We start from the raw sequence: 72,089 nt of genomic DNA, 5'->3' as shown, positions 1-72,089 counted from the left end.
CGAGTGTTGTGGAAAGCCAAAAGACAAATCCAAGATCGAGTATGTTGTTAAAAGTGGGTAAAGTCCAAAAATCCAAATGTCAATGTGAAGATCACTATAAACACGGAAGAAGTTGCGGAACACACACACGAGATAAGCGGGGTTAGTGCAACCAAAAGTGAGCGGAAAAGTGTATGTATAAGTGCTCGGTGTCACACTAACACAAGGAGAGCCAAAGCTTTGGTTGCAAAGGAAGAGACAACAAGATTCACACGTGGCCTCTCTTCTCCTATCTCTCTTTGCTTAAAAGCTTTTTCTCTTTTGTATATGGCGGCACTTGCACTCGTTTGTATCTTTGGTGGCACGTGGACACTTTTGTGTATATGGGCGTATGGATGTATGGATGTATGGATGTATGGTGCTACTCGCACTCTTTTTGTGTTTTTGGGGCTTTTTGACGCACTATGTTAGCGTTAGCCTCGCTTTTGCTATCTTGCCACACGAGTGTTTGCTTGGGTGCCTTACTCAACGCGACATACACACCTCACAATGCGGGGCCACGTGCAATGTCTCGCAACACTAAACAAGCAATGCTCGATGGGATAGATCGCAAAAGGAAGAGGGGTTACAAGGTGACCTGCAAGTTATACCTGCGATGGTGGTGGTGGTGGTGGTGGTTGTGGTGGTGGTGGAGATCGCCGGATGTCGAGGTCGAAGGGGGCGTTGCGTCGCCCGGTCGGAGGTCCGGTTGGACCGGGTTCTGGACCGGCTTGCCCGGTTTGCCGCCCGGTTGACCGGGTCTTGGGCCGGCTCGGCCGGTCGTGGGCCCGGTTGACCGGCTGCTCAACCGGATTTCGCGGGATGAACTTTCTCTCCTGTTCTTCACGAAAACCAAACCAAATCGACCAAATCGAGGGGAAACGATGGAATTGGAGGCTAAAAGTTGGGGAAATAGTAGATCAAGCACAACAACACCAGATCCACGGACCAAAACCACTCAAAACGCAACCAAATCACAGATCGGTCAAGAGGCAATTTAGGGCTATTTTTGGGGATTTTTTGGAAATTTTCTAGGAACGAAATCGGGTGGGTGGGAGGTCAAATCCGCGGTAACCAAGAGCTGCTGATACCATATGATGAGGTCTAAGACCCCGTGTGTGGCCCGATCTCGCGGATTGACTTCGAAACCAAGGGGGAAGATGGGAAAACGCGAGGAACACGAAGAACACGGCGATGAACACGAGGAACTCCGAGACTCACGCACACACACACCCCGATACACCCGATGCTTACCTCCGTGGCTCGATGGACCACGCCAATAGAATCTCCGAGGAAGAGACACGCGGTAGAATTCCCCGGGGAGAGATTGGGATTGGAGAAGAAGAGCTTGGTGAGGGAGAGAGAGTATCTTGTACTAGAATCTCACTCAACAAGTTCCAAATCAACAACCAAGGTGCCTTGATTACAGAGGGATGATACCCAAGGGAGACTAAGCTCAAGTTTAGGTTTGAGTTCAAAACAAGTCTAAAGAGCTAAAGGGGCGTCCTGGGGGTCTTTCTAGTCTTACAAGGCGTCAAGGGCCGAAAAGGTAAGTTCGGGCCGAAAATATAACTTAAGTCGTGCAGGCCGGTCAGAGGCCGGTCGAGCCAGGCCTGTGACCGGGCGGGCGGTCAGGGGGCCGGTCGACCGGGCTCGTGGACCGGGCGGTCCGGTTTCGCACCGGAGCCTGGGACCGGCGGCGACCGGACGAGGCTCCAAGTCCCCTGGATGGCGCCCGGATGTCACGAGCGCAAATCCCGGTTGCTGGCCGGCGGTCCCGGTCGGGAGGCCGGTCAGACCGGGCTGTGGACCGGGTGGTCCGGTCGAGCCGGTCGACGGGTTCGGGCCGGCCGTCCGTCTTCTCTTCCTTGCGCTCTTCGGGCGACTTCCTGTCCAGCTCCATGTCCATCTTCATGTCCATCTTCTTGTCCAGCTGCTCCTCTCCTCCCTTTGACCATGGCGTATCCTCCTCTTGGTGACCTTGATGCTCCTTGTACCTAATGACACATAACACGTCGGCATGAGGTAGCAATCCATCCAAAGGTGTACCAAGATCAAGGGTGGTGAGGAGCGAGTTCACCTCATCATGTAGTGCTTTGACTCGGGCTCGTGTCATCGGTCCACTTGGGGGACTTGTTGGTCTTGGTGTAGCGACGTCGGTGACCGGGGCTACATCACCCGTTCCAGCGGGCAGCGGAGGTGTGGTAGATCTCCTCCAAATTCCAGCAGCACGACGGCGTGGTGGTGGTAGTGGAGGAAGAAAAGCTGCAGGGCTTCGCCTAAGCCGGAGCAGCGTATGGTGGAGGGAGAGGCGGCCAGAGGAGGAGGCAATGGATGGGGGGTGTGGCCGGCCACCCCCTCCCCTCTTTATATAGGGGGCCAGCCGGCCAAGGTGGCCCCCCTTCCCATCTAGGGTTGGGGGGGCGGCGGCCAAGAGGGGGGAGAGGGCTTTCCCCTCCCCCAAGTTGATCCCCCCCTAGGAAACCCTAGGGGGTTGGCCGGCCTGGGCCTTGGGGCCATGTGCCCCTGGCCCATTAGGCCAGGGAGCATCCCCTCGGCCCATGCTAGGCCTCCTAGGTCGTGGGCCCCATGGAGGACCCCTCCGAAACCTTCTAGAACCTTCCAGTCAACCACCGGAAAAATCCCGAACATTTCCGAAACCCAGAAATCAACTTCCCTTATATGAATCTTATTCTCCGGACTATTCCGGACCTCCTCGTGACATCCTGGATCACATCCGAGACTCCGAAAAACTTCGTCTCCATACCATATCCAAATCTACTTATGCGACATCGAACCTTAAGCGCGTCACCCTACGGTTCACGAACTATGCAGACATGGTCGAGACTCCTCTCCGAGCAATAACCAATAGTGGGATCTGGAGATCCATAATGGCTCCCACATATTCAACGATGACTTAGTGATCGATTGAACCATTTACATACGATGTCAATTCCCTTTGTCACACGATACTTTACTTATCCGAGGTTTGATCATTGGTATCTCCATACCTTGTTCAACCTCGTTACTGACAAGTACTCTTTACTCGTACCGTAGTATGTCATCTCTTATGATCAAATCATATGCTTGCAAGCTAATCAGACGACACTCCACCGAGAGGGCCCAGAGTATATCTATCCGTCATTAGGATGGACAAATCCCACTATTGATCCATATGCCTCAACTCACACTTTCCAAATACTTAATCCCATCTTTATAACCACCCATTTACGCAATGGCGTTTGATGTAATCAAAGTACCCTTCCGGTGTAAGTGATTTACATGATCTCATGGTCGAAGGACTAAGATAACTATGTATCGAAAGCTTATAGCAAATTGAACTTAATGACTTGATCTTATGCTACGCTTATTTGGGTGTGTGTCCATTATATCATTCAACTAATGACATAACCTTGTTATTAATAACATCCAATGTTCATGATCACGAAACCATGATCATCCATTAATCAACAAGCTAGTTATACAAGAGGCTTACTAGGGACTCCTTGTTGTTTACATAACACACATGTATCAATGTTTCGGTTAATACAATTATAGCATGGTATGCAAACATTTATCATAAACACAAAGATATTATAATAACCACTTTATTATTGCCTCTTGGGCATATCTCCAACACCATGTTGCTTTCCATTATGCCAAACTAGTGTAAAACAAGAAACAAAAAGATGCAATTGCAGGATCTAAAGGAAATAGCTTCGAGCACTTACAACGGTGCCGGAAAATAGCTTAGTAGCCGAGATCCGGAGTGTGAGTACCTTTTACCTTTCCTCCCCGGCAACGGCGCCAGAAAAGTGCTTGATGTCTACGGGTGCTTCTATTCTTGTAGACAGTGTTGGGCCTCCAAGAGCAGAGGTTTGTAGAACAGCAGCAAGTTTCCCTTAAGTGGATCACCCAAGGTTTATCGAACTCAGGGAGGAGGAGGTCAAAGATATCCCTCTCAAGCAACCCTGCAACCACAATACAAGAAGTCTCTTGTGTCCCCAACACACCTAATACAATTGTCAGATGTATAGGTGCACTAGTTCGGCGAAGAGATAGTGAAATACAGGTGGTATGAATGAATATGAGCAGTAGTAACGGCACCAGAAAATAGCTTGATGCTACAACTGGCGTGTGGTTGATGGTGGTAATATTGCAGGCAGTACAGATGCAGTAAAACAGTAAACAAGCAGCGATTTCAGTATTTGGGAACAAGGCCTAGGGATCATATTTTCACTAGTGGACACTCTCAACATTGATCACATAACAGAATAAATAGATAAATGCTATACTCTACACTCTCTTGTTGGATGATGAACACCACTAATTGTGTAGGATTACACGAACCCTCAATGCCGGAGTTAACAAGCTCCACAATATTCGATATTCATGTTTAAATAACCTTAGAGTGCACGATAGATCAACACAACTAAACCAAGTACTAACATAGCATGCACACTGTCACCTTCACACTATGAAAGGAGGAATAGATCACATCAATACTATCATAGCAATAGTTAACTTCATAATCTACAAGAGAATACAATCATAACCTATGCCAAGTACTACAGGATGCACACACTGTCACCATTACACCGTGCAGGAGGAATAGACTACTTTAATAACATCACTAGAGTAGCACATAGATGAATTGTGATACAAAGCACATTGCAATCATAAAGGGATATAAATAAGCACTTCACTATGCTATCCATAACAGTGAATAAGTATTCTGTGAAATATAGCCTAAGAGACCCACACGGTGCACACACTGTCACCTTTACACACGTGGGACAAGGAGTCTCCGGAGATCACATAAGTAAAATCCACTTGACTAGCATAATGACATCTAGATTACAAGCATCATCATATGAATCTCAATCATGTAAGGCAGCTCATGAGATTATTGTATTGAAGTACATAGGAGAGAGATTAACCACATAGCTACCGGTACAGCCCTTAGCCTCGATGGAGAACTACTCCCTCCTCATGGGAGACAGCAGCGTTGATGAAGATGGCGGTGGAGATGGTAGCGGTATCGATGGAGATGCCTTCCGGGGGCACTTCCCCATCCCGGCGGCGTGCCGGAACAGAGATTCCTGTCCCCCAGATCTTGGCTTCGCGATGGCGGCGGCTCTGGATGGTTTCTCGTACCGTGGCTTTTCCGTATCGAAGATTTAGGTCAGGGACCTTTATATAGGCGAAGAGGCGGAGTCGGAGGGCTGACGAGGCGACGACACAGTAGGGGGCGCGGCCCACCCCCTGGCCGCGCGGGCCTGTCATCTGGGGCCCACAGGGCCCTCCTCTGGTGGCTCTCGGGTGTTTTGGAAGCTTCATGCAATTCTAAGATGCTGGGCGTTGATTTCGTCCAATTCCGAGAATATTTCCTTACTAGGATTTCTGAAACAAAAAACAGCAGAAAACAGGAACTGGCACTTCGGCATCTCTTCAATAGGTTAGTTCCGGAAAACGCATAAAATCATCATAAAGTATGTATAAAACATGTAGGTATTGTCATAAAACAAGCATGGAACATAAGAAATTATCGATACGTCGGAGACGTATCAGGGAATAGCAAGAGAAGCTAGAAAAGTCTTCACTAAATATAATATGCTAGGCTCTTATACCAACTTTGCCAGTACCCTTGAAAAGGTGGAAAAAGATAGACAAAAGTATACTAATCAAGTTAATTATGAGGGGGATATTAAAACATCAATACCTTGCAAGCTCTTAGGAATGTGCGAGGCACTAGAAAATAACTATGCTTGGCTTGTTCCCGAAAATTTGTTTGATGAAAATAGCAAGCCTAAGACTAATGAAAAGGGAGCCTCTGAAACTTACATAGATAAGATACAATGCATAGTTGAGAAAACTCTAAACCCCGCTGTTGATACTTCATCTCTTGATAATACTTGATTCACACTTTCTGCGCCTAGCTGAAAGGCGTTAAAGAAAAGCGCTTATGGGAGACAACCCATGATTTTACTACAGCACTTTTGTTTTATATTTGAGTCTTGGAAGTTATTACTACTGTAGCAACATCTCCTTATCTTAATTTTGTTGCATTGTTGTGTCAAGTAAAGTCTTTGATGGTAAGGTTCATACTAGATTTGGATTACTGCGCAGAAACAGATTTCTTGCTGTAACGAATCTGGGTTGAATTCTTTGTAGGTAAGTCAGAAAATTCTGCCAATTTACGTGAGTGATCCTCAGATACGTACGCAACTTTCATTCAATTTGAGCATTTTCATCTGAGCAAGTCTGGTGCCTCTTAGAAATTCGTCTTTACGGATTGTTCTGTTTTGACAGATTCTGCCTTTTATTTCACATTGCCTGTTTTGCTATGCTTGATGGATTTCTTTGTTCCATTAACTTTCAGTAGCTTTGTGCAATTTCCAGAAGTGTTAAGAATGATTATGTCACCTCTGAACATGTGAATTTTGATTATGCACTAACCCTCTAATGAGTTGTTTTGAGTTTGGTGTGGAGGAAGTTTTCAAGGATCAAGAGAGGAGGATGATACAATATGATCAAGGAGAGTGAAAGCTCTAAGCTTGGGGATGCCCCGGTGGTTCATCCCTGCATATTTCAAGAAGACTCGAGCATCTAAGCTTGGGGATGCCCAGGGCATCCCCTTCTTCATCGACAACATTATCAGGTTCCTCTAGTGAAAATGTATTTTTATTCCGTCACATCTTATGTACTTTGCTTGGAGCGTCTGTATGTTTTTGTTTTTGTTTTGTTTGAATAAGTTGGATCCTAGCATTCATTGTGTGGGAGAGAGACACGCTCGCTCCGCTGTTGCATATGGACAAATATGTCCTTAGCTTTACTCATAATGTTCATGGCGAAGGTTAAACTGCTTCGTTAATTGTTATATGGTTGGAAACGGGAAATGCTACATGTGGTAATTGGTAGAATGTCTTGAATAATTTGATACCTGGAAATTTTTATAGATCATGTTTAAGCTCTTGCATCATATACTTTGCACCTATTAGTGAAGAAATACATAGAGCTTGTTGAAATTTGGTTTGCATGATTGGTCTCTCTAAAGTCTAGATATTTTCTAGTAAGGGTTTGAGCAACAAGGATGACAGTGTAGAGTCTTATAATGCTTGCAATATGTTTTTATGTGAGTTTTGCTGTACCGGTTCATTCTTGTGTTTGCTTCAAACAACCTTGCTAGCCTAAGCCTTGTATTGAGAGGGATTACTTCTCGTACATCCAAATCCTTGAGCCAATAACTATGCCATTTGTGTCCACCATACCTACCTACTACATGGTATTTCTCCGCCATTCCAAAGTAAATTGCTTGAGTGCTACCTTTAAATTTCTATTCTTTGTCTTTGCAATATATAGCTCATGGGACAAATAGCCTAAAAACTATTGTGGTATTGAATATGTACTTATGTATTTTATTTCTTATTAAGTTGCTTGTTGTGCGATAACCATGTTCCTGGGGACGCCATCAACTATCTTTGTTGAATATCATGTGAGTTGCTATGCATGTTCGTCTTGTCTGAAGTAAGGGCGATTTACCATGAGTTGAATGGTTTGAGCATGCATATTGTTAGAGAAGAACATTGGGCCGCTAACTAAAGCCATGATCCATGGTGGACGTTTCAGTTTTGGACAACAATCCTCAATCTCTTATGAGAATATTATTTGTTGTTGAATGCTTAAGCATTAAAGAGGAGTCCATTATCTGTTGTCTATGTTGTCCCGGTATGGATGGCTAAGTTGAGAATAATCAAAAGCGAGAAGTCCAGTGCAAGCTTTCTCCTTAGACCTTTGTACAGGCGGCATAGAGGTACCCCTTTGTGATACTTGGTTAAAACATATGTATTGCGGTGATAATCCATGTAATCCGAGCTAATTAGGACAAGGTGCGGGCACTATTGGTATACTATGCATGAGGCTTGCAACTTGTAGGATATAATTTACATAAAACATATGCTTTATTACTAGCGTTGACAAAAATTGTTTCTTGTTTTCAAAATAAAAGCTCTAGCACAAATATAGCAATCGATGCTTCCCTCTGCGAAGGGCCTTTCTTATACTTTTATGTTGAGTCAGTTTACCTATTTCCTCCCATCTTAAGAAGCAAACACTTGTGTTAACTGTGCATTGACTCTTACATACTTGCATATTTGCATTCATCATATTACTTTATGTTGACAACTATCCATGAGATATACATGTTACAAGTTGAAAGCAACCGCTGAAACTTAATCTTCCTTTGTGTTGCTTCAATGCCTTTACTATGAATTTATTGCTTTATGGGTTAACTTTTATGCAAGACTTATTGATGCTTGTCTTGAAAGTACTATTCATGAAAAGTCTTTGCTATATGATTCAGTTGTTTACTCATTGTCTTTACCATTGCTTTGGATCGCTGCATTCATTACATGTGCTTACAATAGTATTGATCAAGATTATGATGGCATGTCACTTCAGAAATTATCTTTGTTATCGTTTACCTACTCGGGACGAGTAGGAACTAAGCTTGGGGATGCTGATACGTCTCCAACGTATCGATAATTTCTTATGTTCCATGCTACTTTATTGATGATACCTACATGTTTTATACATACTTTATGTCATATTTATGCATTTTCCGGCACTAACCTATTAACAAGATGCCGAAGAGCCGATTCTTTGTTTTCTGCTGTTTTTGGTTTCAGAAATCCTAGTAAGGAAATATTCTCGGAATTGGACGAAATCAACGCCCAGGATCTTATTTTTCCACGAAGCTTCCAGAAGTCCGGAGGAGATACGAAGTGGGGCGACGAGGCGCCCACACAACAGGGCGGCGCGGCCCAGGTGCTGGCCGCGCGGCCCTGGCGTGTGGGGCGGAGGAGATACGAAGTGGGGCGACGAGGCGCCCACACAACAGGGCGGCGCGGCCCAGGTGCTGGCCGCGCGGCCCTGGCGTGTGGGGCCCTCGTGGCGCCCCCTGACCTACCCTTCCGCCTACTTAAGCCTTCGTCGATAATAGTTCCAGTACCGAGAGCCACGATACGGAAAACCTTCCAGAGACGCCGCCGCCGCCAATCCCATCTCGGGGGATTCAGGAGATCGCCTCCGGCACCCTGCCGGAGAGGGGAATCATCTCCCGGAGGACTCTTCACTGCCATGGTCGCCTCCGGAATGATGTGTGAGCAGTTCACCCCTGGACTATGGGTCCATAGCAGTAGCTAGATGGTCGTCTTCTCCTAATTGTGCTATCATTGTTGGATCTTGTGAGCTGCCTAACATGATCAAGATCATCTATCTGTAATGCTACATGTTGCGTTTGTTGGGATCCGATGAATATGGAAGACTATGTCAAGTTGATTATTGACCTATCATTTATGTGTTGTTTATGATCTTGCATGCTCTCCGTTGCTAGTAGAGGCTCTGGCCAAGTTGATACTTGTGACTCCAAGAGGGAGTATTTATGCTCGATAGTGGGTTCATGCCTCCATTGAATCTAGGATAGTAACAGAAAGTTCTAAGGTTATGGATGTGCTGTTGCCACTAGGGATAAAACAACAATGCTTTGTCTAAGGATATTTGTATTGTTTACATTACGTACAGTACTTAATGCAATTGTCTGTTGTTTGCAACTTAATACTGGAAGGGGTGCGGATGCTAACCCGAAGGTGGACTTTTTAGGCATAGATGCATGCTAGATAGCGGTCTATGTTCTTTGTCGTAATGCCCTAAGTAAATCTCATATTAGTCATCATGATATGTATATGCATTGCTATGCTCTCTCTATTTGTCAATTGCCCAACTGTAATTTGTTCACCCAACATGCTATTTATCTTATTGGAGAGACACCACTAGTGAACTGTGGACCCCGGTCCATTCTTTTACATCTGAAATACAATCTACTGCAATCATTGTTCTCTGCTGTTCTTTGCAAACAAACATCATTCTCCACACCATACGTTTAATCCTTTGTTTACAGCAAGCCAGTGAGATTGACAACCTCACTGTTAAGTTGGGGCAAAGTATTTTGATTGTGTTGTGCAGGTTCCACGTTGGCGTCGGAATCCCTGGTGTTGCGCCGCACTACACTCCTTCACCAACAACCTTCACGTGGCCTTCATCTCCTACTGGTTCGATAACCTTGGTTTCTTACTGAGGGAAAACTTGCTGCTGTACGCATCACACCTTCCTCTTGGAGTTCTAATGAGATCTGAGATCTAGGGTTTGGCCCGATCTCGCGATTTGACCCAAAATCGAGGAGAAAAGGTGGGAGAGCGCGAGGAACGCGAAGAACACGAAGAACGCCGGTACTCACGCACGCACACCAACCCGATACACCCGATACTTACCCCCGTGGCTCGATGGACCACGCCAATAGAATCTCCCGGAAGAGGCACGCGGCAGAATTCCCGGTGAGAGATTGGTGTTGGAGAAAACGAGATTGGTGAGGGAGAGAGAGTGACTTGCACTAGAATCTCACTCAACAATGTCCAGATCAACAACAAGAGTGCCTTGATTACAAAGGGATGCTTGTCCAAGATGGATGCCAACCCTAGGGAGACAAAAGCTCAAGTAGTGTTTAAGCTCAATTTTAAGTCTAAGGGGTAAAAGGAGGGGTCCAGGCTACTTATATAGGCATACATGGCCAGCAAGGCGAAAAGGTACGCAAGTGGATAACTTAGGCAGTTTGGTGAGTCATTTCCGTCAAATCCGGTTTGGGGCCGGTCAGACCGGGCCTGTGACCGGGTGGTCCGGTCCTGGGGCCGGTCGACCGGGCGCCAACCGGAAACTTCGCAAGTTTCCGTCCGGTTGCCTTCCGATACGATGCAGGGAAATCCGGTTGGGCGCCCGGTTGACCGGGCCTGGGACCGGATGCTCCGGTTGCGGGGCTGGTCCGACCGGGTCCTGGGCCGGCCAGCATTCTTCTCTCCCTTTGAGTGCTTCGAGCGACGTTGGGTCCAGCTTCGTGATCATCTCCATGTCCCGCTGCTCCTCTCCTTCCCTTGACCATGGCGTATTGATGTAGCCCCTGATGATGTCTAAGACCCCGTGTGTGGCCCGATCTTGCGGTTGACCCGAAATCCAAAGGAGGGAGAGAGGGAGAGCGCGAAGAACACGAAGAACACGATGAACACGATGAACTCACGCACGCACACCAACCCGATACAATCGATACTTACCCCGTGGCTCGATGGACCACGCCAATAGAATCAACCCGGAAGAGACACGCGGTAGAATTCCGAGCGGAGAGATTGGTGAGGGAGATGAATCTAGGAGTGGGAGAGAGAGTGGGTAGCACTAGAATCTCACACACCAAATCCAATCATCCAACATAGGTAGCCTTGATACAAAGGGGATGAAACCCTAGGGAGACAAAGCTCAAATCCATGTCTAAGCCTAAATCTTGTCTAAAGGGGTAAGGGGGGTGTCTTGGGTCTATATATAGGCCTACAAGACAACACATGGCGAAAAGGTACATAAGTGGGTAACTTAGGCAGTTTGGTGGGTAGTTCTCGTCGGATCCGGTCTGAGGCCGGTCAGACCGGGCCTGGGACCGGGCGGTCCGGTTGTGGAGCCGGTCGACCGGTCGCCAACCGGGCAGGTCGGTCTGGGGCCCGGTCGGACCGGACTCTGGGCCGGCTGGGCCTCCTCCTCCCTCTTCCTTCTTCTCTTCTTTCCTTCTTCTTCTTCCTTCTTCCTTGCACCATGATGAATGGCTCCTCTTCCCTTCCCTCGCTTCCTTGCACCATGGGTGTTCCTCCTCTCCGGTTCCTCGATGATTCTTGTACCTAATGATATGTAGCACACCGATATGAGGTAGCATTCCATTCATGGTATTGACGAGGTCGAGTATCGAGAGGAAGGAGTTCACCTTGTCGCGTGTAGCGTGGTTTAGGGTTGAAGGTCCACTTGGGGGACTCTTTGGCCATGGTGTAGCGTCGACAATAGGCGGGGTTGCACTTGATGGTCTTGGTGTAGCGACGTCGGTGACCGGGGCTACATCATCTCCCCCCCCTTGGGGAAGAGTCGTCCTCGACTCTTGTTCGTCCTCACCGAAGAGGTAGTCCATGACGGTTGTCCCATGTAGAGTTGGGTAGTCGCGGTCGAAGAAGAACTTGGAGAAAAACCACTTGCGAAGGGAAAGCTCCAAGAGACATTTGGCAAAAATGGGAACCAAAATAGTGTCGATGTATCCAAAATTTGGTGGGGCAAAAATTTGTGCATGTAAGAGTTGTAAGGTGTCAAAAATGTGTGGTGTAGCGTTGTCCCAAACAAGTGGAACAAACAAAAGGCAAGTGTCGGCGGCAAAATTTGGGGCAAAATTTGGGGCAAAATTGTTATGTGCAATGGCAAAGAGATGGAAACTTCTAGCTTGGGAAAGTATGGTTGGCGTGAGCCAAGTATGGGTATCCTCAAGTGTCAAAGAATCCATTTCAATTGCCAAAGATGAAATGAGAAATCCAAAGAAGAGCAACTTTGTGTGTGGCATGTGGCACAAGATGCATAAGGTGTCTCTCACATGTATGACATGGTCCTTGAGATTCTCGGAGTGTATGATGATAACATCAAGACATACAACAATCATTGTGCCAACAAGATGTTTCAAGATAGGTTGCAAAAGAGGCAAAAGAGGGGACGAGGCCTTGGGCCAAACCGGAAACTCGACAAGGCAAGTCGGAAACACACGAGGGCGAAGGCTTGTGGGAACATACCCTTTGGTGTGATTCCCGCGGGTTAGGTCCTTGTTGGGGTAGCTCTCAATTGCGCGCTTTGTGAGCTCATGCTCCGTGGCGGTGGAAATTGTCATGCGAGTACCTATACATGGAATGAGCAAAACAAAGAGCGTATGTGCATGGTAGAGGAACACATCATCCATCATGATGTTCCAAGACTTGTGCACATCACCATTAGTGTCAATCAAGATAGTATGGAATGCATGGCGATGGTGCAAATGACAAAAAGGTGCATTCATGGCATGTGGTAACTCATGATCATCAAAAAGTGAGAAGGCTATGGGGGCCATCTCGTGGACAAAGAAATAAGCATTCTTGCATACCAAGCATAAGAAAGAGCAATTGGTCATAATCTTGGATGCAAGGATCATGGAATAGTGCAAGCATTTTGGGCAAAGCATGTTCAACATGTTATCATTGTTGTTGACTACCCTATGTAAAGAGCAAGTGTTCATCAAGGAAAATGTGAAGCTCTCATAGCATGGCATGGTCATGGTATCACAAGCAATCAATTTCACATGATCAACAATGTTATCAAGCAAAGCGTCACATGGGAAAGTGAAAGTAGCATGTGAAGTAGCAAATGTATCATCAAGCTCATCATGCATGCACTCATAAGTCATCATGTCCACTAGTGGGATCATGGCATCACTAACACCTATGTTGTTACCTTTGTAGGCCGACTCATTTGAAGTAGGTGTGGTGGAAGTAGGAGGATCCATGTGGTCGACATGTCCGTCTTGAAGCAAGCATGGTGGGATATCATCATCTTCATGCACCATGTACATCTTCTCCATGAGCGGGAACTCATCCTCCGTGGAACCTAGTGCAACATAAGAAGACACAAACGAGGGAGAGGTTAATGTGTTAGCAAATGCGATGTCCTCCATGGACCTATCATCTACCTCTCTCAACTCACTTAGTGTATCACTCATGTCCTCCGAATGGAAGCACTCAAACTCGCATATGGGGTGGAAGTCACTCAACTCACTATCACTCTCACTCAAGTGGGCTAAGTGGCTCTCATCCTCACATGGGATTGGTACCAACTCATCAATGAAACATAGGGAAGTAGGCTCGACTTTCTCATCTCCATGCGCCTCCTTGGTTGAAGGGAAGTTCCCATGCTCAACCATCTCAACTCCATGCGCCTCCATAGGTGAAGGGAGAATCCCATGGTCACTATGCTCAACTCCATCGCCTCCCAAGTTGATGTAGCCCCGCCTATCGACGACGCTACACCATGGCCACGGAATCCCCCAAGTGGACCGACAACCCGAACCTACGCGATACATGACAAGGTGAACCCTTTCCTCTCGATACTCGACCCCAACGCCCACTTGAATGGAATGCTACCTCATGCCAATTATGTGTCATTAGGTGCAAGTCTCATCAAGGACATGAGGAGGAGGAGGACACACCATTGTACAAGGGAGAAGGAAGAAGAAGAGAAGAAGAAGAGAGAAGGAAGAAGAAGAAAAGAAGAAGAGAGAAGGAAGAAGAAGGAAGAAGAAAAGAAGAAGAGGAAGTGGAGGCCGGAGCCTCCACCAAGGAGAGGCCGGAGCCTCCAGGGCCTCCATGGCCGGTGCCTCCACCTGGAGGTGGCCACGCGCGGGAGTGCCCCCAGGGCCGGTACTACCGGCCATGCATGGCCGGTACTACCGGGCAGAGCTGGCCGGCACCTCCAGGGCCAGGTTGCCATGCGGGAGAGGAGGGGGACCGGTACCCCAGGCCGGAGCCTCCACCCAGGGCCTGGCCGGTACCTCCGGCCATGGTACCGGCCGAGGTACCGCTCAGGGGTCCGGGTACACTGGATGTTTCAACCCGACTTTGGTGCATTTCCGGTACCATGGCCGGTACCTCCGGTCGGGGTACCGCCCGCACGCGAAATAGCCCAATCTGAACCGTCCCTCTTCATCTGTGTGGCTGTAACTTATTTATCCCTTTTTGCCTAAACTACCCCAGCTCGAATTTGGCTATATGTATCTCTTGTGCTGCTCACTTCTAGGGTTAGACAAGATTTGGCTTAGAATAGGATTTGAGCTATGTCTCCCTAGGGTATCATCCCTCTGTAATCAAGGCCACCCTTGTTGTTGATTGAGTTTGTGAGTGAGATTCTAGTGTGTGTGCACTCTCTCTCCCTCACCGATTCCGTCTCCGACACCGTCTCTCTCACCTCGGAATTCTACCGCGGTCTCTTCCGTGGGTGATTCTATTCGGCGTGGTCCATCGAGCCACGAGGGTAAGCATCGTTGTATCGGGTTGGTGTGCGTGCGTGTGTCCCCGTGTTCATCGCGTTCGTCGTGTTCTTCGCGTTCTTCCTCTTTTCCCCTTTCGTTTCCGGGTCAATTCGCAAGATAGGGCCACAAACGGGGTCTTAGACCTCATCATATGGTATCAGCAGCCTTTGGTTTCCGCGAATTTGACCCCCCACCACCCAATTTCATCTCTGAAAAATTTCCCAAAAAATTCCCCAAAAATAGCCCTAATTTGCCTTTGGATGGATCTGCGATTTCGTTGCGTTTTGAGTGGTTTTGGTCCATGGATTTGGAGTCTCTAGTGTTGATCTACTATTTCCCCCACTTTTTAGCCTCCAATTCCACCAATTTTCGAGTTTGGATCAATTTGGTTTGGATTTGGGGAAGAACAGGAGAGAGAAAGGCTTGGTCGCGTGAGCTCCCAGGGAAAGGAAGTGGTGAGCGGTACCTCCGGGTGGAGGCTCCACCCGTGCACGAGCGGTACCTCCGGGTGGAGGCTCCACCCTCCACTACCGCCCATCCTCCCCAAGGCCGACCACCACCACCATCTCCACCCCACCTCCGCCGACCACCACCACTACTCTCCGCAGCCGGCAAGCACCGCCACCCCCCTTCATCGTCGGCAAACACCGCCACCCCCCTAAATCACCGGTAAGCACCGCCACCCTCCCAAACCATCGGGAAACACCGCCGCGGCAAACCACCACCACCGCCGCCACCGCAAGCTCACCGATACCCCCATCGGCATACCACCGGCAAGCATAGCCGCTACCCCACCATCACCACCGCCGCCGCAAGCTCACCGATACCGCCATCGGCATACCACCGGCAAGCATCGCCGCTACCCCACCATCACCACCGCCGCCGCTAGCTCACCGATACCGCCATCGGCATACCACCGGCAAGCATCGTCGCTGCCCCACCATCACCGCCGCCGCCGCTAGCTCTCCGATATCACCACCGGCATACCACCGCCATCGACGCCAAGCTACTTTGACCCTTTTCTTCCGCTAACTTGTGTTTGCTTGTTCCGGTTTGAGTGCCTTGTTTGTGAAACTAACCCGCAGCTCCGACGCAAGCGACGACATCCTCGGCACCCCGGACTTGCAACCGTACTCTTGACATCACCGCCTTCATCGCAAGTTGTGTGTTCCGACACCGCCTAACATCTAGGTATAACTTGCACCCCACCTTGTAACCCCTCTTCTTTTGCGATCTATCCTATCGAGCATTGCTTATCTAGTGTTGCGAGACATTGCACGTGGCCCCGCATTGTGAGGTGTGTGTGTCGTGTTGAGTAAAGCATCCAAGCAAACACTCGTGTGGCAAGATAGCAAAAGCGAGGCTAACGCTAACATAGTGCGTGAAAAAGCCCCAAAAACACAAAAAGAGTGCGAGTAGCACCATACATCCATACATCCATACATCCATATACCCATACATACAAAAGTGTGCAAGTGCCACCAAAGATACAAACGAGTGCAAGTGCCACCACATACAAAAGAGAAAAAGCTTTTAAGCAAAGAGAGATAAGAGAAGAGAGGCCGCGTGTGAATCTTGTTGTCTCTTCATTTGCAACCAAAGCTTTGATCTCTTCTTGTGTTAGTGTGACACCGAGCACCCTTGCTTAAGGGCTTCTTACACTTTTCCGCTCATTCCTTGGTCGCACTAACCCCGTTCATCTCGTGTGTGCGTTCCATATCTTTTCCGTGTTTATAGTGATCTTCACATTGACATTTGGATTTTTGGACTTCACCCACTCTTGACAATACACTTGATTTCGGATTTCGTCTTTTGGCTTTCCACCATACTCACCTAACACCATATTTGCTAGCTTTTGCGTGTGTTTTTGTGTGAGTGCCCGATACAATTGACTTTGACCTCGGCTTGTTGGATCGTCCCGATCTTATCATACCACGGTAAGATTGCGAGGTAGTGTTCTTCCACTAACATACACCATATACATACCATCGTGCTAACATGGATAGCGAAGATGAGGATACGGAGGAGTACACGGAGCACTCCGAGGAGGACACCTCCTCAAGCACCGCGGATGTGGAGGAACATGTGGAGCTCGACACCGACTATGGCTCCGCGAGCATCGCCAACATGACCGACATCGAGGAGCTCTACACCGACTTTGGCTCCGAGAGCATCACCAACATGACCGACATCGAGGAACTCTACATCGACAATAGCTCCTCAAGCATGGACGACATGGTGGAGCAACGCCACGACTACGACATCGACGACATGGCGGAGCAACACCACGAGTGCGACATCGACGACTTGGTGGAGCAACGCCACGCCTACGACATCGACACCATGGCGGAACCTCACCTAGTCTCCACAAGGAGCAACGACGATGCTCCCAAGTACCACCACTTGGCCATTGGAGCTACATATGAAGATGGAGGACCTCCACGATGGCACCATCACATGGATCGTCAAGGGCGTCCCCATCATGAGCGTCATCGACATACTTCTCCATGCTCCACAAGGCGCCACCATGAGAGTGCTTATGCACAAGATCGTCGACTTCAAGTACACCATTTGGAGCATCAAGAGCGTCCCCATCATGAGCGTCATCGACACTCTTCTCCAAGCTCCACAAGGCACCGCAAGCAACATGCCAAGTCGCATGAGCCATCATCTAGGCATGGCAAGGACCGCCATCGACATACGTCACCACATGAGCTTCGCCGCCACAAGCCACTTCATGATCTCCACCGACCAACATCTTCCACGAGTCTTCGACGACACCACTCAAGCCATGGTGATGATGCACGAAGACGAGAGCCTCGACATGAAGGCGACAAACACCATGATAGGGTGCCTACCACTCCAAGGATAGCAAGTGCACATCGAGCATACCTTCCTCATAAGGCGACTTCTACCTCGTGTGCCACCACCACAATGGCCTCTACCTCGTCACGTGCCTATGGACTCCGATGCTACAAATGCAAGCAACAAGGCCACCCTCCACGGGAATGTCCCAATCTCCTATGTGAGGTGTGCAAGGCCAAGGGTCACGTGGCATGGCAATGCACAACGCCAAGCGCCAAGAAGCTCTGCTTCGACGAGCTCAATGCACAAGTCTCCAAGATGCCTATCGCGCCCACACTTCAAGATGAAGATCGCCAAGGTCAACTCAAGGTTGATGTGGATCCGAGCCTAGCTCTCTACTACACCACGACACCACCGCTTGAGGATGACTTGGGAGGCGATGGATTTGAGCATGGTGACCGTGGAATTCTCCCTTCACCTATGGAGGCGCATGGAGTTGAGATGGTTGAGCATGGGATTTTCCCTTCAACCAAGGAGGCGCATGGAGATGAGAAAGTCGAGCCTACTCCCCTATGCTTCATTGATGAGTTGGTACCAATCCCATGTGAGAATGAGAGCCACTTAGCCCACTTGAGTGAGAGTGATAGTGAGTTGAGTGACTCCCACCCCATATGTGAGTTTGAGTGCTTCCGTTTGGAGGACATGAGTGATACACAAAGTGAGTTGAGAGAGGTAGATGATAGGTCCATGGAGGACACCGCCTTTGCTAACACATTAACCTCTCCCTCGTTTGTGTCTTCTTATGTTGCACTAGGTTCCACGGAGGATGAGTTCCCGCTCATGGAGACGATGTACATGGTGCATGAAGATGATGATATCTCACCATGCTTGCTCCAAGATGGACATGTCGACCACATGGATCCTCCTACTTCCACAACACCTACTTCAAATGAGTCGGCCTACAAAGGTAACAACATAGGTGTTGATGATGCCATGATCCCACTAGTGGACATGATGACTTATGAGTGCATGCATGATCTTGATGATACATTTGCTACTTCACATGCTACTTTCATATTCCCATGCGATGCTTTGCTTGATAACATGGTTGATCATGTGGAATTGATTGCGTGTGATACCATGAACATGCCATGCTACGAGAGTTTCACTTTTTCCCCGCTTGCTTGCCATAATGATAATGCTTGTGTTGTGACACCCTTGATGAACACTTGCTCTTTACATAGGGTTGTCGACGACAATGATAACATGTTGAACATTGATGAGGACATGATTACCTCCGATTTGAAGGCATATCTTGGTGAAAAAGATGAGACTACGTCGAGGACGACTTCAATTCAAGTAGGGGAGGATGATGAGGACATCTCTATGATAGATACAACCAATACTCCTACAACCACATCTCAGGTACCTTCGTTACTAGGAATCCTTCCTAATATATATGAGAATATGATGCTGCCTAAATCAAATGTATTTATATTATTTAGGAATGGATCTAGCATGGACGCCAAGCATTGGATTAGGAACATGCATGGAGATGGCAGCAGACCTGCAAGGATTCAGGATGGCGTTGCAAGCGAGGATTTCAGAACATTGAAGCCACCACAGTGAAGCAACGATGCTTGGATGAATTATACAAGTTACTCCATCATAAAATTCGTCCAAAGAGTTAGTTTTGGTGCTGCGTCACCTTATTTAATGGGCCAGGCCCATGTATTTTCGGATTAGGTATTTTAGGGGATTTTAAGAGGCCATATAAGTGGAGGAAGGCCCATTTAGGGGTGTTTTTGGCCAACCCTAGCTGGTTGGACGAAAATCCCTTCACTTCCCCCATATATATCCCTCTGTAGCCGTCATTAGAACTTGGATTTTGATTAGATTAAAAGTTAGCCAATTGCTGCAACTACGTGTTCTTCTTTTGAGGCCAACGCCCAGAACAAGACCGCCTATTCAGAATCCCACCATTATCAATCAAGCTTTCATCTATATCCGCAATATTCTGATTGCATCTTTAGTTCTTACTTGTTCTCGATTTCAGGTAGGAATTAAGACCCTTGCTGGTCAGGCTGATCGTGCTTCCGCAAGATCAGTAACTCCCGGAGATTGTCCTAGCGATTGCATTGGCGCACGAGCTTTGCACGTGTAGTCGGATCGTCAAGCACGAACTCCACCAACAAATCGAATTATCTTCATCTCATCGAAAGATCGGACACCTTTGCCCCATCAAACATGCTTTGCCCAAAATGCTTACACCATTCCATGATCCTTGCATCCAAGATTGTGAACAATTGCTCTTTCTTATGCTTGGTATGCAAGAATGCTTATTTCATTGTCCACGAGATGGCCCCCATAGCCTTCTCTATTTTTGATGATCATAAGTTACCACATGCCATGAATGCACCTTCTTGCCATATGCACCATCGCCATGCATTTCATACTATCTTGATTGACACTAATGGTGATATGCACAAGACATGGAACATCATGATGGATGATGTGTTCCTCTACCATGCACACACGCTTTTTGTTTTCTCTTTTGTGTGTATAGGTACCCGAATGACAACTTCCACCGCTACGGAGCATGAGCTCACGAAACGCGCAATTGAGAGCTACCCCAACACGGACGAGATACATGATCCAACCCATGGGATTCACGCCAAAGGGTATGTTCCCAAACGCCTTCGCCCTCGTGTGTTTCCGGCTTGTCTTGTCGAGCTTCCGGTTTGGACCAATTCCTCGTCACCTCTTTTGCCTCTTATGCAACAAAGCTTGACACATCTTGTTGGCACAATGATTGTTGTATGTCTTGATGCTTTCATCATACACTCCGAGATTCTCAATGACCATGTCGTACATGTGAGAGATACCTTATGCATCTTGTGCCCCATGTCACACAAAATGTTGCCCTTCTTTGGATTTTTCATTTCATCTTTGGCATTTGCATTGGATTCCTTGACACTTGCGGATACCCATACTAGGCTCACGCCAACCATACTTTCCCAAGCTACAAGTTTCCACCGCTTTGCCATTGCACATAACAATTTTGCCCCAAATTTTGCCGCCGACACTTGCCTTTTGCTTGTTCCACTTGTTTGGGACAATGCTACACCACACATTTTTGACACCTTACAACTCTTACATGCACAAATTTTTGCCCTTCCAAATTTTGGATACATCGACACACTTTTGTTTCCCATTTTTGCCAAATGCCTCTTGGAGAAACGACTTGATGCTTCGTATTGGATTGAGAGCCTCTTGTTCGCCGATCACGAAATTGGCATCCACGAGCTTTCCATTTGCAACTCGTTTTTCCCCAAGTTCTTCTTCGACCGCGACTTTATCCCTCTACCACAACATGGGAGAGTCGTCATGGACTACACCATCGGTGAGAAAGAACAAGAGTCGAGGACGACTCTTCCCCAAGGGGGGGGAGATGATGTAGCCCCGCCTATCGACGACGCTACACCATGGCCACGGAATCCCCCAAGTGGACCGACAACCCGAACCTACGCGATACATGACAAGGTGAACCCTTTCCTCTCGATACTCGACCCCAACGCCCACTTGAATGGAATGCTACCTCATGCCAATTATGTGTCATTAGGTGCAAGTCTCATCAAGGACATGAGGAGGAGGAGGACACACCATTGTACAAGGGAGAAGGAAGAAGAAGAGAAGAAGAAGAGAGAAGGAAGAAGAAGAAAAGAAGAAGAGAGAAGGAAGAAGAAGGAAGAAGAAAAGAAGAAGAGGAAGTGGAGGCCGGAGCCTCCACCAAGGAGAGGCCGGAGCCTCCAGGGCCTCCATGGCCGGTGCCTCCACCTGGAGGTGGCCACGCGCGGGAGTGCCCCCAGGGCCGGTACTACCGGCCATGCATGGCCGGTACTACCGGGCAGAGCTGGCCGGCACCTCCAGGGCCAGGTTGCCATGCGGGAGAGGAGGGGGACCGGTACCCCAGGCCGGAGCCTCCACCCAGGGCCTGGCCGGTACCTCCGGCCATGGTACCGGCCGAGGTACCGCTCAGGTCCGGTACACTGGATGTTTCAACCCGACTTTGGTGCATTTCCGGTACCATGGCCGGTACCTCCGGTCGGGGTACCGCCCGCACGCGAAATAGCCCAATCTGAACCGTCCCTCTTCATCTGTGTGGCTGTAACTTATTTATCCCTTTTTGCCTAAACTACCCCAGCTCGAATTTGGCTATATGTATCTCTTGTGCTGCTCACTTCTAGGGTTAGACAAGATTTGGCTTAGAATAGGATTTGAGCTATGTCTCCCTAGGGTATCATCCCTCTGTAATCAAGGCCACCCTTGTTGTTGATTGAGTTTGTGAGTGAGATTCTAGTGTGTGTGCACTCTCTCTCCCTCACCGATTCCGTCTCCGACACCGTCTCTCTCACCTCGGAATTCTACCGCGGTCTCTTCCGTGGGTGATTCTATTCGGCGTGGTCCATCGAGCCACGAGGGTAAGCATCGTTGTATCGGGTTGGTGTGCGTGCGTGTGTCCCCGTGTTCATCGTGTTCATCGCGTTCGTCGTGTTCTTCGCGTTCTTCCTCTTTTCCCCTTTCGTTTCCGGGTCAATTCGCAAGATCGGGCCACAAACGGGGTCTTAGACCTCATCACAAGTCATCCTCAAGCGGATCCACATCCTCCTTGCGATGGCCTTGGAGTTCTTCATCTTGAAGTGTGGGTGCAATAGGCATCTTGGGGACTTGTGCTTGTAGCTTGTCGAAGTAGAGCGTCTTGGCACTTGGCGTTGTGCATTGCCATGCCACGTGACCCTTGGCCTTGCACACCTCACATAGGAGATTGGGACATTCCCGTGGAGGGTGGCCTTGTTGCTTGCACTTGTAGCATCGGAGTCCATAGGCACGTGACGAGGTAGAGGCCATTGTGGTGGTGGCACAAGAGGTGGAAGTCGCCTTATGAGGAAGGTATGCTCGAGGTGCACTTGCTATCCTTGGAGTGGTAGGCACCCTATCAAGGTGTTTGTCGCCTTCATGTCGAGGCTCTCGTCTTCGTGCATCATCACCATGGCTTGAGTGGTGTCGTCGAAGACTCGTGGAAGATGTTGATCGATGGCGATCATGAAGTGGCTTGTGGCGGCGAAGCTCATGTGGTGACGTATGTCGATGACGGTCCTTGCCATGCCTAGATGATGGCTCATGCGACTTGGCATGTTGCTTGTGGCGCCTTGTGGAGCTTGGAGAAGAGTGTCGATGACGCTCATGAAGGGGACGCTCTTGATGCTCCATATGGTGTACTTGAAGTCGACGATCTTGTGCATAAGCACTCTCATGGTGGCGCCTTGTGGAGCTCGTAGACGAGTGTCGATGACGATCATGATGAGGACGCTCTTGATGATCCATATGATGGTGCCATCGTGGAGGTCCTCTATCCTCATATGTAGCTCCATTGGCCAAATAGGCGTTGCTCAAGGTGGAGTCGAGGTGAGGTTCCGCCATGGTGTCGATGTCGTAGTCGTGGCATTGCTCCACCATGTCGTCGATGCTTGACGAGCCATTGTCGATGTAGAGCTCGTCGATGTCGTCCTCAAGGTGGTGCTCCACCATGTCGTCCATGCTTGAGGAGCCATTGTCGATGTAGAGCTCCTCAATGTCGGTCATGTCGGTGATGCTCGCGGAGCCATAGTCGGTGTCGAGCTCCACATGTTCCTCCACATCCGCGGTGCTTGAAGAGGTATCCTCCTCGAAGTGCTCCGTGTACTCCTCCGTATCCTCATCTTCGCTATCCATGTTAGCACGATGGTATGTATATGGTGTATGTTAGTGGAAGAACACTACCTCGCAATCTTACCGTGGTATGATAAGATCGGGGCGATCCAACAAGCCGAGGACAAAGTCAATTGTATCGGGCACTCACACAAAAACACACGCAAAAGCTAGCAAATATGGTGTTAGGTGAGTATGGTGGAAAGCCAAAAGACGAAATCCGAAATCAAGTTTGTTGTTAAGAGTGGGTGAAGTCCAACGAAATCAAATGTTAAAGCGATGATCACTAGAAACACGGAAAAGATATGGAACACACACACGAGATGAACGGGGTTAGTGCGACCAAAAAGTGAGCGGAAAAGTGTATGAAGCCCTTAAGGAAGGGTGCTCGATGTCACACTAACACAAGAAGAGATCAAAGCTTTGGTTGCAACGAAGAGACAACAAGATTTACACGCGGCCTCTCTTCTCTTTTTCTCTCTTTTGCTTAAAAGCTTTTCCCTCTTTTGTATTTGGTGGCACTTGCACTCTTTTGTATCTATGGTGGCGCTTTGTACACTTTGGTATGTATGATGGCACTATGCACACTTGTGCTCTTTTTGTATTTTGGCGGCTTTTCTCGCACTATGTTAGCGTTAGCTCGCTTTTGCTATCTTGCCACACGAGTTTTGCTTCGAAGCTTTACTCCACACGACACACACACCTCACAATCGGGGCCACGTGCAATGTCTCGCAACACTCGATAAGCAATGCTCGTAGGATAGATCGCAAAAGGAAGAGGGGCTACACGGTGGGGAGCAAGTTATACCTAGATGAAAAGTTAGGCGGTGTCGTAACACACAACTTGCGAGGATGGCGACGATGGTGTCGTAGTTGCGCCGGAGTCCGGGGTGCCGAAGGTGTCGCCGCGGTGTTGATGTAGACGCGGAAGCTCGAAAGACAATCCTTGCACTCCAAAACGGAAACCGGGCAAACTAAGTCAATGCCCGAAAATTTGGGTCACGACGAGCGATCGAAGGTGTCAAAATTTTGGAGTCGAAAAATTTCGGAAACGGTGTCAAAATTAGAGTCAAGATGAAAGGGGATAACTGTGAAAGTTTGGTGTCAAACGGGCGCCGGAAAGTTGTCAAAATTTGGAGCAAAAAGTGGAGTCAAAAGTGGGTGAAACTGGGTCAATCCGGTCCAGAACCCGGTCAAACCGGATCTGGGACCGGCCTGCCCGGTCCAGACCGGATCTGGGACCGGGTAGGCCCCTGGATTGGGCCCGGATGGCACCGGTCTGAGCCCCGGTCACAAACCGGATCGTCCGGTCAGAAATTCGGTTGAGCCGGGTCCTGGACCGGACGTAGACACGCGATGAAGGAGCGTGAACGCGCGGTGGTGCAGCGGATGGAGGCGCGAGTGGGCGGGGTAGCAGGCGGGGCACGGAGGCGAGCCTCGGTGGTGGTTGGCCTTTCTTGCGCGCGGCGGCCCTAAGGCGAGCGGAGGTGGGGCCGGGCGCGCGTGGCCGTGCGGCCGGAAGCCGGCGAGGCGCAGCGCTGGGCGAAGCGAGCAGCTGTGGAGGCGGGCGGCCGGCCGTTGCTGCTCGAGCGAAGCGGGGCCGGGCGGCGTGGAGCGGGTGGGCCGGCGTGGCTTGGGCCAGCTGTGGCTTCGGCCTTGTGCGAGCGGGGCCAGGCGGCTGTTGGTGGGCGAGCGAGCAGCGAGCAGGGTTTGCGCCGGGCGCGCGTAGTGGAGGAGCGGCTCGAGCGGAGGCAGGGGTGATGCGCTTGGTGCGGGCGCGCGCTAGCGCTGCAGGGCCGGGCGAGCTGCTGCGCGTGGTGACGGCGGGAATCGAGCGCGGCCAGGGGAATCGAGGAGCGATTTGGGATGGTACGGTGGAGTTGACCAATTTGGAGAAGAACTCCACGATGAACAGCTATGAACACGGACGAAAATTGCTCAAATTCGAGCGGAATTGGACGAAATTGATGGGGAAAAGATGGGGAAGTAGTAGATCAAGCACTCCAACACCAAATCCATGGACCAAAACCACTCAAAACGCAACGAAATCGCAGATCGGTCAAGAGGCAAATTAGGGCTATTTTTGGGGATTTTTTTGGGAAAAAATTTAGAGGGCAAATCCGGTGGGTGGAGGGTCAAATCCGCGGAAACCAAAAGCTGCTGATACCATATGATGAGGTCTAAGACCCCGTGTGTGGCCCGATCTTGCGGTTGACCCGAAATCCAAAGGAGGGAGAGAGGGAGAGCGCGAAGAACACGAAGAACACGATGAACACGATGAACTCACGCACGCACACCAACCCGATACAATCGATACTTACCCCGTGGCTCGATGGACCACGCCAATAGAATCAACCCGGAAGAGACACGCGGTAGAATTCCGAGCGGAGAGATTGGTGAGGGAGATGAATCTAGGAGTGGGAGAGAGAGTGGGTAGCACTAGAATCTCACACACCAAATCCAATCATCCAACATAGGTAGCCTTGATACAAAGGGGATGAAACCCTAGGGAGACAAAGCTCAAATCCATGTCTAAGCCTAAATCTTGTCTAAAGGGGTAAGGGGGGTGTCTTGGGTCTATATATAGGCCTACAAGACAACACATGGCGAAAAGGTACATAAGTGGGTAACTTAGGCAGTTTGGTGGGTAGTTCTCGTCGGATCCGGTCTGAGGCCGGACCGATCGGCCGGGACCGGCGGTCCGGTTGTGGAGCCGGTCGACCGTGCCGCCAACCGGGCAGGTCGGTCTGGGCCGATCGGACCGGACTGGGCCGGCTGGGCCTCCTCCTCCCTCTTCCTTCTTCTCTTCTTTCCTTCTTCTTCTTCCTTCTTCCTTGCACCATGATGAATGGCTCCTCTTCCCTTCCCTCGCTTCCTTGCACCATGGGTGTTCCTCCTCTCCGGTTCCTCGATGATTCTTGTACCTAATGATATGTAGCACACCGATATGAGGTAGCATTCCATTCATGGTATTGACGAGGTCGAGTATCGAGAGGAAGGAGTTCACCTTGTCGCGTGTAGCGTGGTTTAGGGTTGAAGGTCCACTTGGGGGACTCTTTGGCCATGGTGTAGCGTCGACAATAGGCGGGGTTGCACTTGATGGTCTTGGTGTAGCGACGTCGGTGACCGGGGCTGATGTAGCGATGTCGCTACACCAAGACCAACAAGTCCCCCAAGTGGACCGATGACACGAGCCCGAGTCAAAGCGCTACATGATGAGGTGAACTCGCTCCTCACCACCCTTGATCTTGGTACCCCTTTGGATGGATTGCTACCTCATGCCGACGTGTTATGTGTCATTAGGTACAAGGAGCATCAAGGTCACCAAGAGGAGGACACACCATGGTCTAAGGGAGGAGAGGAGCGGCTGGACATGAAGACGGACGCAAAGATGGACATGGAGCTGGACTGGAAGTCGCCCGAAGAGCGCAAGGAAGAGAAGATGGACGGCCGGTCCAGAACCCGGTCAGACCGGCCTCCTGACCGGACCACCCGGTCCACAGCCCGGTCTGACCGGCCTCCTGACCGGGCCGCCCGGTCCAAACCGGATTCTCCGCTCGTGCCATCCGGGCAACATACCGGGGCCTCGGAACCCCGTCCGGTTCTTGCCGAGTCCTGAAGCCACGATGCAGGCCGCTGCCGATTCCGAGCCGATGTCTGACCAGGCTCCACGGCCGGCCTGCGCAACTTAAGTCGCCCAATCGGCCCGAACTTGTTTCCTTCGTACCTTTTCGGCCCGTGACGCCTTGTAAGACTATATATACCCCCAGGACGCCCCTTTAGCTCTTTAGACTTGTTTTGAACTCAAACCTACCTTTGAGCTTAGTCTCCCTTGGGTATCATCCCTCTGTAATCAAGGCCATCCTTGTTGTTGATTTGGATATTGTTGAGTGAGATTCTAGTACAAGCTACTCTCTCTCCCTCACCAATCCCCTTTTCTCCAACACCAATCTCTCACCGGGAATTCTGCCGCGTGCCTCTTCCGGGTGATTCTATTGGCGTGGTCCATCGAGCCACGGGGGTAAGTATCGGGTGTATTGGGTTGGTGTGCGTGCGTGAGTCTCGGAGTTCCTCGTTGATGCAGCCCGACCTTCGGTCGTATCCGCATCATGGTCATCATCAAGAACTACGCTGAAGTCCGACGTCACGGAAGCATGGAAGAGGAGACGGAAGAAGGAGATACGTCCAGGAAGGCCAGCAGTACCGCCCCGGAATGGTCGTCACTGCCACCCTGCTCGACGCCGGAGGAAGACGACACTGTCGCCATGCCTACGCCGACACCGCCGTCCCCACTATGAAGCCCATGAGCTGAACCATCCCACTATGCTCTTTGTATGCCTAAACTACCCCTCCTCTAGTGGTTTCCTATATATAGGCTCCCACCTCCCCCCTCATGAGGTTAGGTCATAACTTGAGTGAAACTTGGCTTAGGCCTCCACCATCCCTTTGGGATTAGGGAAACCCCCTCCTTAGATTACCATAATCTATTGTACAAGGCACTCCTTATATGATTAGTTTCTCACACTTGTGATTCTACCACCGGTCTCTCACTCGTGTGATTCCACCGATCGTATACCGATCTTCCTCTCGGGGATTCTACCGCGTGTCTTTCTCTTGAGGGATTCTATCGGGATAGTGGTTCGGGCTATCGGGAGTAAACCGAATTGTATCGGGTTGGTGTGCGTTTGCGTGTGTTCATCGTGTTCATCACCGTGTTCTTCGTGTTCTTCCTCTCCCCCGCCTTTCCATCGGTCAATTCGTGAGATCGGGCAACCCACGTGGCCTTAGGCCGCATCATATGGTATCAGAGCAAAGGTTGCCACGAATTTGACCCTCGAATCTCTCCAATTTCGCCCAAAAATTTTGCCAAAAAAATTGCCCCAAAAAATAGCTCGAAAATTGATCTCCGGATTTGTTGCGTTTTTTGTGGTTTTGATCCACAGATCTGATGTATTTGTGATTGATCTATGCTTTTCCCAGTTTTCGTGCTCCAATTTATCCAAATTTGTGAGAAATCTGAGGATTTCTGAGTCGTTTTTGGGCTGGTCTTCCGCTCTGTTCATCGTTCCCGATCGAGGTCAACGCCCGCGCGTGGCCACGATTTCCTTCAGCAGCTTGCCCTGCTCGCCTCCACGCCGTGCGCGTTCCTCGTCCGCCGCAAATCGCGCCTGGCCCGCCTGGCCCGCTCCTGCTCCTCCCTGCTGCAAGCAGCTCGCCGCCGCAAGGCCCGCGGTCCCACCTCGCCGGCCGCACGCGCACGCCTGGCCGCCCGCGCGCCCACGCCACCACTAGCCGCTGCGCGAGCCACCGGCCAACCACCGCCTGGGCCTGGCACTCGCCTCGCTCGGATCCTGCGAGCAAGCACCAGCCGCCGCTGGCCACTTTCAGCTCGCGCGCAAGCGCATCCAAGCTCGCCGCCAGGCCTGCCAAGCCGCAGCAGCTCCGCACCAGGCCACCGGCCGGCCCTGCGCGCCCCTGCCTCCGCTCGATCTTCCACGCGCAAGCCACTGCCCACCATCACTCCGGCCGGCCGCTGCCTACGTTTTGGCTCCGCTCCGCTCACAAATCCTATCGCAGCACTCCTACAGCAACCAGCTCCACTTGATTCTTCAATTGATTCTTCCGCAGCGCAGCAATTCTCCATTGAGCATCAAAAAAAAAAAAAAATCAGCCAGCACTACTGGCCGGAGCCTCCGGCCGCACTACCGGCCTTGCTACCGCCCGCGTTCCAACTCCCCTGGATACTTTGCCGTTTTAACCGGTACCACGTCCGGTACCTCGGCCCGGTACTACCGCCCACCAATTTTGCCTTCACTTTTTGCTCCAAATTTTGACAACTTTCCGGCGTCCGTTTAACTCCAAATTTTAACAACATCCTCCAAATATTCTACATAGTCCATCTCTAATTTTTGACGATTTTTGGAACATATTTTTTTGACCGCTCGTTTTGACCCAACTTTTCGGGCATTGACTTAATTTGCCCGGTTTCCGTTTTGGAGTGCATCGGTCGTCTACTCCACTTCCGCGCCTACACCAACTCCGCGACGACACCGTTGGCACCCCGGATTCCGGCGCAACCTCGACATCGTCATCGACACCACCACTTCATCATCGCAAGTTCGTGTGCTTGACACCGCCTAACGTCAATAGGTATAACTTGCCCCCTCAACCCTTGTAGCCCCTTTCTTTCTTTGCGTACCTATCCCATTGAGAGTGGCTTTCCGAGCGTTGCGAAGCATTGCACAAGTGTCACGACCGTGAGAGGGTGTGTGTGCGTTGTGTTGAGCGAAGCTCCGAAGCAAGCTCGGTGAGAAAGATACACAAAAGAAGAAAAAGTGTGACATATACATAGAGAAAAATAAAGCTTCTAAGCATAGAAAAAAAAAAGAAAAAAAAAGAGAAAAAAAAAAGAGAAAAAGAGTGTGTGTCCACCGATACCGAGAAGTGCAAAGCTTGTGCGCACTAAGAGAGAAAAGAGAAGAGTGGCATTTGTGCAAATCTAGTTGCTTCTCTCATATGCAACCAAGCTACCTCTCTCTTGTGTTGGCGTGACACCGAGCTAATAGTCTTCGCTAGGACCATCTTGTTACTTGCTCACTTCCTTGGTCGCGCTAACCCCATTGATCTTCTTGTGTGTGTTTCCGTGTTTCCTTGACATAGATCACCACTTTTGACATTTGACTTTGGATCTTACCCACATTTGACAATAGACTTTTCCGTTGATCTTTTTCGTTTGCTATCCACTCCTTACCCACCACATATAGAGTTCTTAGCCTTTTGCGTGTGCTTTGAGTGTGTGTGTGAGTAACCCGATACATTTCGACTTTGCTCTTGACTTGAACCTGATGAGGTCTGAGACCCGTGTGTGGCCCGATCTCGCGGATTGACTTCGAAACCAAGGGGGAAGATGGGAAAAACGCGAGGAACACGAAGAACACGGCGATGAACACGAGGAACTCCGAGACTCACGCACACACACACCCCGATACACCCGATGCTTACCTCCGTGGCTCGATGGACCACGCCAATAGAATCACCCGGAAGAGGCACGCGGCAGAATTCCCGGTGAGAGATTGGGATTGGAGAAGAAGAGCTTGGTGAGGGAGAGAGAGTATCTTGTACTAGAATCTCACTCAACAAGTTCCAAATCAACAACCGAGGTGCCTTGATTACAGAGGGATGATACCCAAGGGAGACTAAGCTCAAATTTAGGTTTGAGTTCAAAACAAGTCTAAAGAGCTAATGAGGGGTTCCAGCTACTTATATAGTCATACACGGCCAGCAAGGGCGAACAGTGCAGCGAATGGATAAGTTAAGGCAGTTTGGTGGGGCATTCTCGTCAGTCCGGTTTGGGGCCGGTCGGACCGGGCCTTTGGGACCGGGCTGTCCGGTTTGGGGCCGGTCTGATCGGGCTCGTGACCGGGCCGTCCGGTCATGGAGTCCGGTCGACCGGGCGCAAACCGGGAAAGCTGCGGTTTCCGGTCCTGGGTCCGGTCGTCGTCCCGGTCTGAGGGAGCTGGCCCGGTTTGCGCCTCGGCCGACCGGGCCTATGACCGGGCGTCCGGTTGTAGGTCCGGTCCGACTGGTCCTGGACCGACCAGCGTCCGTCTCTTCCTTGGAGCGCTTCGTGCGACGTCGGCTTCGGCTTCATGATCATCTCCATGTCCAGTTGCTTCTCTCCTTCCCTTGACCTTGGCGTCTCCTCCTCTCCGTGGTCTTGACGCGCCTTGTACCCAATGACACATAGCACGTCGGCATGAGGTAGCAATCCATCCAAAGGGGTACCAAGATCAAGGGTGGTGAGGAGCGAGTTCACCTCATCATGAAGAGCTTTGACTCGGGCTCGTGTCATCGGTCCACTTGGGGGACTTGTTGGTCTTGGTGTAGCAACGTCGGTGACCAGGGCTACATCATCTCCCCCCCCCTTGGGAAAGAGTCGTCCTCGACTCTTGCACCTCCTCATCTCCATGATAGGGTGACAAGTCCGAGACGTTGAACGTGTTGCTCACCAAGTACTTGGATGTTGGTATGTCGATGACGTAAGCGTTGTCGTTGATGCGCTTGAGGACCTTGAAGGGGCCATCTCCTCTTGGCTTGAGCTTGGAGTTGCGCTCATGAGGGAACCTTTCCTTTCGGAGGTGGATCCAAACGAGGTCTCCTTCTTCGAATATCCTTGCCTTCTTCTTGGCGTTGAGGCGGTTGGCTTGACGAAGAACATGTTCTTGTATGGTTGCCCTTGTCTCTTCATGTATTTTCTTGATGGCGGTGGCGCGCTTGTCGAAGTCCATGTTGATGCGCTCGTGGAGAGGAAGCGGAAGTATGTCGAGTGCCGTGTAAGGTTCGAAGCCATAGACGACCATGAAGGGGCTCCTTGATGTAGTCTTGTGCTTGGCGCGGTTGTAGGCGAACTCGGCGTGAGGAAGGCACTCCTCCCATGACCTCAAGTTTTTCTTCACGAGGACCCGTAGGAGGGTGGAGAGGCTTCGATTGACCACTTCCGTTTGGCCGTCCGTTTGCGGGTGCGATGATGATGAGAACAAGAGCTTGACTCCAAACTTCGCCATGATCGACTTCCAAAGATAGCTCATGAACTTGACGTCTCGATCCGACACAATGCTTTGCGGTACTCCATGTAAGCGAACGATTTCCCTGAAAAACAATGAAGCAATGTGTGAAGCATCGTCGCTCTTATGGCAAGGTATGAAATGAGCCATCTTAGAGAATCTATCCACTACAACAAATATGGAATCATGACCATGCTTAGTGCGAGGCAAGCCTAGAACGAAATCCATGCTAATATCTGTCCATGGTGCAAAAGGAATAGGCAATGGCATGTAGAGACCATAAGGGTTGGAGGTAGACTTAGCTTGTAAGCATGTTGTGCACCGACGGCAAAGGCGCTCCACATCTCGCTTCATCTTTGGCCAATAGTAGTGGGTTGAGAGCATGGCATATGTCTTGTCACGGCCAAAGTGGCCCATAAGACCTCCTCCATGAGACTCTTGCAAAAGCAATTTTCGAAGCGAAGACGCGGGAATGCAAATCTTGTTGGCTTTGAACAAATAGCCATCATGCAAATAGAAATCATCCACTCCTCGCTCAACGGAGCACTTCTCAAAAATGGGAGCAAAGAAAGAATCGGAAGGATAGAGTTCTTTGATCTCTTCGAGTCCCAAAACATGACAATCCAAACGAGTTAACAAAAGGGTGTTTTTGCGGGAAAGAGCATCCGCCACAACATTGTCCTTGCCCTTCTTGTATTTGATCACATATGGGAAGGACTCAATGAACTCGACCCATTTTGCATGTCGTTTGTTCAAGTTGTGTTGGCTTTTCAAATATTTCAAGGACTCATGGTCGGAATGAATGATAAACTCTTTTGGCCAAAGGTAATGTTGCCAAACTTCAAGAACACGAACCAAAGCGTAGAGCTCCTTGTCATATATAGGATAGTTGAGGCGTGCGCCATCTAACTTCTCACTATAGTATGCCACGGGTTTGCCCTCTTGCATAAGAACACCGCCAATACCAAGCCCACTTGCATCACACTCAATCTCAAAAGTTTTGGCAAAATTTGGAAGAACAAGAAGTGGAGCTTCGGTAAGACGTTTCTTCAACTCATCAAAAGCATTTTGTTGGGCCTTGCCCCAAACAAACGGAACATTCTTCTTGGTAAGCTCATTCAAAGGGCAAGCGATGTTGCTAAAATCTTTCACAAAGCGGCGATAAAACCCGGCAAGTCCATGGAAGCTTCGGACTTGGCCAACATTTGTAGGGGTAGGCCAATTATGGATGGCCTCCACCTTGGAAGAATCAACTTCAATCCCATTAGCGGAAACCACAAAACCAAGAAAAACCAATTTGTTTTGAGCAAATGTGCATTTGGGGAGGTTAGCATAAAGCTTTTCATGGCGCAAGATGCACAAGACTTCTCTCACATGTTGCACATGGTCCTCGAGGTTTTTGCTATAAATAAGAATATCATCGAAGTAGACAACCACGCTCTTGCCAATGAGAGGACGCAAGATGTGATTCATGAGGCGCATGAAAGTAGATGGTGCATTGGAAAGACCAAAAGGCATAACGAGCCATTCATAGAGACCAAGTTTGGTCTTGAATGCCGTTTTCCATTCGTCACCAATAGCCATGCGGATTTGATGGTAACCACTACGCAAATCGACTTTAGAGAAAATCGTGGCACCACTAAGTTCATCAAGCATGTCATCTAAACGCGGAATGGGATGGCGGTAACGGACGGTAATGGCATTGATGGGGCGACAATCCATACACATCCAGATTCGCGTCTCATCCGGTTTAGGCACAAGGATCACGGGAACCGCACAAGGGCTAAGGCTTTCACGGACATACCCTTTGGCGAGGAGATCTTGAATTTGGCGGTTGATCTCCTTGGTCTCTTCGGGATTGGTGCGGTAGGCGGCACGGTTTGGGAGCGGAGCGCCGGGTATTAGGTCGATGCGGTGTTCTATGCCGCGGAGTGGTGGTAGTCCATGAGGGAGCTCGTCGGGGAAGACGTCTTGAAATTCCTGCAAAAGAGACAACAAAGACGGAGGAATGTTGGTTAAGTCGTTAGTTGCCGACGAGGGTCCCTTGCATATGAGCACGTAGTGCAATATGGTGGATGGGTTCTCTTGTAGCTCTCTCCACTCACTCTTGGTGGCTAGAAGGACACTCTTGGATTCACTCATATATGGCTTGTGGCGCTCACTCTCTTTGTGGTGGGTCGCTCCCTCTCCTCTCATCTCACTATGGATGCGGAGTTGTGCCCTCGCTAAAGCCTTCGCATTATCCGCGATGATTTGGCTAGGAGTCATCGGGCGCAACTCGAACTTCTTGTCGTTGACCTTGAAGGTGTATGTGTTGGAGAGTCCATCATGTATAGCCTTCTTGTCATATTGCCAAGGGCGGCCAAGCAACATGTGGCACACCGTCATGGGTACCACGTCACACTCGATGGTGTCCTCATAAGGGCCGATCTTGAAGTTGACGGTGACGGTATGTTGTATCTTGACGTTGCCCTTGTCACTCAACCATTGGATATGGTAGGGGTGAGGATGCTTGCGGAGAGTGAGGTGGAGCTTCTCACACAACTCGGTGCTCGCAAGGTTATGGCAACTTCCACCATCGATGATGACCTTGATAGACTTGCCACCAATTCCGGCACGGGTTTGGAAGATGTTGCACCGTTGTTCTTCCATATCATGAGGTTGTGTGGTTAGCACCCTTGTGACCACAAGTGAGGGACTTGGGTCATGCTCACATAAGAGAGGATCTTCTCCACTATCTTGCTCATAAGCTTCTTCACTTGCCACGGCGGCTTGCACAAGGGCTTCATATTCATCCTCATCAAGAGTCTCGATGTCACCATTCTCCATAGTGATCATGACCTTGGTGTTCTTGCACTCAAACGATTTGTGACCTTGGGTGCCACACTTGAAGCAAGTGACACTAGAGGGTCCCGTGGATGCCTTAGAGGAGGCGGTGGAGGAGACCGTTTGCTTCATGCGACTTTGGATAGTCGTCTTCTTGGACGGTGTAGAGGATGCGTCGGCCTTGGCACTTGTAGCATAAGGAGTTGATGTAGTAGGAGGAGTCGATGTAGCGAGCTTGGAGGAGAAATAGGACTTGGCCTTGGAGTACTTGATGTCCTCAATCACTTGGCGCTCGGCCTTCGATGCTTGGTGGACTAACTCAACCATGTTGGAGTAAGGTTGGAACTCGACAATCCTCTTGATGGGATAAGTAAGGCCATTGAAGAAACGAGCAATTGTTTGTTCTTCGGACTCTTGGATGTTGGCTCGCATCATAGTGAGCTCCATCTCCTTGTAGAACTCCTCAACGGTTTTGGTGCCTTGCTTCAAGTTTTGGAGCTTGTTGAAGAGGTCTTTCATGTAGTGCTTTGGGACAAAGCGAGCATGCATCTCCTTTTTCATATCTTCCCAAGTGTCAATTGGAGGTTCACCCTTCTCTTCTCGGAGAGTGAGGACTTGCTCCCACCAAGTGTTGGCGTAGTCTTCAAACTCGAGTGATGCCATAGCCACTTTCTTGGCACCGGAGTAGTTGTGGATGCGGAAGATCTTGTCCACCTTGAGTGCCCATGAGAGGTAAGCTTCGGCGTCGTCTTCACCTTTGAACTTGGGCATGTTGAACTTGAGCTTGCCATACATGTTCTCTTCATCCTCCAAGTTTCTTCTACGAGGAGGGGCGCCGTCAACTCTTGCGGCTAGAGGTGGAATAGGAGGTCTTCTATGGCCAACCATAGCATTGGGTTGGTGGTGGAGTTGAACACTTGCTTCACTTGGTTCACGGTGAGGATGTGGTTGAAGATCTTGTCGCGGTTGAGGACGATGCTCAATGTTGGGTCTCTCATCTTGATCATGGTGAGGCTCTCCTCGGCCACGTTGGTCATGGTGAGGGTGGCGACGAAGATCTCGCCGAGGTGGATCTTGAGGATCTTGGTCTTGGGGATGGCCATCACGCCCATGGTGAGCATGGCGATCCGCTTGGTGACGATCTTGTTGAAGGCCTTGAGCTTGTGGAGGACGCTCATGCGGACGAGCATGGCGATGTATTTCTCCACGCCTAGAGTTGGAGCGGGAGTCTTCATGCCGAGCATGTGAGCGATGAGGTCGATGATGGTCTTCACGCCTTGAGGAGGAGCTTGGGGACGAAAGGCCACCATGAGAGTAATGGTCTTCATGCCTTGAGGAAGAGCTTGATGAAGAGGAAGTAGAGCGGTGTCGACGATGGCGACCCAAGTTGGTGATGGCGCGCTCGAGGCTATCCATGCGCCGCTCCATGTTGGCATCATTGGCCGCCATTTGGCCATTCAAGTTGTCCGTAGCTTCACGAAGAAGGGCCAAGTCGTGGTTCACGGTGGAGAAGTTGTGAGCCACTTCATTGTATTGCTCATCGATGCGCGTCTCGAAGAGGGAGAGTTGCTCCTTGAACTCTTGTCGTTGCGTCCATAGGTTGTGTTGAGTAGCCAACCTCTCGGTGTTGCGAAGGATCTCTTCATCCCTATTGGTATCTCCGGTCCTATCCATGATGCAAAGACAAGAACTATGTTGTGTATGTTAGTGGAAGGAGACTACCTCGTACCCTTACCAAGGTAAGATAGTATTGAGGCAATCCACCAAACCGAAAGCAAGATCAAGTGTATCGGGGACACACGCAAAACCACACGCAAAAGCTAGCAAATATGGTGTTAGGCGAGTGTTGTGGAAAGCCAAAAGACAAATCCAAGATCAAGTATGTTGTTAAAAGTGGGTGAGGTCCAAAAATCCAAATGTCAATGTGAAGATCACTATAAACACGGAAAAAGATGTGGAACACACACACGAGATAAGCGGGGTTAGTGCAACCAAAAGTGAGCGGAAAAGTGTATGTATAAGTGCTCGGTGTCACACTAACACAAGGAGAGCCAAAACTTTGGTTGCAAAGGAAGAGACAACAAGATTCACACGTGGCCTCTCTTCTCCTATCTCTCTTTGCTTAAAAGCTTTTTCTCTTTTGTATATGGCGGCACTTGCACTCGTTTGTATCTTTGGTGGCACGTGGACACTTTTGTGTATATGGGCGTATGGATGTATGGATGTATGGATGTATGGTGCTACTCGCACTCTTTTTGTGTTTTTGGGGCTTTTTGACGCACTATGCTAGCGTTAGCCTCGCTTTTGCTATCTTGCCACACGAGTGTTTGCTTGGGTGCCTTACTCAACGCGACACACACACCTCACAATGCGGGGCCACGTGCAATGTCTCGCAACACTAAACAAGCAATGCTCGATGGGATAGATCGCAAAAGGAAGAGGGGTTACAAGGTGACCTGCAAGTTATACCTGCGATGATGGTGGTGGTGGTGGTGGTGGTGGTGGAGATCGCCGGAAGACGAGGTCGAAGGAGGGCGCGAAGATGCGCCCGGTCTGGGGTCCGGTTGGACCGGCTCCTGGACCGGCCTGTCCGGTTGCCGCCCGGTCGACCGGGTTCTGTGCTGGGCCGTCCGGTCTGTGGCCCGGTTGACCGGGCTCGAAACCGGATTTCGCGGGATGAAGGTTTCTCTCTCCTGTTCTTCACGAAAACCAAACCAAATCGACCAAATCGAGGGGAAACGATGGAATTGGAGGCTAAAAGTTGGGGAAATAGTAGATCAAGCACAACAACACCAGATCCACGGACCAAAACCACTCAAAACGCAACCAAATCACAGATCGGTCAAGAGGCAATTTAGGGCTATTTTTGGGGATTTTTTTTGGAAAATTTTCTAGGAACGAAATCGGGTGGGTGGGAGGTCAAATCCGCGGTAACCAAGAGCTGCTGATACCATATGATGAGGTCTGAGACCCGTGTGTGGCCCGATCTCGCGGATTGACTTCGAAACCAAGGGGAAGATGGGAAAAACGCGAGGAACACGAAGAACACGGCGATGAACACGAGGAACTCCGAGACTCACGCACACACACACCCCGATACACCCGATGCTTACCTCCGTGGCTCGATGGACCACGCCAATAGAATCACCCGGAAGAGGCACGCGGCAGAATTCCCGGTGAGAGATTGGGATTGGAGAAGAAGAGCTTGGTGAGGGAGAGAGAGTATCTTGTACTAGAATCTCACTCAACAAGTTCCAAATCAACAACCGAGGTGCCTTGATTACAGAGGGATGATACCCAAGGGAGACTAAGCTCAAATTTAGGTTTGAGTTCAAAACAAGTCTAAAGAGCTAATGAGGGGTTCCAGCTACTTATATAGTCATACACGGCCAGCAAGGGCGAACAGGTACGCGAATGGATAAGTTAAGGCAGTTTGGTGGGGCATTCTCGTCAGGTCCGGTTTGGGGCAGTCGGACCGGGCTCGGGACCGGGCTGTCCGGTTTGGGGCCGGTCTGACCGGGCCTGTGACCGGGCCGTCCGGTCATGGGTCCGGTGGCCCCGGCGCAAACCGGGAAACTGCGAAGTTTCCGGTCTGGAGTCCGGTCGTCGTCCCGGTACGAGGAGCTGGCCCGGTTTGCGCCCGGTCGACCGGGCCTATGACCGGGGCGTCCGGTTGTAGGTCCGGTCTGACCGGGTCCTGGACCGGCCAGCGTCCGTCTCTTCCTTGGAGCGCTTCGTGCGACGTCGGCTTCGGCTTCATGATCATCTCCATGTCCAGTTGCTTCTCTCCTTCCCTTGACCTTGGCGTCTCCTCCTCTCCGTGGTCTTGACGCGCCTTGTACCCAATGACACATAGCACGTCGGCATGAGGTAGCAATCCATCCAAAGGGGTACCAAGATCAAGGGTGGTGAGGAGCGAGTTCACCTCATCATGAAGAGCTTTGACTCGGGCTCGTGTCATCGGTCCACTTGGGGGACTTGTTGGTCTTGGTGTAGCAACGTCGGTGACCGGGGCTACATCAGAACCATTTTCCGATACTTTCTTGATAGGTGAGATACTTGTGTAGCTTTCCTTCCACCACGTACATATACACCTTCCTAGTGAGATACACATGATGACCCCACAAGAGCAAGCCGAGATGAGAGCATACTTCGCCGAGCTAGATGCTCGAGAAGCCAAAATGACACCCAAAGATAAAGCCGAGTGCAACGCATACTTCAAACACCTTGAGAGCAAGAGTGATACACCCCATGAGTCGAGTGAGGATGTTTCGATTTCTAACAACTTAACCTCTACTCCTCTTGTGTTGTCTTCCTCTTTCCTAGGTTGCTCGGACATCGACGACGCCATTGCCATGGAGATGAAGGACTCCACTATATGTGAGATGAGCGACTCCACTATATGTGCGATGAGTGACTCCACTATATGTGAGCTTGATGAGTGCCTCCACTTCGAGAGCATGAGTGATACACCAAGTGAGATGAGAGTGGTAGTTGATAGGTCATGTGAGGCCATTTTCAATTCTAACATCTTACCCTCTACCTCTAGTGTGTTTCCTTGTGTCTCACTAGGTTCCATGGATGACGAGACGCCGATCATGGAGAAGATGTACATGGTGCATGAAGATGATGCTATCACACCATGCTTGATTGAAGATGAACATGGAGGCCACGTCGAGCCTACCTCTTCCACAACACCTACCTCATATGAGCGGGAATACAAAGGTACCTATATGGGTGTTGATGATGCCATGATCCCACTAGTCGACATGAAGATTGATGAGTGCATGCATGATCTTGATGATACAAATGCTATGTCATATGCTTCTTTCATTTTCCCATGTGATGCTTTGATTGATACCAACATTGTTGATCATGTGGACTTGATTGCTTGTGATAACATGACCATGCCATGCTATGAGTGTTTCGATTTCTATCCTATTGCTTGCAATATGTCGAACAATTGCTCTTTCCCATGTATTGCTTGCAATGAAAATGATGATGCTAATTCTTGTGTTGTTACAACCTTGATGAACAATTGCTCTTTCCCTAGGTTTGTCGACAACCATGATACAATGTTGAACATGTTTTGTGCTAGATGCTTGCAATACTCTCCCATTAATGCAACCAAAATGTTGAACAATTGTTCTTTCCAATGCTTGGTTTGCCATAATGTTAATGTGCTTGTAAATGAGATTGCCCCCATAGCTCTCTCAAATTTTGGAGACTTTGCATATATCCATGTTGAGCATGTTCCCATGTTTACTACGCATATTCACCATATCTATTATGATGTTTTGCTTAACGCTAATGGTGAGGTGCAAAAGAAATGGACCATCGTGATGGATGATGTGTTCATATACCATGCACACACATTGTTCTTGTTGTCTAACATGTGTGTAGGTACCCAAACTCCAATGTCAACCTCGATTGAGCACGAGTTGACAAAAAGAGCTCTTGAGAGCATGATACAAGTGAGCTCCAATGAGAGGTTTTGCCCGCACACTTCCACTACACAAGACCTCTCAATGAGAGCACACCGACACTTTGATAAGGTGACCTCCTTCTACTTGCGCCCTATTCCTAAATCCATTGAACATTGGCTACGCTTTGATTGCTCCTTTGCTTTTCTTGTGCTATTGATAGGGCTCTTGACAAGTGAAGGGACATTGAAGCGTTGGTGTCATCTACCTCCTCTACACATTCATGAAGACTCATCGTCGAGGTCGACTCTTTTTCAAGTGGGGGGAGATGATGCAGCCCGACCTTCGGTCGTATCCGCATCATGGTCATCATCAAGAACTACGCTGAAGTCCGACGTCACGGAAGCATGGAAGAGGAGACGGAAGAAGGAGATACGTCCAGGAAGGCCAGCAGTACCGCCCCGGAATGGTCGTCACTGCCACCCTGCTCGACGCCGGAGGAAGACGGCACTGTCGCCATGCCTACGCTGACACCGCCGTCCCCACTATGAAGCCCATGAGCTGAACCATCCCACTATGCTCTTTGTATGCCTAAACTACCCCTCCTCTAGTGGTTCCCTATATATAGGCTCCCACCTCCCCCCTCATGAGGTTAGGTCATAACTTGAGTGAAACTTGGCTTAGGCCTCCACCATCCCTTTGGGATTAGGGAAACCCCCTCCTTAGATTACCATAATCTATTGTACAAGGCACTCCTTATATGATTAGTCTCTCACACTTGTGATTCTACCACCGGTCTCTCACTCGTGTGATTCCACCGATCGTATACCGATCTTCCTCTCGGGGATTCTACCGCGTGTCTTTCTCTTGAGGGATTCTATCGGGATAGTGGTTCGGGCTATCGGGAGTAAACCGAATTGTATCGGGTTGGTGTGCGTTTGCGTGTGTTCATCGTGTTCATCACCGTGTTCTTCGTGTTCTTCCTCTCCCCCGCCTTTCCATCGGTCAATTCGTGAGATCGGGCAACCCACGTGGCCTTAGGCCGCATCACTCGTGTTCGTCGTGTTCTTCGTGTTCCTCGCGTTTTCCCATCTCCCCTCTTGGTTTCGAAGTCAATCCGCGAGATCGGGCCACACACGGGGTCTTAGACCTCATCATATGGTATCAGCAGCTCTTGGTTACCGCGGATTTGACCTTCCACCCACTCGATTTCGTCCCGAGAAAATTTTCCAAAAAATCCCCAAAAATAGCCCCAAATTGCCTCTTGACCGATCTGTGATTTGGTTGCGTTTTGAGTGGTTTTGGTCCGTGGATCTGGTGTTGTTGTGCTTGATCTACTATTTCCCCAACTTTTAGCCTCCAATTCCATCGTTTCCCTTCGATTTGGTCGATTTGGCTTGGTTTTCGTGAAGAACAGGAGAGAGAAAGCTTCATCCCGCCAAATCCGGTTGAGCAGCCGGTCAACCGGGCCCACGACTGGCCGAGCCAGCCCAGAACCCGGTCGACCGGGCGGCAAACCGGGCAAGCCGGTCCAGAACCCGGTCCAACCGGGCCCCAGACCGGGCGCAGCAACGCCCCTCCTTCGACCTCGTCTTCCGGCGATCTCCACCACCACCACCACCACCACCACCACCATCATCGCAGGTATAACTTGCAGGTTTCACCTTGTAACCCCTCTTCCTTTTGCGATCTATCCCATCGAGCATTGCTTGTATAGTGTTGCGAGACATTGCACGTGGCCCCGCATTGTGAGGTGTGTGTGTCGCGTTGAGTAAGGCACCCAAGCAAACACTCGTGTGGCAAGATAGCAAAAGCGAGGCTAACGCTAACATAGTGCGTCAAAAAGCCCCAAAAACACAAAAAGAGTGCGAGTAGCACCATACATCCATACATCCATACATCCATACGCCCATACATACAAAGTGTCCACGTGCCACCAAAGATACAAACGAGTGCAAGTGCCACAATATACAAAAGAGAAAAAGCTTTTAAGCAAAGAGAGATAGGAGAAGAGATGCCACGTGTGAATCTTGTTGTCTCTTCCTTTGCAACCAAAGCTTTGGCTCTCCTTGTGTTAGTGTGACACCGAGCACTTATACATACACTTTTCCGCTCACTTTTGGTTGCACTAACCCCGCTTATCTCGTGTGTGTGTTCCACAACTTTTTCCGTGTTTATAGTGATCTTCACATTGACATTTGGATTTTTGGACTTTACCCACTTTTAACAACATACTCGATCTTGGATTTGTCTTTTGGCTTTCCACAACACTCGCCTAACACCATATTTGCTAGCTTTTGCGTGTGGTTTTGCGTGTGTTCCCGATACACTTGATCTTGCTTTCGGTTTGGTGGATTGCCTCAATATTATCTTACCTTGGTAAGAGTGCGAGGTAGTCTCCTTCCACTAACATACACAACATAGTTCTTGTCTTTCCATCATGGATAGGAACGGAGATGCCAATAGGGATGAAGAGATCCTCCGCAACACCGAGAGGTTGGCTACTCAACACAACCTATGGACGCAACGACAAGAGTTCAAGGAGCAACTCTCCCTCTTCGAGACCCGCATTGATGAGCAATACGATGAGGTGGCTCACAACTTCGCCACCGTCAACCAAGACTTAGCTCTTCTTCGTGAAGCTACGGACAACTTGAATGGCCAAATGGCGGCCAATGATGCCAACATGGAGCGACGCATGGATAGCCTCGAGCGCGCCATCACCAACTTGGGTCGTCATCGTCGACACCGCTCTACTTCCTCTTCATCAAGCTCGTCACAAGACTATTACTCTCATGGTGGCCTTTCGTCCCCAAGCTCTTCCTCAAGGCGTGAAGACCATCATCGACCTCATCGCCCACATGATCGTCATGAAGACTCCCGCTCCAACTCTAGGCGTGGAGAAATACATCGCCATGCTCGTCCACATGAGCGTCCTCAACAAGACCAAGTCCTTCACCAAGATCGTCACCAAGCGGATCGCCATGCCCACCATGGGCGTGATGGCCATCCCCAAGACCAAGGTCCTCAAGATCCACCTCGGCGAGATCTCCGTCGCCACCCTCGCCATGATCAACGTGGACGAGGAGAACTACACCATGATCAAGATGAGAGACCCAACATTGAGCATCGTCCTCAACCGCGACAAGATCTTCAACAACATCCTCACCGTGAACCTAGTGAAGCAAGTGTTCAACTCCAACGCCAACCCAATGCTATGGTTGGCCGTAGAAGACCTCCTATTCCACCTCTAGCCGCAAGAGATGACGGCGCCCCTCCTCGTAGAAGAAACTTGGAGGATGAAGAGAACATGTATGGCAAACTCAAGTTCAACATGCCCAAGTTCAAAGGTGAAGACGACGCCGAAGCCTACCTCTCATGGGCACTCAAGGTGGACAAGATCTTCCGCATCCACAACTACTCCGGTGCCAAGAAAGTGGCTATGGCATCACTCGAGTTTGAAGACTACGCCAACACTTGGTGGGAGCAAGTCCTCACTCTTCGAGAAGAAAAGGGTGAACCTCCTATTGACACTTGGGAAGACATGAAGAAAGAAATGCATGCTCGCTTTGTCCCCGCACACTACATGACCGACCTCTTCAACAAGCTCCAAAAGTTGAAGCAAGGCACCAAGACCGTCGAGGAGTTCTACAAGGAGATGGAGCTCACTATGATGCGAGCCAACATCCAAGAGTCCGAGGAACAAACCATTGCTCGTTTCTTCAATGGCCTCACGTACCCCATCAAGAGGATTGTCGAGTTCCAACCCTACTCCAACATGGTTGAGTTAGTCCACCAAGCATCAAAGGCCGAGCGCCAAGTGATTGAGGACATCAAGTACTCCAAGGCCAAGTCCTATTTCTCCTCCAAGCTCGCTACATCGACTCCTCCTACTACATCAACTCCTTATGCTACAAGTGCCAAGGCCGACGCATCCTCTACACCTTCCAAGAAACCGACTATCCAAAGTCGCATGAAGCAAACGGTCTCCTCCACCGCCTCCTCTAAGGCATCCACGGGAACCTCTAGTGTCACTTGCTTCAAGTGTGGCACCCAAGGTCACAAATCGTTTGAGTGCAAGAACACCAAGGTCATGATCACTATGGAGAATGGTGACATCGAGACTCTTGATGAGGATGAATATGAAGCCCTTGTGCAAGCCGCCGTGGAAAGTGAAGAAGATTATGAGCAAGAAAGTGGAGAAGATCCTCTCTTATGTGAGCATGACCCAAGTCCCTCACTTGTGGTCACAAGGGTGCTAACCACACAACCACATGCTACGGAAGAACAACGGTGCAACATCTTCCAAACCCGTGCCGGCATTGGTGGCAAGTCGATCAAGGTCATCATAGATGGTGGAAGTTGCCATAACCTTGCGAGCACCGAGTTGTGTGAGAAGCTCAACCTCACTCTCCGCAAGCATCCTCATCCTTACCATATCCAATGGTTGAGTGACAAGGGCAACGTCAAGATACAACATACCGTCACCGTCAACTTCAAGATCGGCCCTTATGAGGACACTATCAAGTGTGACGTGGTACCCATGACGGTGTGCCACATGTTGCTTGGCCGCCCTTGGCAATATGACAAGAAGGCTATACATGATGGACTCTCCAACACATACACCTTCAAGGTCAATGACAAGAAGTTCGAGTTGCGCCCGATGACTCCTAGCCAAATCATCGCGGATAATGCGAAGGCTTTAGCGAGGGCACAACTCCGCACCCACCATAGTGAGATGAGAGGAGAGGGAGCGACCCACCACAAAGATAGTGAGCGCCACAAGCCATATATGAGTGAGTCCAAGAGTGTCCTTCTAGCCACCAAGAGTGAGTGGAGAGAGCTCCAAGAGAACCCATCCACCATATTGCACTATGTGCTCATATGCAAGGGACCCTCATCGGCGACTAACGATTTAACCAACATTCCTCCATCTTTGTTGTCTCTTTTGCAGGAATTTCAAGACGTCTTCCCCGACGAGCTCCCTCATGGACTACCACCACTCCGAGGCATAGAACACCGCATCGACCTCATACCCGGCGCTCCGCTCCCAAACCGTGCCGCCTACCGCACCAACCCCGAAGAGACCAAGGAGATCAACCGCAAAATTCAAGATCTCCTCGCCAAAGGGTACGTCCGAGAAAGCCTTAGCCCTTGTGCGGTTCCCGTGATTCTTGTGCCTAAACCGGATGAGACGCAACGGATGTGTATGGATTGTCGCCCCATCAATGCCATTACCGTCCGTTACCGCCATCCCATTCCGCGTTTAGATGACATGCTTGATGAACTTAGTGGTGCCACGATTTTCTCTAAAGTCGATTTGCGTAGTGGTTACCATCAAATCCGCATGGCTATTGGTGATGAATGGAAAACGGCATTCAAGACCAAACTCGGTCTCTATGAATGGCTCGTTATGCCTTTCGGTCTTTCCAATGCTCCTTCTACTTTCATGCGCCTCATGAATCACATCTTGCGTCCTCTCATTGGCAAGAGCGTGGTTGTCTACTTCGATGATATTCTTATTTATAGCAAAAACCTCGAGGACCATGTGCGACATGTGAGAGAGGTCTTGTGCATCTTGCGCCATGAAAAGCTTTATGCTAACCTCCCCAAATGCACCTTTGCTCAAAACAAATTGGTTTTTCATGGTTTCGTGGTTTCCGCTAATGGGATTGAAGTTGATTCTTCCAAGGTGGAGGCCATCCATAATTGGCCTACCCCTACAAATGTTGGCCAAGTCCGAAGCTTCCATGGGCTTGCCGGGTTTTACCGCCGCTTTGTGAAAGACTTTAGCACCATTGCTTGCCCTTTGAATGAGCTTACTAAGAAGAATGTTCCGTTTGTTTGGGGCAAGGCCCAACAAAATGCTTTTGATGAGTTGAAGAAACGCCTTACCGAAGCTCCACTTCTTGTCCTTCCAAATTTTGCCAATACTTTTGAGATTGAGTGTGACGCAAGTGGACTTGGTATTGGTGGTGTTCTTATGCAAGAGGGCAAACCCGTGGCATACTATAGTGAGAAGTTAGATGGCGCACGCCTCAACTATCCTATATATGACAAGGAGCTCTACGCTTTGGTTCGTGTTCTTGAAGTTTGGCAACACTATCTTTGGCCAAAAGAGTTTATCATTCATTCCGACCATGAGTCCTTGAAATATTTGAAAAGCCAACACAACTTGAACAAACAACATGCAAAATGGGTCGAGTTCATTGAGTCCTTCCCATATGTGATCAAATACAAGAAGGGCAAGGACAATGTTGTGGCGGATGCTCTTTCCCGCAAAAACACCCTTTTGCTAACTCGTTTGGATTTTCATGTTTTGGGACTTGAAGAGATCAAAGAACTCTATCCTTCCGATTCTTTCTTTGCTCCAATTTTTGAGAAGTGCTCCGTTGAGCGAGGAGTGGATGATTTCTATTTGCATGATGGCTATTTGTTTAAAGCTAACAAGATTTGCATTCCCGAGTCTTCGCTTCGAAAATTGCTTTTGCAAGAGTCTCATGGAGGAGGTCTTATGGGTCACTTTGGACGTGACAAGACATATGCCATGCTCTCAACCCACTACTATTGGCCAAAGATGAAGCGAGATGTGGAGCGCCTTTGCCGTCGGTGCACAACATGCTTACAAGCTAAGTCTACCTCCAACCCTTATGGTCTCTACATGCCATTGCCTATTCCTTATGCACCATGGACCGATATTAGCATGGATTTCGTTCTAGGCTTGCCTCGCACTAAGCATGGTCATGATTCCATATTTGTTGTAGTGGATAGATTCTCTAAGATGGCTCATTTCATACCTTGCCATAAGAGCGACGATGCTTCACACATTGCTTCATTGTTTTTCAGGGAAATTGTCCGCCTACATGGAGTACCGCAAAGCATTGTGTCGGATCGAGACGTCAAGTTCATGAGTTATCTTTGGAAGTCGCTCATGGCAAAGTTTGGAGTGAAGCTCCTATTCTCATCATCATCGCACCCGCAAACGGACGGCCAAACGGAAGTGGTCAATCGAAGCCTCTCCACCCTCCTACGCGTCCTCGTGAAGAAGAATTTGAAGTCATGGGAGGAGTGCCTTCCCCACGCGGAGTTCGCCTACAACCGCGCCAAGCACAAGACTACGTCAAGGAGCCCCTTCATGGTCGTCTATGGCTTCGAACCTTACACGGCACTCGACATACTTCCGCTTCCCCTCCACGAGCGCATCAACATGGACTTCGACAAGCGCACCGCCGCCGTCAAGAAACTACATGAAGAGACAAGGGCAACCATACAAGAACATGTTCTTCGTCAAGCCAACCGCATCAACGCCAAGAAGAAGGCAAAGATATTCGAAGAAGGAGACCTCGTTTGGATCCACCTCCGGAAGGACCGGTTCCCTCATGAGCGCAACTCCAAGCTCAAGCCAAGAGGAGATGGCCCCTTCAAGGTCCTCCAACGCATCAACGACAACGCTTACGTCATCGACATACCAACCTCCAAGTACTTGGTGAGCAACACGTTCAACGTCTCGGACTTGTCACCCTATCATGGAGATGAGGAGGTGCAAGAGTCGAGGACGACTCTTTCCCAAGGGGGGGAGATGATGTAGCCCCGGTCACCGACGTCGCTACACCAAGACCAACAAGTCCCCCAAGTGGACCGATGACACGAGCCCGAGTCAAAGCGCTACATGATGAGGTGAACTCGCTCCTCACCACCCTTGATCTTGGTACCCCTTTGGATGGATTGCTACCTCATGCCGACGTGTTATGTGTCATTAGGTACAAGGAGCATCAAGGTCACCAAGAGGAGGACACACCATGGTCTAAGGGAGGAGAGGAGCGGCGGGACATGAAGACTGATGCAAAGATGGACATGGAGCTGGACTGGAAGTCGCCCGAAGAGCGCAAGGAAGAGAAGATGGACGGCCGGTCCAGAACCCGGTCAGACCGGCCTCCTGACCGGACCACCCGGTCCACAGCCCGGTCTGACCGGCCTCCTGACCGGGCCGCCCGGTCCAAACCGGATTCTCCGCTCGTGCCATCCGGGCAACATACCGGGGCCTCGGAACCCCGTCCGGTTGCCGCCCGGTCACAGGCCCGGTCTGGACCGGCCTGCCCGGTTCCAGGCCCGGTCTGACCGGCTCCCTGACCGGCCTGCGCAACTTAAGTCGCCCAATCGGCCCGAACTTGTTTCCTTCGTACCTTTTCGGCCCGTGACGCCTTGTAAGACTATATATACCCCCAGGACGCCCCTTTAGCTCTTTAGACTTGTTTTGAACTCAAACCTACCTTTGAGCTTAGTCTCCCTTGGGTATCATCCCTCTGTAATCAAGGCCATCCTTGTTGTTGATTTGGATATTGTTGAGTGAGATTCTAGTACAAGCTACTCTCTCTCCCTCACCAATCCCCTTTTCTCCAACACCAATCTCTCACCGGGAATTCTGCCGCGTGCCTCTTCCGGGTGATTCTATTGGCGTGGTCCATCGAGCCACGGGGGTAAGTATCGGGTGTATCGGGTTGGTGTGCGTGCGTGAGTCTCGGAGTTCCTCGTGTTCGTCGTGTTCTTCGTGTTCCTCGCGTTTTCCCATCTCCCCTCTTGGTTTCGAAGTCAATCCGCGAGATCGGGCCACACACGGGGTCTTAGACCTCATCACGTATCCTCCTCTCCGGGGTCTTGATGCGCCTTGTACCTAATGACACATAGCACATCGGCATGAGGTAGCATTCCGTCCAAAAGAGTACCGAGATCAAGGGTGGTGAGGAGCGAGTTCACCTCATCGTGTAGTGCTTTAACCCGAGCTCGCGTCATCGGTCCACTTGGGGGACTTGTTGGTCTTGGTGTAGCGTCGTCGGTGAGCGGGGCTACATCATCTCCCCCCCCCCCCTTGGGAAAGAGTCGTCCTTGAAGGGGCCATCTCCTCTTGGCTTGAGCTTTGAGTTGCGCTCATGAGGAAATCTTTTCTTCCGGGGGTGGATCCAAACGAGGTCTCCTTCTTGAAATATTCTTTCCTTCTTCTTGGCGTTGAGGCGGTTGGCTTGACGAAGCACATGTTCTTGTATGGTCGCTCTTGTGTCTTCATGTAGTTTCTTCTTGGCGGCGGTGCGCTTGTCGAAGTCCATGTTCGTCCTCTCATGAAGGGGAAGTGGAAGTATGTCGAGTGCCGTGGAAGGTTCGAAGCCGTAGACGATCATGAAGGGGCTCCGTGATGTTGTCTTGTGCTTGGCTCGATTGTAGGCGAACTCCGTGTGCGGAAGGCACTCCTCCCATGACTTCAAGTTTTTCTTCACTAGGATGCGTAGGAGAGTGGAGAGGCTTCAATTGACCACTTCCGTTTGGCCGTCCGTTTGCGGGTGCGAGGATGATGAGAACAAGAGCTTCACTCCAAACTTTGCCATGAGCGACTTCCATAGATAGCACATGAACTTGACGTCTCGATCCGACACAATGCTTGCCGGTATTCCGTGTAGGCGAACAATTTCCCTGAAAAACAATGAAGCATTGTGTGAAGCATCGTCGCTCTTATGGCAAGGTATGAAATGAACCATCTTAGAGAATCTATCCACTACCACAAATATGGAATCATGACCATGCTTAGTGCGAGGCAATCCTAGGATGAAATCCATGCTAATATCGGTCCATGGTGCATATGGAATAGGCAATGGTGTGTAAAGACCATAAGGGTTGGTGGTGGACTTAGCTTGAAGGCATGTAGTGCAACGGTTGCATAGACGCTCCACATCCCACTTCATCTTTGGCCAATATTAATGAGTGGATAACATCGCGAGTGTCTTGTCACGTCCAAAGTGTCCCATAAGAACACCTCCATGTGACTCTTGCAAAAGCAACTTTCAAAGAGAAGACTCGGGAATGCAAATCTTGTTAGATTTAAACAAGTAGCCATCATGCAAATAGAAATCATCCACTCCTCGTTCAACGGAACACTTCTCAAATATCGGAGCAAAGAAATAATCGGAAAGATAGAGTTCTTTGATCTGTTCAAGTCCCAAAACATGAAAATCCAAGCGAGTAAGCAAAAGGGTGTTTTTGCGGGAAAGAGCATCCGCCACTACATTGTCCTTGCCCTTCTTGTATTTGATTACATATGGGAAGGACTCAATGAACTCGACCCATTTTGCGTGTCGTTTGTTCAAGTTGTGTTGGCTTTTCAAATATTTCAAGGACTCATGGTCGGAATGAATGATAAACTCTTTTGGCCAAAGATAGTGTTGCCAAACTTCAAGAACACGAACCAAAGCATAGAGCTCCTTGTCATAAATAGGATAGTTGAGGCGTGCGCCATCCAACTTCTCACTATAATATGCCACGGGTTTGCCCACTTGCATAAGAACGCCACCAATACCAAGTGATGTAGCCCCGGTCACCGACGTCGCTACACCAAGACCAACAAGTCCCCCAAGTGGACCGATGACACGAGCCCGAGTCAAAGCACTACATGATGAGGTGAACTCGCTCCTCACCACCCTTGATCTTGGTACACCTTTGGATGGATTGCTACCTCATGCCGACGTGTTATGTGTCATTAGGTACAAGGAGCATCAAGGTCACCAAGAGGAGGATACGCCATGGTCAAAGGGAGGAGAGGAGCAGCTGGACAAGAAGATGGACATGAAGATGGACATGGAGCTGGACAGGAAGTCGCCCGAAGAGCGCAAGGAAGAGAAGACGGACGGCCGGCCCAGAACCCGGTCGACCGGCTCCCTGACCGGACCACCCGGTCCACAGCCCGGTCTGACCGGCCTCCTGACCGGACCGCCCGGTCAGCAACCGGGATTTGCGCTCGTGACATCCGGCGCCATCCAGGGGACTTGGAGCCTCGTCCGGTCGCCGCCGGTCCCAGGCCCGGCTCGAAACCGGACCGCCCGACACGAGGCCCGGTCGACCGGCCCCCTGACCGGCCCGCCCGGTCACAGGCCCGGTCTGACCGGCCTCCTGACCGGCCTGCACGACTTAAGTTATATTTTCGGCCCGAACTTACCTTTTCGGCCCATGACGCCTTGTAAGACTATAAATACCCCCAGGACGCCCCTTTAGCTCTTCAGACTTGTTTTGAACTCAAACCTATATTTGAGCTTAGTCTCCCTTGGGTATCATCCCTCTGTAATCAAGGCACCTTGGTTGTTGATTTGGAACTTGTTGAGTGAGATTCTAGTACAAGATACTCTCTCTCCCTCACCAAGCTCTTCTTCTCCAATCCCAATCTCTCCCCGGGGAATTCTACCGCGTGTCTCTTCCTCGGAGATTCTATTGGCGTGGTCCATCGAGCCACGGAGGTAAGCATCGGGTGTATCGGGGTGTGTGTGTGCGTGAGTCTCAGAGTTCCTCGTGTTCATCGCCGTGTTCTTCGTGTTCCTCGCGTTTTCCCATCTTCCCCCTTGGTTTCGAAGTCAATCCGCGAGATCGGGCCACACACGGGGTCTTAGACCTCATCATATGGTATCAGCAGCTCTTGGTTACCGCGGATTTGACCTCCCACCCACCCGATTTCGTTCCTAGAAAATTTTCCCCCGGTCACCGACGTCGCTACACCAAGACCAACAAGTCCCCCAAGTGGACCGATGACACGAGCCCGAGTCAAAGCACTACATGATGAGGTGAACTCGCTCCTCACCACCCTTGATCTTGGTACACCTTTGGATGGATTGCTACCTCATGCCGACGTGTTATGTGTCATTAGGTACAAGGAGCATCAAGGTCACCAAGAGGAGGATACGCCATGGTCAAAGGGAGGAGAGGAGCAGCTGGACAAGAAGATGGACATGAAGATGGACATGGAGCTGGACAGGAAGTCGCCCGAAGAGCGCAAGGAAGAGAAGACGGACGGCCGGCCGTAACCCGGCCGACCGGCTCCTGACCGGACCACCCGGTCCACAGCCCGGTCTGACTGACCGGCCTCTGACCGGACCGCCCGGTCCAAGAACCGGGATTTGCGCTCGTGGACATCCGGCGCCATCCAGGGGACTTGGAGCCTCGTCCGGTCGCCGCCTCGGTCCCAGTGCCCGGTCTGAACCGGACCGCCCGATCCACGAGCCCGGCCGACCGGCCCCGACTGCCCGGGCGGCCACGAGCCCGGTCCGACCGGCCTCCTGACCGGCCTGCACGACTTAAGTTATATTTTCGGCCCGAACTTACCTTTTCGGCCCATGACGCCTTGTAAGACTATAAATACCCCCAGGACGCCCCTTTAGCTCTTCAGACTTGTTTTGAACTCAAACCTATATTTGAGCTTAGTCTCCCTTGGGTATCATCCCTCTGTAATCAAGGCACCTTGGTTGTTGATTTGGAACTTGTTGAGTGAGATTCTAGTACAAGATACTCCCTCTCCCTCACCAAGCTCTTCTTCTCCAATCCCAATCTCTCCCCGGGGAATTCTACCGCGTGTCTCTTCCTCGGAGATTCTATTGGCGTGGTCCATCGAGCCACGGAGGTAAGCATCGGGTGTATCGGGGTGTGTGTGTGCGTGAGTCTCGGAGTTCCTCGTGTTCATCGCCGTGTTCTTCGTGTTCCTCGCGTTTTCCCATCTTCCCCCTTGGTTTCGAAGTCAATCCGCGAGATCGGGCCACACACGGGGTCTTAGACCTCATCATATGGTATCAGCAGCTCTTGGTTACCGCGGATTTGACCTCCCACCCACCCGATTTCGTTCCTAGAAAATTTTCCCCAAAAATAGCCCTAAATTGCCTCTTGACCGATCTGTGATTTGGTTGCGTTTTGAGTGGTTTTGGTCCGTGGATCTGGTGTTGTTGTGCTTGATCTACTATTTCCCCAACTTTTAGCCTCCAATTCCATCGTTTCCCCTCGATTTGGTCGATTTGGCTTGGTTTTCGTGAAGAACAGGAGAGAGAAAGTTCATCCCGCGAAATCCGGTTGAGCAGCCGGTCAACCGGCCCACGACCGGCCGAGCCGGCCCAAGACCCGGTCAACCGGGCGGCAAACCGGGCAAGCCGGTCCAGAACCCGGTCCAACCGGGCCTCCGACCGGGCGACGCAACGCCCCCTTCGACCTCGACATCCGGCGATCTCCACCACCACCACCACCACCACCACCACCATCGCAGGTATAACTTGCAGGTCACCTTGTAACCCCTCTTCCTTTTGCGATCTATCCCATCGAGCATTGCTTGTTTAGTGTTGCGAGACATTGCACGTGGCCCCGCATTGTGAGGTGTGTGTGTCGCGTTGAGTAAGGCACCCAAGCAAACACTCGTGTGGCAAGATAGCAAAAGCGAGGCTAACGCTAACATAGTGCGTCAAAAAGCCCCAAAAACACAAAAAGAGTGCGAGTAGCACCATACATCCATACATCCATACATCCATACGCCCATATACACAAAAGTGTCCACGTGCCACCAAAGATACAAACGAGTGCAAGTGCCGCCATATACAAAAGAGAAAAAGCTTTTAAGCAAAGAGAGATAGGAGAAGAGAGGCCACGTGTGAATCTTGTTGTCTCTTCCTTTGCAACCAAAGCTTTGGCTCTCCTTGTGTTAGTGTGACACCGAGCACTTATACATACACTTTTCCGCTCACTTTTGGTTGCACTAACCCCATTTATCTCGTGTGTGTGTTCCACATCTTTTTCCGTGTTTATAGTGATCTTCACATTGACATTTGGATTTTTGGACCTCACCCACTTTTAACAACATACTTGATCTTGGATTTGTCTTTTGGCTTTCCACAACACTCGCCTAACACCATATTTGCTAGCTTTTGCGTGTGGTTTTGCGTGTGTTCCCGATACACTTGATCTTGCTTTCGGTTTGGTGGATTGCCTCAATACTATCTTACCGTGGTAAGAGTGCGAGGTAGTCTCCTTCCACTAACATACACAACATAGTTCTTGTCTTTCCATCATGGATAGGAACGGAGATACCAATAGGGATGAAGAGATCCTCCGCAACACCGAGAGGTTGGCTACTCAACACAACCTATGGACGCAACGACAAGAGTTCAAGGAGAAACTCTCTCTCTTCGAGACGCGCATCGATGAGCAATACAATGAGGTGGCTCACAACTTCTCCACCGTCAACCAAGACTTGGCCCTTCTTCGTGAAGCTACGGATAACTTGAATGGCCAAATGGCGGCCAATGATGCCAACATGGAGCGGCGCATGGATAGCCTCGAGCGCGCCATCACCAACTTGGGTCGCCATCGTCGACACCGTTCTACTTCCTCTTCATCAAGCTCTTCCTCAAGGCATGAAGACCATTACTCTCATGGTGGCATTTCATCCCCAAGCTCTTCCTCAAGGCGTGAAGACCATCATCGACCTCATCGCCAACATGCTCGTCATGAAGACTCTCACTCCAACTCTAGGCGTGGAGAAATACATCGCCATGCTCGTCCACATGAGCGTCCTCCACAAGCTCAAGGCCTTCACCAAGATCGTCACCAAGCGGATCGCCATGCCCACCATGGGCGTGATGGCCATCCCCAAGACCAAGATCCTCAAGATCCACCTCGGCGAGATCTTCGTCGCCACCCTCACCATGATCAACGTGGACGAGGAGAACTACACCATGATCAAGATGAGAGACCCAACATTGAGCATCGTCCTCAACCGCGACAAGATCTTCAACCACATCCTCACCGTGAACCAAGTGAAGCAAGTGTTCAACTCCAACGCCAACCCAATGCTATGGTTGGCCATAGAAGACCTCCTATTCCACCTCTAGCCGCACGAGTTGACGGCGCCCCTCCTCGTAGAAGAAACTTGGAGGATGAAGAGAACATGTATGGCAAGCTCAAGTTCAACATGCCCAAGTTCAAAGGTGAAGACGACGCCGAAGCTTACCTCTCATGGGCACTCAAGGTGGACAAGATCTTCCGCATCCACAACTACTCCGGTGCCAAGAAAGTGGCTATGGCATCACTCGAGTTTGAAGACTACGCCAACACTTGGTGGGAGCAAGTCCTCACTCTTCGCGAAGAAAAGGGTGAACCTCCAATTGACACTTGGGAAGATATGAAGAAGGAGATGCATGCTCGCTTTGTCCCAAAGCACTACATGAAAGACCTCTTCAACAAGCTCCAAAAGTTGAAGCAAGGCACCCAAACCGTTGAGGAGTTCTACAAGGAGATGGAGCTCACTATGATGCGAGCCAACATCCAAGAATCCGAGGAGCAAACCATTGCTCGCTTCTTCAATGGCCTTACTTATCCCATCAAGAGGATTGTCGAGTTCCAACCTTACTCCAACATGGTTGAGCTAGTCCACCAAGCATCGAAGGCCGAGCGCCAAGTGATTGAGGACATCAAGTACTCCAAGGCCAAGTCCTATTTCTCCTCCAAGCTCGCTACATCGACTCCTCCTACTACATCAACTCCTTATGCTACAAGTGCCAAGGCCGACGCATCCTCTACACCTTCCAAGAAACCGACTATCCAAAGTCGCATGAAGCAAACGGTCTCCTCCACCGCCTCCTCTAAGGCATCCACGGGACCCTCTAGTGTCACTTGCTTCAAGTGTGGCACCCAAGGTCACAAATCGTTTGAGTGCAAGAACACCAAGGTCATGATCACTATGGAGAATGGTGACATCGAGACTCTTGATGAGGATGAATATGAAGCCCTTGTGCAAGCCGCCGTGGCAAGTGAAGAAGCTTATGAACAAGATAGTGGAGAAGATCCTCTCTTATGTGAGCATGACCCAAGTCCCTCACTTGTGGCCACAAGGGTGCTAACCACACAACCTCATGCTATGGAAGACCAACGGTGCAACATCTTCCAAACCCGTGCCGGAATTGGTGGCAAGTCGATCAAGGTCATCATAGATGGTGGAAGTTGCCATAACCTTGCAAGCACCGAGTTGTGTGAGAAGCTCCACCTTACTCTCCGCAAGCATCCTCACCCCTACCATATCCAATGGTTGAGTGACAAGGGCAACGTCAAGATACAACATACCGTCACCGTCAACTTCAAGATCGGCCCTTATGAGGACACCATCGAGTGTGACGTGGCACCCATGACGGTGTGCCACATGTTGCTTGGCCGCCCTTGGCAATATGACAAGAAGGCTATACATGATGGACTCTCCAACACATACACCTTCAAGGTCAACGACAAGAAGTTCGAGTTGCGCCCGATGACTCCTAGCCAAATCATCGCGGACAATGCGAAGGCTTTAGCGAGGGCACAACTCCACACCCACCATAGTGAGATGAGAGGAGAGGGAGCGACCCACCACAAAGAGAGTGAGCGCCACAAGCCATATATGAGTGAGTCCAAGAGTGTCCTTCTAGCCACCAAGAGTGAGTGGAGAGAGCTCCAAGAAAACCCATCCACCATATTGCACTATGTGCTCATATGCAAGGGACCCGCGTCGGAGACTAACGACTTAATCAACATTCCTCCGTCTTTGTTGTCTCTTTTGCAGGAATTTCAAGACGTCTTCCCCGACGAGCTCCCTCATGGACTACCACCACTCCGCGGCATAGAACACCGCATCGACCTCATACCCGGCGCTCCGCTCCCAAACCGTGCCGCCTACCGCACCAACCCCGAAGAGACCAAGGAGATCAACCGTCAAATTCAAGATCTCCTCGCCAAAGGGTATGTCCGTGAAAGCCTTAGCCCTTGTGCGGTTCCCGTGATCCTTGTGCCTAAACCGGATGAGACGCAACGGATGTGTATGGATTGTCGCCCCATCAATGCCATTACCGTCCGTTACCGCCATCCCATTCCGCGTTTAGATGACATGCTAGATGAACTTAGTGGTGCCACGATTTTCTCTAAAGTCGATTTGCGTATTGGTTACCATCAAATCCGCATGGCTATTGGTGATGAATGGAAAACGGCATTCAAGACCAAACTTGGTCTCTATGAATGGCTCGTTATGCCTTTCGGTCTTTCCAATGCACCATCTACTTTCATGCGCCTCATGAATCACATCTTGCGTCCTCTCATTGGCAAGAGCGTGGTTGTTTACTTCGATGATATTCTTATTTATAGCAAAAACCTCGAGGACCATGTGCAACATGTGAGAGAAGTCTTGTGCATCTTGCGCCATGAAAAGCTTTATGCTAACCTCCCCAAGTGCACATTTGCTCAAAACAAATTGGTTTTTCTTGGTTTTGTGGTTTCCGCTAATGGGATTGAAGTTGATTCTTCCAAGGTGGAGGCCATCCATAATTGGCCTACCCCTACAAATGTTGGCCAAGTCCGAAGCTTCCATGGACTTGCCGGGTTTTACCGCCGCTTTGTCAAAGACTTTAGCACCATTGCTTGCCCTTTGAATGAGCTTACCAAGAAGAATGTTCCGTTTGTTTGGGACAAGGCCCAACAAAATGCTTTTGATGAGTTGAAGAAACGCCTTACCGAAGCTCCACTTCTTGTTCTTCCAAATTTTGCAAAAACTTTTGAGATTGAGTGTGACGCAAGTGGGCTTGGTATTGGTGGTGTTCTTATGCAAGAGGGCAAACCCGTGGCATACTATAGTGAGAAGTTAGATGGCGCACGCCTCAACTATCCTATATATGACAAGGAGCTCTACGCTTTGGTTCGTGTTCTTGAAGTTTGGCAACACTATCTTTGGCCAAAAGAGTTTATCATTCATTCCGACCACGAGTCCTTGAAATATTTGAAAAGCCAACACAACTTGAACAAACGACATGCAAAATGGGTCGAGTTCATTGAGTCCTTCCCATATGTGATCAAATACAAGAAGGGCAAGGACAATGTTGTGGCGGATGCTCTTTCCCGCAAAAACACCCTTTTGCTAACTCGTTTGGATTTTCATGTTTTGGGACTTGAAGAGATCAAAGAACTCTATCCTTCCGATTCTTTCTTTGCTCCCATTTTTGAGAAGTGCTCCGTTGAGCGAGGAGTGGATGATTTCTATTTGCATGATGGCTATTTGTTCAAAGCCAACAAGATTTGCATTCCCGCGTCTTCGCTTCGAAAATTGCTTTTGCAAGAGTCTCATGGAGGAGGTCTTATGGGCCACTTTGGCCGTGACAAGACATATGCCATGCTCTCAACCCACTACTATTGGCCAAAGATGAAGCGAGATGTGGAGCGCCTTTGCCGTCGGTGCACAACATGCTTACAAGCTAAGTCTACCTCCAACCCTTATGGTCTTTACATGCCATTGCCTATTCCTTATGCACCATGGACCGATATTAGCATGGATTTCGTTCTAGGCTTGCCTCGCACTAAGCATGGTCATGATTCCATATTTGTTGTAGTGGATAGATTCTCTAAGATGGCTCATTTCATACCTTGCCATAAGAGCGACGATGCTTCACACATTGCTTCATTGTTTTTCAGGGAAATAGTTCGCCTACATGGAGTACCACAAAGCATTGTGTCGGATCGAGACGTCAAGTTCATGAGTTATCTTTGGAAGTCGATCATGGCGAAGTTTGGAGTCAAGCTCTTGTTCTCATCATCATCGCACCCGCAAACGGACGGCCAAACGGAAGTGGTCAATCGAAGCCTCTCCACCCTCCTACGGGTCCTCGTGAAGAAAAACTTGAGGTCATGGGAGGAGTGCCTTCCCCACGCCGAGTTCGCCTACAACCGCGCCAAGCACAAGACTACATCAAGGAGCCCCTTCATGGTCGTCTATGGCTTCGAACCTTACACGGCACTCGACATACTTCCGCTTCCTCTCCACGAGCGCATCAACATGGACTTCGACAAGCGCGCCGCCGCCGTCAAGAAACTACATGAAGAGACAAGGGCAACCATACAAGAACATGTTCTTCGTCAAGCCAACCGCCTCAACGCCAAGAAGAAGGCAAGGATATTCGAAGAAGGAGACCTCGTTTGGATCCACCTCCGAAAGGAAAGGTTCCCTCATGAGCGCAACTCCAAGCTCAAGCCAAGAGGAGTTGGCCCCTTCAAGGTCCTCAAGCGCATCAATGACAACGCTTACGTCATCGACATACCAACATCCAAGTACTTGGTGAGCAACACGTTCAACGTCTCGGACTTGTCACCCTATCATGGAGATGAGGAGGTGCAAGAGTCGAGGACGACTCTTTCCCAAGGGGGAGATGATGTAGCCCCGGTCACCGACGTCGCTACACCAAGACCAACAAGTCCCCCAAGTGGACCGATGACACGAGCCCGAGTCAAAGCACTACATGATGAGGTGAACTCGCTCCTCACCACCCTTGATCTTGGTACACCTTTGGATGGATTGCTACCTCATGCCGACGTGTTATGTGTCATTAGGTACAAGGAGCATCAAGGTCACCAAGAGGAGGATACGCCATGGTCAAAGGGAGGAGAGGAGCAGCTGGACAAGAAGATGGACATGAAGATGGACATGGAGCTGGACAGGAAGTCGCCCGAAGAGCGCAAGGAAGAGAAGACGGACGGCCGGCCCCCGAACCCGGTCGACCGGCTCCTGACAGGACCACCCGGTCCACGGCCCGATCGCCGGCCTCCTGACCAGGACCGCCGGTCAGCAACCGGGATTTGCGCTCGTGACATCCGGGCGCCATCCGAGGGACTTGGAGCCTCGTCTGGTCGCCGCCCGGTCCCAGGCCCGGTCTGAAACCGGACCGCCCGGTCACAGGCCCGATCGACCGGCCCCCTGACCGGCCCGCCCGGTCACAGGCCCGGTCTGACCGGCCTCCTGACCGGCCTGCATGACTTAAGTTATATTTTCGGCCCGAACTTACCTTTTCGGCCCATGACGCCTTGTAAGACTATAAATACCCCCAGGACGCCCCTTTAGCTCTTCAGACTTGTTTTGAACTCAAACCTATATTTGAGCTTAGTCTCCCTTGGGTATCATCCCTCTGTAATCAAGGCACCTTGGTTGTTGATTTGGAACTTGTTGAGTGAGATTCTAGTACAAGATACTCTCTCTCCCTCACCAAGCTCTTCTTCTCCAATCCCAATCTCTCCCCGGGGAATTCTACCGCGTGTCTCTTCCTCGGAGATTCTATTGGCGTGGTCCATCGAGCCACGGAGGTAAGCATCGGGTGTATCGGGGTGTGTGTGTGCGTGAGTCTCGGAGTTCCTCGTGTTCATCGCCGTGTTCTTCGTGTTCCTCGCGTTTTCCCATCTTCCCCCTTGGTTTCGAAGTCAATCCGCGAGATCGGGCCACACACGGGGTCTTAGACCTCATCACCAAGTCCACTTGCATCACACTCAATCTCAAAAGTTTTTGCAAAATTTGGAAGGACAAGAAGGGGAGCTTCGGTAAGGCGTTTCTTCAACTCATCATGATGTAGCCCCGGTCACCGATGTCGCTACACCAAGACCATCAAGTGCAACCCCGCCTATCGTCGACGCTACACCATGGCCAAAGAGTCCCCCAAGTGGACCTTCAACCCTCACCCACGCTACAAGCGACAAGGTGAACTCCTTCCTCTCGATACTCGACCTCGTAGATACCTTGAATGGAATGCTACCTCACGTCGACATGTTATATGTCATTAGGTACAAGAGTCATCGAGGACCGGAGAGGAGGAACACCCATGGTGCACGTAAGCGAGGGAAGGGAAGAGGAGCCATTCATCATGGTGCAAGGAAGAGAAGAAGAAGAAGAAGAAGAAGAAGAAGAAGAAGAAGAAGGAAAGAGGAGAAGAAGGCTGGCCGGCCCAGAACCCGGTTGGACCGGCCCCACGACCGGACTGTCCGGTTGCCGCCCGGTCGACCGGCCCCAGGACCGGACCACCCGGTCCCAGGCCCGGTCTGACCGGCCCCAAACCGGATCCGACGGGAATGACTCCCCAAGCTGCCTAAGTTATCCACTTGCGTACCTTTTCGGCCCAAGCTGGCTTGTACCTCTATATAAGCACCTAGGACCCCTCCTTTACCCCTTAGACAAGATGATAGCTTAAACATGGATATGAGCTTTGTCTCCCTAGGGTTTCATCCCTCTGTAATCAAGGCAACCCTTGTTGTTGATCTAGATCTGTGAGTGAGATTCTAGTGCGAGCACTCTCTCTCCCTCTCCGATCTCCTTCTCCAACACCGGTCTCTCTCCTTGGAATTCTACCGCGGTCTCTTCCGTAGGAGATTCTATCGGCGTGGTCCATCGAGCCACGGGGGTAAGTATCGGTTGTATCGGGTAGGTGTGCGTGCGTGAGTTCCTCGTGTTCTTCGTGTTCATCGTGTTCTTCGCGCTCTCCCTCTCCTCCCCCTTTGGATTTCGGGTCAACCGCGAGATCGGGCCACACACGGGGTCTTAGACCTCATCATATGGTATCAGCAGCCTTTGGTTTCCGCGGATTTGACCCCCCACCCATCCAATTTCGTCTCTGAAATTTTTCCCCAAAAATCCCCAAAAATAGCCCTAATTTGCCTTTGGACGGATCTGCGATTTCGTTGCGTTTTGAGTGGTTTTAGTCCATGGATTTGATGTTGGAGTGATTGATCTATGTTTTCCCCCATTTTTCCCCATCAATTTCGCCCAATTTGGCTCGAATTTGAGCAAGTTTTGAGTCAGTTTTCCGGTCTGTTCTGCGTGGAGGACGAACAGTTCATCAGCTCGTGAGCTCCTGCTTCCGTTTCAGTCAACCCCGCGCGGTCGATCTCCACCTCCCTGCCGCGCCACCATCCCCAGCTCGAGGCCGCTCCGCTCCTGGCCCACCGCGCCGCCGCCCCTGGCCCACTCGCCACCGCGCACGCGCAGCCACGCCGGCCTGGCTGCCTCCCCGCGCAGCACCACGCCCGCAAGCCGCGCGCCGGCCTCAATCGCCTGCTCGCCCACCACGCATCGCGCCGGCCGCCCTGCCACTCCACCTTGCTCCGCGCGCGCAGGCCGCATCCCAGGCCAACGCCGCGCCCGCCTGCCGCCACCGCACCGGGCCGCCTGCCCGGGCCCTCCACGCGCCGCACTGGGCCAACCGCCGCCAAGCCGCTCCTACCGCCTGCCCCACGCGCGCGCGCCCCTGGCCGCCTTGCTCGCCACCGCCTGGCCCAACCAGCTTCCGCCCGCGCCAGCCAAGCTCCCGCTCGCTGCATCTCCAAACGTGCCTCGCGCGCCCTCCGCTCCTCTGATTCCGCATACACGCGCAAACCACCAAGCCGTCGCACGCATCTGCGCGCCTGGCCGGTCAACCGGACCCAAACCGGGCGCCAACCGGGCGGCACACCGGAAAAAAAGGCTCGTACCGGAGCGAGACCGGCCGCCAACCTGACCGTCCGGCCCCAGACCCGGTCAGACCGGCTGCCAACCGGATTTCACGACTTTTACCCAATTTTCGTCCACTTTTGACTCCACTTTTTGCCCCAAATTTTGACAACTTTCCGGCGCCCGTTTGACCCCAAACTTTCACAGTTATCCCCTTTCATCTTGACTCTAATTTTGACACCGTTTCCGAAATTTTCCGACTCCAAAATTTTGACACCTTCGATCGCTCGTCGTGACCCAAATTTTCGGGCATTGACTTATTTTGCCCGGTTTCCGTTTTGGAGTGCAAGGATTGTCTTTCGAGCTTCCGCGTCTACATCAACACCGCGGCGACACCTTCGGCAACCCGGACTCCGGCGCAACTACGACACCATCGTCGCCATCCTCGCAAGTTGTGTGTTACAACACCGCCTAACTTTTCATCTAGGTATAACTTGCTCCCCACCGTGTAGCCCCTCTTCCTTTTGCGATCTATCCTACGAGCATTGCTTATCGAGTGTTGCGAGACATTGCACGTGGCCCCGATTGTGAGGTGTGTGTGTCGTGTGGAGTAAAGCTTCTAAGCAAAACTCGTGTGGCAAGATAGCAAAAGCGAGCTAACGCTAACATAGTGCGAGGAAAAGCCGCCAAAATACAAAAAGAGCACAAGTGTGCATAGTGCCATCATACATACCAAAGTGTACAAAGCGCCACCATAGATACAAAAGAGTGCAAGTGCCACCAAATACAAAAGAGGGAAAAGCTTTTAAGCAAAAGAGAGAAAAAGAGAAGAGAGGCCGCGTGTAAATCTTGTTGTCTCTTCGTTGCAACCAAAGCTTTGATCTCTTCTTGTGTTAGTGTGACATCGAGCACCCTTGCTTAAGGGCTTCATACACTTTTCCGCTCACTTTTTGGTCGCACTAACCCCGTTCATCTCGTGTGTGTGTTCCATATCTTTTCCGTGTTTCTAGTGATCATCGCTTTGACATTTGATTTCGTTGGACTTCACCCACTCTTAACAACAAACTTGATTTCGGATTTCGTCTTTTGGCTTTCCACCACACTCACCTACCACCATATTTGCTAGCTTTTGCGTGTGTCTTTGTGTGAGTGCCCGATACAATTGTTCTAACTCTCGGTTTGTTGGATCACCCCGATCTTATCATACCACGGTAAGATTGCGAGGTAGTGTTCTTCCACTAACATACACCATATACATACCATCGTGCTAACATGGATAGCGAAGATGAGGATACGGAGGAGTACACGGAGCACTTCGAGGAGGACACCTCCTCAAGCACCGCGGATGTGGAGGAACATGTGGAGCTCGACACCGACTATGGCTCCGCGAGCATCACCGACATGACCGACATCGAGGAGCTCTACATCGACAATGGCTCGTCAAGCATGGACGACATGGTGGAGCACCACCTTGAGGACGACATCGACGAGCTCTACATCGACAATGGCTCGTCAAGCATGGACGACAGGGTGGAGCAACGCCACGACTACGACATCGACGACATGGCGGAGCAACACCACGAGTACGACATCGACGACTTGGTGGAGCAACGCCACGCCTACGACATCGACACCATGGCGGAACCTCACCTAGTCTCCACAAGGAGCAACGATGATGCTCCCAAGTACCACCACTTGGCCATTGGAGCTACATATGAAGATGGAGGACCTCCACGATGGCACCATCATATGGATCATCAAGAGCGTCCCCAACATGATCGCCATCGACACACTTCTTCGAGCTCCACGAGGCGCCACCATGAGAGTGCTTATGCACAAGATCGTCGACCTCACGTACATCATATGGAGCAACAAGAGCGTCCCCAACATGATCGTCATCGACACTCTTCTCCAAGCTCCACAAGGCGCCGCAAGCAACATGCCAAGTCGCATGAGCCATCATCTAGGCATGGCAAGGACCGTCATCGACATACGTCACCACATGAGCTTCGCCGCCACAAGCCACTTCATGATCGCCATCGACCAACATCTTCCACGAGTCTCCGACGACACCACTCAAGCCATGGTGATGATGCACGAAGACGAGAGCCTCGACATGAAGGCGACAAACACCATGATAGGATGCCTACCACTCCAAGGATGGCATGATGTAGCCCCGGTCACCGACGTCGCTACACCAAGACCAACAAGTCCCCCAAGTGGACCGATGACACGAGCCCGAGTCAAAGCACTACATGATGAGGTGAACTCGCTCCTCACCACCCTTGATCTTGGTACACCTTTGGATGGATTGCTACCTCATGCCGACGTGTTATGTGTCATTAGGTACAAGGAGCATCAAGGTCACCAAGAGGAGGATACGCCATGGTCAAAGGGGGGAGAGGAGCAGCTGGACAAGAGGATGGACATGAAGATGGACGTGGAGCTGGACAGGAAGTCGCCCGAAGAGCGCAAGGAAGAGAAGACGGACGGCCGGTCCAGAACCCGGTCAACCGGCTCACCGACCGGACCACCCGGTCCACAGCCCGGTCTGACCGGCCTCCTGACCGGACCGCCCGGTCAGCAACCGGGAATTGCGCTCGTGACATCCGGGCGCCATCCAGGGGACTTGGAGCCTCGTCCGGTCGCCGCCCGGTCCCAGGCCCGGTTGCCGCCGGCCGACCGGCCCCCTGACCGGCCCGCCCGGTCCACCCGGTCTGACCGGCCTCCTGACCGGCCTGCACGACTTAAGTTATAATTTCGGCCCGAACTTACCTTTTCGGCCCATGACGCCTTGTAAGACTATAAATACCCCCAGGACGCCCCTTTAGCTCTTTAGACTTGTTTTGAACTCAAACCTAACTTTGAGCTTAGTCTCCCTTGGGTATCATCCCTCTGTAATCAAGGCAACCTTGGTTGTTGATTTGGAACTTGTTGAGTGAGATTCTAGTACAAGATACTCTCTCTCCCTCACCAAGCTCTTCTTCTCCAATCCCAATCTCTCCCCGGGGAATTCTACCGCGTGTCTCTTCCTCGGAGATTCTATTGGCGTGGTCCATCGAGCCACGGAGGTAAGCATCGGGTGTATCGGGTTGTGTGTGTGTGCGTGAGTCTCGGAGTTCCTCGTGTTCATCGCCGTGTTCTTCGTGTTCCTCGCGTTTTCCCATCTTCCCCCTTGGTTTCGAAGTCAATCCGCGAGATCGGGCCACACACGGGGTCTTAGACCTCATCATATGGTATCAGCAGCTCTTGGTTACCGCGGATTTCACCTCCCACCCACCCGATTTCGTTCCTAGAAAATTTTCCAAAAAATCCCCAAAAATAGCCCTAAATTGCCTCTTGACCGATCTGTGATTTGGTTGCGTTTTGAGTGGTTTTGGTCCGTGGATCTGGTGTTGTTGTGCTTGATCTACTATTTCCCCAACTTTTAGCCTCCAATTCCATCGTTTCCCTTCGATTTGGTCGATTTGGTTTGGTTTTCGTGAAGAACAGGAGAGAGAAAGCTTCATCCTGCGAAATCCGGTTGAGCAGCCGGTCAACCGGGCCCACGACCGGCCGAGCCGGCCCAGAACCCGGTCGACCGGGCGGCAAACCGGGCAAGCCGGTCCACAACCCGGTCCAACCGGGCCTCCGACCGGGCGCCGCAACGCCACTCCTTCGACCTCGTCTTCCGGCGATCTACACCACCACCACCACTACCACCACCATCTTCGCAGGTATAACTTGCAGGTCACCTTGTAACCCCTCTTCCTTTTGCGATCTATCCCATCGAGCATTGCTTGTCTAGTGTTGCGAGACATTGCACGTGGCCCCGCATTATGAGGTGTGTGTGTCGCGTTGAGTAAGGCACCCAAGCAAACACTCGTGTGGCAAGATAGCAAAAGCGAGGCTAACGCTAACATAGTGCGTCAAAAAGCCCCAAAAACACAAAAAGAGTGCGAGTAGCACCATACATCCATACATCCATACATCCATACGCCCATACATACAAAGTGTCCACGTGCCACCAAAGATACAAACGAGTGCAAGTGCCGCCATATACAAAAGAGAAAAAGCTTGTAAGCAAAGAGAGATAGGAGAAGAGAGGCCACGTGTGAATCTTGTTGTCTCTTCCTTTGCAACCAAAGCTTTGGCTCTCCTTGTGTTAGTGTGACACCGAGCACTTATACATACACTTTTCCGCTCACTTTTGGTTGCACTAACCCCGTTTATCTCGTGTGTGTGTTCCACATCTTTTTCCGTGTTTATAGTGATCTTCACATTGACATTTGGATTTTTGGACCTCACCCACTTTTGACAACATACTCGATCTTGGATTTGTCTTTTGGCTTTCCACAACACTCGCCTAACACCATATTTGCTAGCTTTTGCGTGTGGTTTTGCGTGTGTTCCCGATACACTTGATCTTGCTTCCGGTTTGGTGGATTGCCTCAATACTATCTTACCTTGGTAAGAGTGCGAGGTAGTCTCCTTCCACTAACATACACAACATAGTTCTTGTCTTTCCATCATGGATAGGAACGGAGATACCAATAGGGATGAAGAGATCCTTCGCAACACCGAGAGGTTGGCTACTCAACACAACCTATGGACGCAACGACAAGAGTTCAAGGAGCAACTCTCCCTCTTCGAGACGCGCATCGATGAGCAATACAATGAAGTGGCTCACAACTTCTCCACCGTGAACCACGACTTGGCCCTTCTTCGTGAAGCTACGGACAACTTGAATGGCCAAATGGCGGCCAATGATGCCAACATGGAGCGGCGCATGGATAGCCTCGAGCGCGCCATCACCAACTTGGGTCGCCATCGTCGACACCGCTCTACTTCCTCTTCATCAAGCTCTTCCTCAAGGCATGAAGACCATTACTCTCATGGTGGCATTTCGTCCCCAAGCTCTTCTTCAAGGCATGAAGACCATCATCGACCTCATCGCTCACATGCTCGTCATGAAGACTCCCGCTCCAACTCTAGGCGTGGAGAAATACATCGCCATGCTCGTCCACATGAGCGTCCTCCACAAGCTCAAGACCTTCCACAAGATCGACACCAAGCGGATCGCCATGCCCACCATGGGCGTGATGGCCATCCACAAGACCAAGACCCTCAAGATCCACCTCGGCGAGATCTTCGTCGCCACCCTCACCATGATCAACGTGGACGAGGAGAACTACACCATGATCAAGATGAGAGACCCAACATTGAGCATCGTCCTCAACCGCGACAAGATCTTCAACCACATCCTCACCGTGAACCAAGTGAAGCAAGTGTTCAACTCCACCGCCAACCCAATGCTATGGTTGGCCATAGAAGACCTCCTATTCCACCTCTAGCCGCAAGAGTTGACGGGCGCCCCTCCTCGTAGAAGAAACTTGGAGGATGAAGAGAACATGTATGGCAAGCTCAAGTTCAACATGCCCAAGTTCAAAGGTGAAGACGCAGCCTTGAAGCATACCTCTCATGGGCACTCAAGGTGGACAAGATCTTCCGCATCCACAACTACTCCGGTGCCAAGAAAGTGGCTATGGCATCACTCGAGTTTGAAGACTACGCCAACACTTGGTGGGAGCAAGTCCTCACTCTTCGCGAAGAAAAGGGTGAACCTCCTATTGACACTTGGGAAGATATGAAGAAGGAGATGCATGCTCGCTTTGTCCCAAAGCACTACATGAAAGACCTCTTCAACAAGCTCCAAAAGTTGAAGCAAGGCACCAATACCGTAGAGGAGTTCTACAAGGAGATGGAGCTCACTATGATGCGAGCCAACATCCAAGAATCCGAGGAGCAAACCATTGCTCGCTTCTTCAATGGCCTTACTTATCCCATCAAGAGGATTGTCGAGTTCCAACCTTACTCCAACATGGTTGAGCTAGTCCACCAAGCATCGAAGGCCGAGCGCCAAGTGATTGAGGACATCAAGTACTCCAAGGCCAAGTCCTATTTCTCCTCCAAGTTCGCTACATCGACTCCTCCTACTACATCAACTCCTCAAGCTACAAGTGCCAAGGCCGACGCATCCTCTACACCTTCCAAGAAGACGACTATCCAAAGTCGAATGAAGCAAACGGTCTCCTCCACCGCCTCCTCTAAGGCATCCACGGGACCCTCTAGTGTCACTTGCTTCAAGTGTGGCACCCAAGGTCACAAATCGTTTGAGTGCAAGAACACCAAGGTCATGATCACTATGGAGAATGGTGACATCGAGACTCTTGATGAGGATGAATATGAAGCCCTTGTGCAAGCCGCCGTGGAAAGTGAAGAAGCTTATAAGCAAGATAGTGGAGAAGATCCTCTCTTATGTGAGCATGACCCAAGTCCCTCACTTGTGGTCACAAGGGTGCTAACCACACAACCTCATGATATGGAAGAACAACGGTGCAACATCTTCCAAACCCGTGCCGGAATTGGTGGCAAGTCTATCAAGGTCATCATCGATGGTGGAAGTTGCCATAACCTTGCGAGCACCGAGTTGTGTGAGAAGCTCCACCTCACTCTCCGCAAGCATCCTCACCCTTACCATATCCAATGGTTGAGTGACAAGGGCAACGTCAAGATACAACATACCGTCACCGTCAACTTCAAGATCGGCCCTTATGAGGACACAATCGAGTGTGACGTGGTACCCATGACGGTGTGCCACATGTTGCTTGGCCGCCCTTGGCAATATGACAAGAAGGCTATACATGATGGACTCTCCAACACATACACCTTCAAGGTCAACGACAAGAAGTTCGAGTTGCGCCCGATGACTCCTAGCCAAATCATCGCGGATAATGCGAAGGCTTTAGCGAGGGCACAACTCCGCACCCATAGTGAGATGAGAGGAGAGGGAGCGACCCACCACAAAGATAGTGAGCGCCACAAGCCATATATGAGTGAGCCCAAGAGTGTCCTTCTAGCCACCAAGAGTGAGTGGAGAGAGCTCCAAGAGAACCCATCCACCATATTACACTATGTGCTCATATGCAAGGGACCCTCGTCGGAGACTAACGACTTAACCAACATTCCTCCGTCTTTGTTGTCTCTTTTGCAGGAATTCCAAGATGTCTTCCCCGACGAGCTCCCTCATGGACTACCACCACTCCGAGGCATCGAACACCGCATCGACCTCATACCCGGCGCTTCGCTCCCAAACCGTGCCGCCTACCGCACCAACCCCGAAGAGACCAAGGAGATCAACCGCCAAATTCAAGATCTCCTCGCCAAAGGGTACGTCCGAGAAAGCCTTAGCCCTTGTGCGGTTCCCGTGATCCTTGTGCCTAAACCGGATGAGACGCAACGGATGTGTATGGATTGTCGCCCCATCAATGCCATTACCGTCCGTTACCGCCATCCCATTCCGTGTTTAGATGACATGCTAGATGAACTTAGTGGTGCCACGATTTTCTCCAAAGTCGATTTGCGTAGTGGTTACCATCAAATCCGCATGGCTATTGGTGATGAATGGAAAACGGCATTCAAGACCAAACTTGGTCTCTATGAATGGCTCGTTATGCCTTTCGGTCTTTCCAATGCACCATCTACTTTCATGCGCCTCATGAATCACATCTTGCGTCCTCTCATTGGCAAGAGCGTGGTTGTTTACTTCGATGACATTCTTATTTATAGCAAAAACCTCGAGGACCATGTGCAACATGTGAGAGAAGTCTTGTGCATCTTGCGCCATGAAAAGCTTTATGCTAACCTCCCCAAGTGCACATTTGCTCAAAACAAATTGGTTTTTCTTGGTTTTGTGGTTTCCGCTAATGGGATTGAAGTTGATTCTTCCAAGGTGGAGGCCATCCATAATTGGCCTACTCCTACCAATGTTGGCCAAGTCCGAAGCTTCCATGGACTTGCCGGGTTTTATCGCCGCTTTGTGAAAGACTTTAGCACCATCGCTTGCCCTTTGAATGAGCTTACCAAGAAGAATGTTCCGTTTGTTTGGGGCAAGGCCCAACAAAATGCTTTTGATGAGTTGAAGAAACGTCTTACCGAAGCTCCACTTCTTGTTCTTCCAAATTTTGCCAAAACTTTTGAGATTGAGTGTGATGCAAGTGGGCTTGGTATTGGCGGTGTTCTTATGCAAGAGGGCAAACCCGTGGCATACTATAGTGAGAAGTTAGATGGCGCACGCCTCAACTATCCTATATATGACAAGGAGCTCTACGCTTTGGTTCGTGTTCTTGAAGTTTGGCAACACTACCTTTGGCCAAAAGAGTTTATCATTCATTCCGATCATGAGTCCTTGAAGTATTTGAAAAGCCAACACAACTTGAACAAACGACATGCAAAATGGGTCGAGTTCATTGAGTCCTTCCCATATGTGATAAAATACAAGAAGGGCAAGGACAATGTTGTGGCGGATGCTCTTTCCCGCAAAAACACCCTTTTGCTAACTCGTTTGGATTTTCATGTTTTGGGACTTGAAGAGATCAAAGAACTCTATCCTTCCGATTCTTTCTTTGCTCCCATTTTTGAGAAGTGCTCCGTTGAGCGAGGAGTGGATGATTTCTATTTGCATGATGGCTATTTGTTCAAAGCCAACAAGATTTGCATTCCCGCGTCTTCGCTTCGAAAATTGCTTTTGCAAGAGTCTCATGGTGGCGGTCTTATGGGCCACTTTGGCCGTGACAAGACATATGCCATGCTCTCAACCCACTACTATTGGCCAAAGATGAAGCGAGATGTGGAGCGCCTTTGCCGTCGGTGCACAACATGCTTACAAGCTAAGTCTACCTCCAACCCTTATGGTCTCTACATGCCATTGCCTATTCCTCATGCACCATGGACCGATATTAGCATGGATTTCGTTCTAGGCTTGCCTCGCACTAAGCATGGTCATGATTCCATATTTGTTGTAGTGGATAGATTCTCTAAGATGGCTCATTTCATACCTTGCCATAAGAGCGACGATGCTTCACACATTGCTTCATTGTTTTTCAGGAAATCGTTCGCCTACATGGAGTACCGCAAAGTATTGTGTCGGATCGAGACGTCAAGTTCATGAGTTATCTTTGGAAGTCAATCATGGCGAAGTTTGGAGTCAAGCTCTTGTTCTCATCATCATCGCACCCGCAAACGGACGGCCAAACGGAAGTGGTCAATCGAAGCCTCTCCACCCTCCTACGGGTCCTCGTGAAGAAAAACTTGAGGTCATGGGAGGAGTGCCTTCCTCACGCCGAGTTCGCCTACAACCGCGCCAAGCACAAGACTACATCAAGGAGCCCCTTCATGGTCGTCTACGGCTTCGAACCTTACACGGCACTCGACATACTTCCGCTTCCCCTCCACGAGCGCATCAACATGGACTTCGACAAGCGCGCCGCCGCCGTCAAGAAACTACATGAAGAGACAAGGGCAACCATACAAGAACATGTTCTTCGTCAAGCCAACCGCCTCAACGCCAAGAAGAAGGCAAGGATATTCGAAGAAGGAGACCTCGTTTGGATCCACCTCCGAAAGGAAAGGTTCCCTCATGAGCGCAACTCCAAGCTCAAGCCAAGAGGAGATGGCCCCTTCAAGGTCCTCAAGCGAATCAACGACAACGCTTACGTCATCGACATACCGACATCCAAGTACTTGGTGAGCAACACGTTCAACGTCTCGGACTTGTCACCCTATCATGGAGATGAGGAGGTGCAAGAGTCGAGGACGACTCTTTCCCAAGGGGGGGGAGATGATGTAGCCCCGGTCACCGACGTCGCTACACCAAGACCAACAAGTCCCCCAAGTGG

This window comes from Lolium perenne, chromosome 1 (assembly GCF_019359855.2).
Source record: "Lolium perenne isolate Kyuss_39 chromosome 1, Kyuss_2.0, whole genome shotgun sequence".
Lineage (NCBI taxonomy): Eukaryota > Viridiplantae > Streptophyta > Magnoliopsida > Poales > Poaceae > Lolium > Lolium perenne.
The sequence above is the reverse complement of the archived record's forward strand: the minus strand, read 5'-3'. Positions refer to the sequence as shown.